The sequence below is a fragment of the Triticum urartu genome, chromosome 6A (assembly GCF_056163025.1).
Source record: "Triticum urartu cultivar PI428250 chromosome 6A, HENAU_Tu73, whole genome shotgun sequence".
NCBI lineage: Eukaryota > Viridiplantae > Streptophyta > Magnoliopsida > Poales > Poaceae > Triticum > Triticum urartu.
In genome coordinates, this window is record NC_141878.1 from 521,659,827 (window position 1) to 521,731,915 (window position 72,089).

At 45.8% G+C, this 72,089-nt stretch overlaps 1 protein-coding gene and 2 pseudogenes across 1 annotated transcript; 1 reads left to right on the forward strand and 2 right to left on the reverse strand.

The window, feature by feature from the left end:
• Nucleotides 1–16,509: 16,509 nt before the first annotated feature.
• Nucleotides 16,510–16,878, reverse strand: LOC147966049 (ethylene-responsive transcription factor 3-like). Its single transcript, XM_087530702.1, has one exon. It carries the CDS (start codon nt 16,876–16,878, stop codon nt 16,510–16,512), a length of 369 nt encoding a protein of 122 aa, XP_087386828.1.
• An 8,559-nt stretch (nt 16,879–25,437) lies between these two features.
• Nucleotides 25,438–27,433, forward strand: LOC125531630 (UPF0481 protein At3g47200-like; annotated as a pseudogene).
• A 1,977-nt stretch (nt 27,434–29,410) lies between these two features.
• LOC147966050 (F-box/LRR-repeat/kelch-repeat protein At2g27520-like) lies at nt 29,411–30,535 on the reverse strand (annotated as a pseudogene).
• Nucleotides 30,536–72,089: the final 41,554 nt, after the last annotated feature.

Consider the following 72,089-nt stretch of genomic DNA (forward strand, 5'->3'; position numbering starts at 1 on the left):
AGGACTGAAACGCCGTTGCAGAGGTATGAAAAAACCCTGCTCCGTGGTTGTCATCTTTAAAATATAATAACGTCCATGGTTCCTGGAAGAAAAACGCTCGTCGGACAGTGTCCGGAGGGCCTGCCGGCCACGGCTCCACCAGCCGGACTGTAGAACCGGACTCAGGGGCAGATGCTAACGTGGGGACAACACTGGATGTTCTTCCTACAGAGGACGCGGATAGGCTGTCCGCTACGAATTCCGAAGTGGAGAGCGCCATGAATCACAGGCGTCGCCGGGCTGTACTCCGCGACCCTAGTTTCTCCGAAGAGGCGTTCAACGCCTTCAACTCAGGAGACGCGTACATCCGTGCTGCTCAAAATGGCCTTGCCAGAGCCACGGACCAGTATCTTTAAAATCTGATAATTATGTATATCAGTAGCCCCTGAGACTTGAAACCATTGGCACAACTGATTTAAGGATCATTATATGCGTAGGTTCTTATGGAGAAGAATACCCAGTTGTCTCAAGAGTTGGAGGAGTGCAAAGCCCAGCTACGGGCCGCAGTTGCCGGAACGGAGGAATCCAAGAAGGCCCCATCTGGTAGTACTTGTCTTGATCGAAAAGAAGGAAATGACATGTACCAGTTAGTATTTGGCATGCATGAAAATCTAACAATAGATTCTGCAGATAATCCTGGAGTGAATCTGAAGATCGTGCGAGGAGATGAGCAAGATGCTCAACAACAGCTAGAGGCTGGCGAGCGCGTGCTTACGCGGGTTAGGCGGGAGAAAAACGATCTCCAAGATGCCAATACCCAGCTGGGCGTTGAACTGAAAGATGTTCGGGCCCAGCTTGCCGACTCCGTAAAGGAGAATAAGAGGCTTCGATGCGGCATCTTTAGTAAGTGATTGAATGAACTTTTATAGAGTTCGGCGAAGAGACCAGCTAACAGAGTTAGATCTGTAGGTATGCTGACGGGTTGTCCTGAAGAGGAGATGCCCGGATCTGCAGGCGATCTTCTGCAAGAGCTCTCACAACTGCACGAACAAGTTCGGCAGGTGATGCAGGGCATTGCCCAGGCCTTGTGGCCATCCGCCTCCCTGCCAGGAGGCATGGGGGAGCTCGTAGAGATGCTCAAGGGAGCGCGGTGGCGCTTCCGATTATGGAAGATATCGGCCTGCCGACAAGGTGCAAGGGAAGCCTAGGCCATGGTGAAGACGTGATATACCAAGGCTGACCCAAATCACATGGCCGAGGTTGGACCTGTAGGGGCTGATGGGAAAGAGATCCCCGTTAGTCTGGTATATGACTAGGTAAAATTTGCCGCAAAGTATTCCCAATAGGATTGTAGGCTAGATAGCCTGTTGGATGGTATAGAAGAAGAATTTAGTCAGTCTAAGTGACTGTGTACTTCAAAGGACATATGTTGTCCCTAGCCGGATTATAGATCATTTCTCATGGCGGACCTTTTCGCTTCAACCTCCGGACCCGACAGTCTGGAGTGTATCCGAATACCCGCTCAGTTATGTAAAAATCGGGGTACGCGTGGAAACCAGGCATAGGGGTCATAAGTGCTTGAACAAACAAGTACCCTAGCTATGTAATATTACATGGATAGTAAGAAACATCTTCCAGGGAGAATAGTTCCGTTAAGGGATCCTTTCCCTGGTACGCATGCATTGATGTGCATGTCCGAACTACGAAAAGAGATGCATGATATAAGCATCTGGGGGCATGTATTGAAATAAGTAAAAGTCATCTTTTGTTCATTGACCGAATATTCCCTTAAGAATGCTAGTTTCGGCTTCACCCAGTGTGAGGTACACATCCGGCTGACCCGGAAGTAACAATCGCAGAGGTGCTCCCCATATGCCCTAGCCGAATTAACGGGAACGTAGGGCATAAACACAAGAGCCAGGCAACCCAGCTTGGCCAAAACTTAAGTCATGTTGATGCATATAATGGCGAAGAAAAGGTACATGTGGAAAAGTAACACATGTGCAGGGGGCATAAAGCCCGGAATTTAATTATATTAAGCTTTTGTATAAGAAGCCCCCAGGTATAATGAGCACGCACAGCGCGGCAATATTGTGTAGTAAAGACACATTTTAAGCTTTTAAGGCCATGAAGAAAAAGGGAAGAAAGAAAGAAAGACAGATAGGGGATATATATATATATGTATATATATAAGGCGGAGGTAAGGAGACGAACACAGAGTCCGGCACTAGGCATAGAACCTTCGGAGTCTGGCCGCGTTCCATGGGTTTGGCTCGAGTCGATTATCCGATGCATCACACAGACGATACGCTCCACCAGTTAGAACTTTATCGATGATGAAGGGACCTTCCCATTTGGTCTTGAGATTGTCCTTTTTCTTCTCTGATAGGCGTAGAACGAGTTCGCCAACGTTATAAGTTTTGGCTCGTACTTATCTGCTTTGATACCGTCGAGCTTGTTGCTGATAGAATGCGGAGCGGGCTTTTGCAACGTCGCGCTCCTCCTCCAGGGAGTCTAAACTGTCCTGCCGATCAAGCTCGGCTTCTTTCTCTTCGTACATGCGCACTCGAGGTGAGTCATGAATGATGTCGCAGGGCAGTACCGCCTCTATGCCGTACACCATAAAAAATGGTGTGTATCCGGTAGTGCGATTCGGCGTGGTCCGCAGCCCCTATAGTACGGAGTCGAGCTCCTCAACCCAGTGCGTATCTGATTCCTTCAAGGATCGCACTAATTTGGGTTTAATGCCGCTCATAATAATACCATTTGCTCGTTCGACTTGACCGTTTGTTTGGGGGTGATAGACGGAGGCATAATCGATCTTAATGCCCATGTTGCCGCACCAAGTTTTTACCTCGTCAGCTGTGAAGTTCGAGCCGTTATCATTGATGATGCTGTGGGGGACACCATAACGGTGTACAAGCCCGGATATGAAGTATATCACTGGTCCGGACTCAGCCGTTTTAACTGGCTTGGCTTCTATCCATTTGGTGAATTTATCCACCATGACCAATAGGTACTTTTTCTTATGGCTTCCTCCTTTAAGGGGTCCGACCATATCGAGCCCCCAGACCACAAAGGGCCAAGTAATGGGGATTGTTTGGAGAGCGGTAGGTGGCATATGGCTTTGGTTTGCAAAAAGCTGGCAACCGACGCAATGTTGGACGAGGTCCTGTGCGTCTGCTCGGGCTGTCGGCCAGTAGAAACCTGTACGGAAGGCCTTGCTTACAAGGGCCCGAGCTGCGGCGTGATGGCCGCCGAGTCCAGCGTGAATTTCTGCCAAAAGTTGCCGTCCTTCCTTTTTGGAGATGCACTTTTGAAGTACTCTGGTAGCGCTTTTCTTATAGAGCTCTCCCTCGTGGACCTTGTAGGCTTTAGACCGTCGCACAATGCAGCGTGCCTCGTTTGGGTCCTCAGGGAGTTCTTGCCTATTTAGGTAAGCCAAGAAGGGTTCTGTCCACGGGGCGATGACAACCATAATCATGTGGGCCGAAGGTGTTATTTCGATGGCGGAGCCTCCGATTATGTCAGAGTGTTCGGAATCTGGTGTTGTGGCCGGATCCGGACTGTTGTTGCCGGTTTCCCCTTCCCACACCACGGATGGCTTAAACAGCCTTTCCAAGAAGATATTAGGTGGGACACGGATTGCTAGCCAGTCCAGAAGTTTTATTTCTCTAATGAATCCGGCCTCGAGTAACTTGGCTAGCTCCTCTCCCATGGCTTTGTCGCTTAGGCTCTGAGAAACACCGAAGAGTCTGCTTGACTGGCTTGTATCCCTTTAGAATGTTTAGGCTATGCTCGGCTAGCCTGCGTGCGATTCCTGGCATGTCTGAAGGATGCCAGGCGAAGATATCCCAATTCTCGCGCAGGAACTCCCGCAGTGTGGCGTATGTTGTGGGGTTTAGTTGTGCCCCGATGGATGCTGTTTTTGTAGGGTCTGTTGGGTGGACCTGGAATTTGACTATTTCGTCCGCTGGTTTAAAAGAGGTGGACTTGGGTCTTTTGTCGAGTATCACGTCGTCCGTGTCCACTGTGGAGCGCAGCGCAGTTAGTTCTTCGGCCGCGAGGGCTTCGGATAACGCCTTGAGGGCCAGTGCGGCGGTTTTATTTTCGGCTATGTCTGGATCACTAGCTAGAGTGATAATTCAATTGGGCCCGGCATCTTGAGCTTCATGTACCCGTAATGGGGTATAGCTTGGAAGATCGTGAATTCCTCCCGCCCTAAAAGGGCGTGGTATCCGCTATTGAACGGGGCCACTTGGAATGTGCATTCTTCGGACCTATAATTCTCCGGCGTGCCGAATACCACATCTAGTGTGATTTTTCCCGCACATCGTGCCTCCCGACTAGGGATGATTCCTCTGAAGGTCGTGCTGCTTTGCTCAATGCGGCTCTTGTCTATTTCCATTTTGCTTAGAGTCTCCTCATAGATGAGGTTTAATCCGCTGCCACCGTCCATGAGCACTTTAGTAAGCCAGAAGCCGTCCACAATTGGACTAAGGACCAGAGCGACTGGTGCTCGGGCTGTTCGGAATTGAGGTTCGTCACTGGCATTGAAGGTTATGGCCGTGTCGTTCCATGGATTTATTGCCACAACGTGCCAGACTTCGGCGAGGCTGCGGAGTGCTCGCTTGTGCCTATTATTTGATCTGAGAGTCTCGAAGACTGTTAATATTGTATTGTTATTTTCCACGGGATGGTGCTCTGTGGTATTGTTGATGAGGAGATACTCGCCGCTCTTGGCCACTTGCCGGAGTATCCAACATGCTCTAAGGCTGTGTGTTGGCATGGTATCCGTTGTACTGTGAATTTCGCATGGCCCATTGAGCCATCCCTCCAATACGGTTCCACGCCCTGTAGTGGGCTTTGGTTTCTTTGTAATTGGATTGGGTGTCTTACGAGTGTACACCCTTTTAGCTCGGACGGGGGGTTTAGTGGGAGCCGGAGAATCCCAGAATTTTGTTTGGGTTTTCCAGGCGCTTTCCATCGCACATTACTTCTGTACTATGGCCGCCAAGTCAGCGAAGTGTGCTATGTCACGGCGACCTACGGTGTTGAGGATTCCCTTGTCCGTGCAATTTTTGCGAAAGAATGAAATTGTGTCTTCCTCCTGACAGTCCTTGACCTTGCTCATTACAGGGAGGAAGCTGGCCCAATAGTGATGTGCTGTCTCTTGGGGCTCTTGTCTAATGTGGGAAAGATCTCTTATGTCTGGGTGGGTGGGTAGATTTGGGTCCAAACCCTGACCCGATCTAAGACCCAGGGGCAGAGGAGTTTCCGAGCTTGGCAGTTCGGGATCCAGGATGTTGCCCAATATTTCTGGCCCGCTGTCCGATTCTAGGTTCGAAGCTTGGGCCATGTCCTCCCGTAGACGGGTATCCGGCTCAGAGAGCTCGGGAATCCGAACATAGTTTGTCCTCAAAATAGAGGAAGAATCGCCGCATTGCTCCTCCACCACCGCTATCTGATGGGTGACCGGCGGAGAGTTAATCTCCCTTTGGTCGGGTTTAAGCCCGATCCGATCATAATCCGTAGCGACTCCCAGGGCGGCGATGTGATCCAAGAGCTCGTTCAAGGAAGAGAGCTACATTTGATCCATCTACTCGGTGAATCCCGAGCCGACGTGGAGGTTGTTTTTGATGACCCGAGAAGTCATCGTCGGTGCGGCGGCCGAACGGTCGGTCATGACGAAGCCGCCTAGTCGGAGAGTTTGGCCTACAGCCAGGGCTACCCCAGAGGTAATGCTGTCTTTGACAACAAGACGAGCCATCAAGCCTTACCGCGACGGCACAGTGGAACTCTCAATGAAAGCACCAATGTCGGTGCCAAAACCGGCGGATCTCGGGTAGGGGGTCCCGAACTATGCGTCTAAGGCTAATGGTAACAGGAGGCGGGGGACACAATGTTTACCCAGGTTCGGGCCCTCTCGATGGAGGTAATACCCTACTTCCTGCTTGATTGATTTTGATAATATGAGTATTACAAGAGTTGATCTACCACGAGATCGTAGAGGCTAAACCCTAGAAGCTAGCCTATGATTCTGATTGTTCCTGTCCTACGGACTAAACCCTCCGGTTTATATAGACACTGGAGGGGGCTAGGGTTACACAGAGTCAGTTACAAGGGAGGAGACCTACATATCTGAATCGCCAATATTGCTTTCCACGCAAAGGAGAGTCCCATCCGGATACGGGACGAAATCTTCAATCTTGTATCTTCATAGTCCAACAGTCCGGCCAAAGTATATAGTCCGGCTGTCCGAGGACCCCTTAATCCAGGACTCCCTCATCCGCCACCAACGCCCGCCACCATGCCCCTCGTCAGCGCGACGCCACGCCCGCCGCCGCTGGCCCGCGCCAGCCGCCACCGAGCAAAGGGAGGAAGGTGTTGGGGAACGTAGTAATTTCAAAAAAATTCCTACGCACACGCAAGATCATGGTGATGCATAGCAACGAGAGGGGAGAGTATGATCTACGTACCCTTGTAGACCGACAACGGAAGCGTTAGCACAACACGGTTGATGTAGTCGTACGTCTTCGCGGCCCGACCGATCAAGCACCGAAACTACGTCACCTCTGAGTTTTAGCACACGTTCAGCTCGATGACGATCCCCGGACTCCGATCCAGCAAAGTGTCGAGGAAGAGTTCCGTCAGCACGACGGCGTGGTGACGATCTTGATGTACTACCGTTGCAGGGCTTCGCCTAAGCACCGCTACAATATTATCGAGGATTATGGTGGAAGGGGGCACCGCACACGGCTAAGAATATGATCACGCCAATCAACTTGTGTGTCTAGGGGTGCCCCCTGCCCCCGTATATAAAGGAGCAAGGGGAGGACACCGGCCGGCCCTATAGGCGCGCCAAGGAAAGGAGTAGGACTCCTACTAGGAGGGGGAAGGAAGTGGGGAGGGAGAAGGAAAGGGGGGCGCCGCCCCCCCCCCCCTCCTAGTCCAATTCGGACCAGGGGGGAGGAGGCACGCGGCCCACCCTGGCTGCCCTTCTCTCTCTCCACTAAGGCCCATATGGCCCATTACTTCTCCCGGTAGGGTTCCGGTAACCCTCCGGCTCTCAGGTTTTCTCTGAAATCACCCGGAACACTTCCGGTGTCCGAATATAGCCGTCCAATATATCAATCTTTATGTCTCGACCATTTCGACACTCCTCGTTATGTCCCTGATCACATCCGGGACTCCGAACTAACTTCGGTACATCAAAACTCATAAACTCATAATATAACTATCATCGAAACCTTAAGCGTGCGGACCCTACGGGTTCGAGAACAATGTAGACATGACCGAGACACGTCTCTGGTCAATAACCAATAGCGGAACCTGGATGCTCATATTGGCTCCTACATATTCTACGAAGATCTTTATCGGTCAGACCGCATAACAACATACGTTGTTCCCTTTGTCATCGGTATGTTACTTGCCCGAGATTCGATCGTCGGTATCTCAATACCTAGTTCAATCTCGTTACCGGCAAGTCTCTTTACTCGTTTCGTAATACATTATCTCACAACTAACTCATTAGTTGCAATGCTTGCAAGGCTTGTGTGATGTGCATTACCGAGAGGGCCCAGAGATACCTCTCCGACAATCGGAGTGACAAATCCTAATCTCGAAATACGCCAACCCAACATGTACCTTTGGAGACACCTGTAGAGCTCCTTTATAATCACCCAGTTACGTTGTGAAGTTTGGTAGCACACAAAGTGTTCCTCCGGCAAACGGGAGTTGCATAATCTCATAGTCATAGGAACATGTATAAGTCATGAAGAAAGCAATAGCAACACACTAAACGATCGGGTGCTAAGCTAATGGAATGGGTCATGTCAATCACATCATTCTCCTAATAATGTGATCCCGTTAATCAAATGACAACACATGTCTATGGTTAGGAAACATAACCATCTTTGATTAATGAGCTAGTCAAGTAGAGGCATACTAGTGACGTTTAGTTCGTCTATGTATTCACACAAGTATTATGTTTCCGGATAATACAATTCTGGCATGAATAATAAACATTTATCATGATATAAGGAAATAAAATAATAACATTATTATTGCCTCTAGGGCATATTTCCTTCAGTCTCCCACTTGCACTAGAGTCAATAATCTAGATTACACAGTAATGATTCTAGCACCCATGGAGCTTTGGTGCTGATCATGTTTTGCTCGTGGAAGAGGCTTAGTCAACGGGTCTGCAACATTCAGATCCGTATGTATCTTGCAAATCTCTATGTCTCCCACCTGGACTAGATCCCGGATGGAATTGAAGCGTCTCTTGATGTGCTTGGTTCTCTTGTGAAATCTGGATTCCTTTGCCAAGGCAATTGCACCAGTATTGTCACAAAAGATTTTCATTGGACCTGATGCACTAGGTATGACACCTAGATTGGATATGAACTCCTTCATCCAGACTCCTTCCTTTGCTGCTTCCGAAGCAGCTATGTACTCCGCTTCACATGTAGATCCCGCCACAATGCTTTGTTTAGAACTGCACCAACTGACAGCTCCACCGTTTAATGTAAACACGTATCCGGTTTGTGATTTAGAATCGTCCGGATTAGTGTCAAAGCTTGCATCAACGTAACCATTTACGATGAGCTCTTTGTCACCTCCATATATGAGAAACATATCCTTAGTCCTTTTCAGGTATTTCAGGATGTTCTTGACCGCTGTCCAGTGATCCACTCCTGGATTACTTTGGTACCTCCCTGCTAGACTTATAGCAAGACACACATCCACTCCCTGCTATCCAGAAATTCTATATCATTTCCAATCAGCAATATGTCATCCACATATAATATTAGAAATGCTACAGAGCTCCCACTCACTTTCTTGTAAATACAGGCTTCTCCGAAAGTCTGTATAAAACCAAATGCTTTGATCACACTATCAAAGCGTTTATTCCAACTCCGAGATGCTTGCACCAGTCCATAAATGGATCGCTGGAGCTTGCACACTTTGTTAGCTCCCTTTGGATCGACAAAACCTTCCGGTTGCATCATATACAACTCTTCTTCCAGAAATCCATTCAGGAATGCAGTTTTGACATCCATCTGCCAAATTTCATAATCATAAAATGCGGCAATCGCTAACATGATTCGGACAGACTTAAGCATCGCTACGGGTGAGAAAGTCTCATCGTAGTCAACCCCTTGAACTTGTCGAAAACCTTTCGTGACAAGTCGAGCTTTGTAGACAGTAACATTACCATCAGCGTCAGTCTTCTTCTTGAAGATTCATTTATTCTCAATTGCTTGCCGATCATCGGGCAAGTCAACCAAAGTCCATACTTTGTTCTCATACATGGATCCCATCTCAGATTTCATGGCTTCAAGCCACTTTGCGGAATCTGGGCTCACCATCGCTTCTTCATAGTTCATAGGTTCATCATGATCTAGTAGCATGACTTCCAGAACAGGATTACCGTACCACTCTCGTGCGGATCTTACTCTGGTTGATCTACGAGGTTCAGTAGTATCTTGTTCTGAAGTTTCATGATCATCATCATTAGCTTCCTCACTAATTGGTGTAGGTGTCACAGAAACTGGTTTCTGTCATGTACTACTTTCCAATAAGGGAGCAGGTACAATTACCTCATCAAGTTCTACTTTCCTCCCACTCACTTCTTTCGAGAGAAACTCCTTCTCTAGAAAGCTTCCGAATTTAGCAACAAAAGTTTTGCCTTCGGATCTGTGATAGAAGGTGTATCCAATAGTTTCCTTTGGATACTCTATGAAGACACATTTCTCCGATTTGGGTTCGAGCTTATCAGGTTGAAGCTTTTTCACATAAGCATCGCAACCCCAAACTTTCAGAAACGACAACTTTGGTTTCTTGCCAAACCACAGTTCATAAGGCGTCGTCTCAACGGATTTTAATGGTGCCCTATTTAACGTGAATGCGGCTGTCTCTAGAGCATAACCCAAAACGATAGCGGTAAATCAGTAAGAGACATCATAGATCGCACCATATCAAGTAAAGTACGATTACGACGTTCGGACACACCATTACGTTGTGGTGTTCCGGGTGGCGTGAGTTGCGAAACTATTCCGCATTGTTTCAAATGTACACCAAACTCGTAACTCAAATATTCTCCTCCACGATTAGATCGTAGGAATTTTATTTTCTTGTTACGATGATTTTCAACTTCACTCTGAAATTCTTTGAACTTTTCAAACGTTTCAGACTTATGTTTCATTAAGTAGATATACCCATATCTGCTTAAGTCATCTGTGAAGGTGAGAAAATAACGATATCCGCCACGAGCCTGAATATTCATCGGACCACATACATCTGTATGTATGATTTCCAACAAATCTGTTGCTCTCTCCATAGTACCGGAGAACGGTGTTTTTGTCATCTTACCCATAAGGCACGGTTCGCAAGTACCAAGCGATTCATAATCAAGTGGTTCCAAAAGTCCATCAGTATGGAGTTTCTTCATGTGCTTTACACCCATATGACCCAAACGGCAGTGCCACAAATAAGTTGCACTATCATTATCAACTCTGCATCTTTTGGCTTCAACATTATGAATATGTGTGTCACTACTATCGAGATTTAATAAGAATAGACCACTCTTTAAGGGTGCATGACCATAAAAGATATTACTCATATAAATAGAACAACCATTATTCTCTGATTTAAATGAATAACCGTCTCGCATCAAACAAGATCCAGATATAATGTTCATGCTTAACGCTGGCACCAAATAACAATTATTCAGGTCTAATACTAATCCCGAAGGTAGATGTAGAGGTAGTGTGCCGACCGCGATCACATCGACTTTGGAACCATTTCCCACGCGCATCGTCACCTCGTCCTTAGCCAATCTTCGCTTAATCCGTAGTCCCTGTTTCGAGTTGCAAATGTTAGCAGCAGAACCAGTATCAAATACCCAGGTGCTACTGCGAGCATTAGTAAGGTACACATCAATAACATGTATATCACATATACCTTTGTTCACCTTGCCATCCTTCTTATCCGCCAAATACTTGGGGCAGTTCCGCTTCCAGTGACCAGTCTGCTTGCAGTAGAAGCACTCAGTTTCAGGCTTAGGTCCAGGTTTGGGTTTCTTCTCTTGAGTAGCAACTTGCTTGCTGTTCTTTTTGAAGTTCCCCTTCTTCTTCCCTTTGCCCTTTTTCATGAAACTAGTGGTCTTGTTGACCATCAACACTTGATGCTCCTTCTTGATTTCTACCTCCGCAGCTTTCAGCATTGCGAAGAGCTCGGAAATAGTCTTATTCATCCCTTGCAAATTATAGTTCATCACGAAGCTCTTGTAGCTTGGTGGCAGTGATTGGAGAATTCTGTCAATGACGCAATCATCTGGAAGATTAACTCCCAATTGAATCAAGTGAATATTATACCCAGACATTTTGAGTATATGTTCACTGACAGAACTGTTCTCCTCCATCTTGCAGCTATAGAACTTATTGGAGACTTCGTATCTCTCAATTCGGGCATTTGCTTGAAATATTAACTTCAACTCCTGAAACATCTCATATGCTCCATGACGTTCAAAACGTCGTTGAAGTCCCGATTCTAAGCCGTAAAGCATGGCACACTGAACTATCGAGTAGTCATCAGGTTTGCTCTGCCAGACGTTCATAACATCTGGTGTTGCTCCAGCAGCAGGCCTGGCACCCAGCGGTGCTTCCAGGACATAATTCTTCTGTGCAGCAATGAGGATAATCCTCAAGTTACGGACCCAGTCCGTGTAATTGCTACCATCATCTTTCAACTTTGCTTTCTCAAGGAACGCATTAAAATTCAACAGAACAACAGCACGGGCCATCTATCTACAATCAAACATAAACAAGCAAGATACTATCAGGTACTAAGTTCATGATAAATTTAGGTTCAATTAATCATATTACTAAAGAACTCCCACTTAGATAGACATCCCTCTAATCCTCTAAGTGATCCAAATCAATTAAACCATGTCCGATCATCACGTGAGATGGAGTAGTTTCATTGGTGAACATCACTATGTTGATCATATCTACTATATGATTCACGCTCGACCTTTCGGTCTCCGTGTTCCGATGCCATATCTGTATATGCTTGGCTCATCAAGTATAACCTGAGTATTCTGCGTGTGCAACTGTTTTGCACCCGTTGTATTTGAACGTAGAGCCTATCACACCCGATCGTCACGTGGTGTCTCAGCACGAAGAACTTTCGCAACGGTGCATACTCAGGGAGAACACTTCTTGATAATTACTGAGAGATCATCTTAAAATGCTACCGTCAATCAAAGCAAGATAAGATGCATAAAAGATAAACATCACATGCAATCAATATAAGTGATATGATATGGCCATCATCATCTTGTGCTTGTGATCTCCATCTTCGAAGCACCGTTGTGATCACCATCGTCACCGGTGCGACACCTTGATCACCATCGTAGCATCGTTGTCGTCCCGCCAATCTTATGCTTCCACGACTATCGCTACCGCTTAGTGATAAAGTAAAGCATTACAGCGCAATTGCATTGCATACAATAAAGCGACAACCATATGGCTCCTGCCAGTTGCTGATAACTTGGTTACAAAACATGATCATCTCATACAATAAAATTTTAGCATCATGTCTTGACCATATCACATCACAACATGCCCTGCAAAAACAAGTTAGACGTCATCTACTTTGTTGTTGCAAGTTTTACGTGGCTGCTATGGGCTTAAGCAAGAACCAATCTTACCTACGCATCAAAACCACAACGATAGTTTGTCAAGTTGGTGTTGTTTTAACCTTCACAAGGACCGGGCGTAGCCACACTCGGTTCAACTAAAGTTGGAGAAACTGTCACCCGCTAGCCACCTTTGTGCAAAGCACGTCGGGAGAACCGGTCTCGCGTAAGCGTACGCGTAATGTCGGTCCGGGCCGCTTCGTCCAACAATACCGCCGAACCAAAGTATGACATGCTGGTAAGTAGTATGACTTATATCGCCCACAACTCACTTGTGTTCTACTCGTGCATATAACATCAACACATAAAACCTAGGCTCGGATGCCACTGTTGGGGAACGTAGTAATTTCAAAAAAATTCCTACGCACACACAAGATCATGGTGATGCATAGCAACGAGAGGGGAGAGTGTGATCTATGTACCCTTGTAGACCGATAGCGGAAGCGTTAGCACAACGCGGTTGATGTAGTCGTACGTGTTCACGGCCCGACCGATCAAGCACCGAAACTACGGCACCTCCGAGTTTTAGCACACGTTCAGCTCGATGACGATCCCCGGACTCCGATCCAGCAAAGTGTCGGGGAAGAGTTCCGTCAGCACGACGGCGTGGTGACGATCTTGATATACTACCGTTGCAGGGCTTCGCCTAAGCACCACTACAATATTATCGAGGATTATGGTGGAAGAGGGCACCGCACACGGCTAAGAATATGATCACGTCGATCAACTTGTGTGTCTAGGGGTGCCCCCTGCCCCCGTATATAAAGGAGCAAGGGGAGGAGGCCGGCCGGCCCTATAGGCGCGCCAAGGAGGAGTCCTCCTCCTAGTAGGAGTAGGACTCCTACTAGGAGGGGGAAGGAAGTGGGGAGGGAGAAGGAAAGGGGGGCGCCGCCCCCCCCCCTCTCCTAGTCCAATTCGGACCAGGGGGGAGGAGGCGCGCGGCCCACCCTGGCTGCCCTTCTCTCTCTCCACTAAGGCCCATATGGCCCATTACTTCTCCCGGTAGGGTTCCGGTAACCCTCCGGCTCTCCGGTTTTCTTCGAAATCATCCGGAACACTTCCACTGTCCGAATATAGCCGTCCAATATATCAATCTTTATGTCTCGACCATTTCGAGACTCCTCGTTATGTCCGTGATCACATCCGGGACTCCGAACTAACTTCGGTACATCAAAACTCATAAACTCATAATATAACTATCATCGAAACCTTAAGCGTGCGGACCCTACGGGTTCGAGAACAATGTAGACATGACCGAGACACGTCTCCGGTCAATAACCAATAGCGGAACCTGGATGCTCATATTGGCTCCTACATATTCTACGAAGATCTTTATCGGTCAGACCGCATAACAACATACGTTGTTCCCTTTGTCATCGGTATGTTACTTGCCCGAGATTCGATCGTCGGTATCTCAATACCTAGTTCAATCTCGTTACCGGCAAGTCTCTTTACTCGTTTCGTAATACATTATCTCGCAACTAACTCATTAGTTGCAATGCTTGCAAGGCTTATGTGATGTGCATTACCGAGAGGGCCCAGAGATACCTCTCCGGCAATCGGAGTGACAAATCCTAATCTCGAAATACGCCAACCCAACATGTACCTTTGGAGACACCTATAGAGCTCCTATATAATCACCCAGTTACGTTGTGACGTTTGGTAGCACACAAAGTGTTCCTCCTGCAAACGGGAGTTGCATAATCTCATAGTCATAGGAACATGTATAAGTCATGAAGAAAGCAATAGCAACACACTAAACGATCGGGTGCTAAGCTAATGGAATGGGTCATGTCAATCACATCATTCTCCTAATAATGTGATCCCGTTAATCAAATGACAACACATGTCTATGGTTAGGAAACATAACCATCTTTGATTAACGAGCTAGTCAAGTAGAGGCATACTAGTGACGTTTAGTTCGTCTATGTATTCACACAAGTATTATGTTTCCGGATAATACAATTCTAGCATGGATAATAAGCATTTATCATGATATAAGGAAATAAAATAATAACATTATTATTGCCTCTAGGGCATATTTCCTTCAGAAGGGCCCCGCCGCCGCCGACGCCGGCGGGCTTCGCCCGTCAGCGCGCTCCGGTGGCGGCGAGGACAGGAGGAGAAGAGGAGGGAGGACTGAGGTGGCGGCTAGGGTTTCTCTCCCGGGTCGCTCGCGGGAGCGACACGGGAGGGGGGAGAGTGACTTTCTTCCACAATGCAAAAATTTTGGCACCTGGAGGGGGGACTGTGAATTCCAGTTTTACCCCCGATTTCAATATTTTTGGCACTAATTACCCTATTTAGTGGGATTTCATCCATTTTATCCCATTTTGCAAAAGTTCGGACACAATTTACTCTGTTTAAAATTTTGTGAGCGTTATAATGGGCAGGTCCCAATTGTAGGGTTCACATGGCATGCCACATCGACGGTTTTTATCTGTCTATTTCTCTCCCGCGGCGCCGGTGAGTGGATCGACAACAGGTGGCTCGGACGCGAGGCCACCGCGGCATCCGTTGCCCGCCACCTCCGGCGTTCCTAGCGTCCCCCCGCTTCTCCGGCTGAAGCCACAACGTGCGTCGTCGCCATCCTTACCTACCAAGACCACCCGCCGTTCATTCCTGTGGAGCATGAGTAGCAACAGCAGCTCGGTGCGGGTGACGATTCAAGACTGGATTAGCGGCATGTCCATGCCACCGCGATGATTCAGCGCTCCACAGTTGCGCCATCTAGATGCCCACCCACGACGGTGGCGCCGGCTTCCACCTGGTGCACCAGTCCTGAGGGGCAAGGGGCCCGTCGGCGTCACGCTGGGCTCGCATGCCCCAATCTCCGCGGGAGGACAGCGTGCCGGCGTGCGACGTCGCCAGGGATCTAGGCATCTCGTCGCCACGGAGCTAAGCGTCTCGTGCCATATGTTCTGAACCTCGCCGTGGATGCTCCTGTCGAATCTGCGTGTCTCGAGCACCCCCTGCACCCATCCTAGGTCGCCCCTGCGCCATCCAAGGGCGCCCTCGACCTCCCTGTCTGCGAGACCGCGACGAAGACGACGTCGGGCGCGGCGGTGCCGCACCACGCCGGCAAAGGCGGTGGTCTAGGGTGTGGCTCTGGATCGGGGCAGTCTAGGGGCGGTGGCGCAAGCTCCATGGGTCGGGCTATCTCCTTCACCTGCGTTGACCCTCTATGTTTTTGTCTATGTGTCGCATGTTTTCTGCCAACTCAACCTGACGGGTGGGTCCAGTTGATTAGTGACATCCACGAAGTACTTAGAGCAACTCCAATGGGATGACCAATTTCATCCGCGGCCGTCCGTTTGGGTCGGTGCGGACACAAAAGCTGGCCCAACGCGCCGACCCAAACGGACGCGCGTCCGCTTTCGTCCGCCTGCCGACCCATTCCCGGCCCATTTTTGAGCCTGATTTGCATCGGCGCGGACATAAGACGGATGGGGCGCACGCTCGCCCTCTTTCCTCACCGGGCCCGCTGGTCGGTGGCACATTGAATTCACACCCTCGCCCGCCTGCTACGTCGCCGACGCCGCCGATCATTTTTTCAGTTAAAAATGGATACATAGATAATTGTAGCGTACACAAATAAAAAGAAAAGACTACTACTCGTCGATTTCTGACTCCGACTCGGTAATGTCTTCCTCCGATGTCTGGATGTAGGCATCAACATACGCCTCGTTTTCAAGGTCCCAACCCGCCGTTTCTCGTAGCTTCAGTTTCAATTGAGCTACCTGCTTCCGCGAACGCTTGTCCTCCCGATAGGCGGCTCGCTCCCTCCTCCTCGCGTCCCTCTCCGATCTCAATTGCTTGTAGAACTAGCGCTCGTCGATGATGTCCTGCGGGAAGCCTCCGCGCCACACCACCAAGGCTTCCACGTCCTTCTCTACGATGGCGAGGCGACGCTGCCGCCTCCGGTGGACACGATGATCCTCGTCGGTGAAAAGCCCCGGGAGAGGCGGCAGATCCTGCGCCCGCTGGCTCGACACGTTGGGAAAATTCATATCCCGACGAGGCCTTAGGAGGCGCCACGCCGCCGCGTCGTGCGCGCGGGCTGCCTCCTCTGCGGTGTCGAAGGTGCCGAGGACGAGACGTTTCTCGCGAAACCAGATCTCGGCGGAGAAGCCGCCGGAGCGGCGCTCGTGGACTCCACGAAAATCCGAAGCGCCCAGGCGGCGGATCGACATGATGGCGTAGAGGCGGCGAGAGTGGGGCGACCGACGGAATGTGGAGGGAGCGCCTTCTTTATAGTGAGCGCCGGCCGCGGCGCGCGCGCGAACCTTTCCCGCGCGCTGGAGCGCCAAAACCAGCGCGCGCTAGGCCGCTTTCCCCGCGCGTGCGAATCTTTCCCACGCGCTGGAGTGCCAAAACCAGGGCGACGGCATGATGTTAAACACGCGCGGTCATGAAATAGGTCGGCCTATTGGGCGCACTGCCGACCAAAAACTAAAAGAGGGCGGACGGCGGGCGGACGACCGACCCAAACAGATAAAAAGCGGACAAAAACACCGTCCGTTTGGGTCGGCCCGTTGGAGTTGCTCTTAGTATTTACTATCAGTGTGCGGTCAAAAAAATATATTTATTTACTATCATTGTTTTTTGTCACTGTCATTTTTTCGGTGCCGTGCAAAATGTCACGTTTTGTAAAGTGGTGATTTTTTGAGAGCTATGACGTGAAAGTGGTGGTTTTATGCATTTTACTCTATTATTGTCATCTCCCCCACTCTGCTCTACTCCTCTCTCAATTCCATTCCTAACAGCTGCTGCAACCAGCAACCGGATCCAAATTGATGAATCATCTAGATTCCTTACTTTCCATGTAGACTGGAGTTCGCAACTTCCTCATAAGGCTACAACCTTTATGCCAGTATAGTTTGAAACACTGGGTAGTACCAGGATTCAGGCAGCTACAAGTTTTAGTGCAAAAGCAGCTACAGGAGTGCCATAGTTGTGCAGCTAGTAACTGAATTGTCCAAATCATGCGCGCTAGCTAGTAGAAACATTGCAATAGTTGGTACTAATGTTTTGCTTGCCACATCGCTAATAGCTAGTTCTATCAGCTTAACTGCCTTCTGAATAACTTAACAGTATTGATTCGTATCAGCGACATATCACAAGAATCACCTTTTATCTCGACAGTGAAAGTACGAACTTTTGACAAGCAGGGAGGAATGCAGGGAACTTGGAAACTACAACACTTACAAAACGTCTTGAAATGAGACTAAGCATGTAGTGAAAAAATGACACCAAATGAAGCAGTGGGAACGATCGCATCTCCTAGCTCAACTCCTATTCTTTTTTTTTATTCCAACAAAGGGTGTTTTTATTGACTCACGGTGCAGCATCGAGGGATATAATCATAATGAATGCACACCCGACCCCTGCATAATTAGGATGCACACAGTCTAACACAACACACACACGCACGCGCGCGCGCACACACACAAGCAGGGGCGGAGCTCCCGGTAGGACGAGGTTGGGCGCTCGCCCTACCTTGATTTTGGGCGAATCAGTTACGTATATACAGGCTAATCGATCGCTAAAATAATAAAGCCGGTTCAGAATCACCGTGAAACATTTTTGGGCCGTGATGGACCGTTGCACCCACCTGGAGAACATGCTTATTGGGTTCGTAGCAGCTACGCCATGAATACATTTTTCAGAAGTCCAAGGCAATGAGAAGAACAATTGGTGATGTAGAACTGTGACGAACCGCGGCAACAAACATTTGACAACACAAGGACTACGAGAAGGGTTCTTCAAAAAGCGACGCCTCCAGAAGGGAACGACGTACAAGCGTCGCCTTCGCCGGATCCAACACCAAAGGCCAGATTATGGGTTTTCACCCTAGAGATTAAATCCAAGCAAACTCCAAGCAATGCCATCATCATGGTTACAACACAAGAAAGCCGTCATTCCAGGTATAACCAACTAGGATCAGACCAAAGTTTTCACCCCTAAGCTCAAGACTGGGTACTCAAGAAGTACCACCCAATCGATGTCAAATTATGTTGTACCCTCCACTTGCCTCGATCCCAACTGCTATTCTTCTATGTGTTGTGTTCCTAGCAGGGAGGGATGCATGCATGATAGTGGAAGCACTAGCTGGAAATAAGCAGTAATGTTTTACTTAGCACATTGCTAATAGCTAGGTATATGAGGAGGTTAATTGTTTTCTAAAGGAAGTTGACAGTAGTGATTCAGTGACATCAGTGCCATTCCTAAAGAACAAACTCTTCCAAGTTTTCAAGAATGAAAGAATGAACTTTGATATGTGGGATGCAGGGGAGTTGAGAAACAACTCTTTGCCCTAGAGACATTATTTTGAGAATCACGAAAAATGTACACTGATATGAATATGACATGCAATGTCAGTTCTTTGGAGTGAATGGACGAATGAAGAAAGTGCTGCCTCTCCCATTAGCATAACATATGCAAATTTTGCGATTAAAGAAATATGTTCTATATATTCTTCTCCCACGTCTATAGAACATGTTGTTTCTTCTCCCAAGCTGTGTTAGGAGGACGAGCCGGTTTGGTCAGGTGGCGGAAGGAAGGATTTGGGCGCGTTCTGGACTTATGAAAGGAAACGTCGACTTCGTGCTTGCGGGTTTAGTGAGGTGGATTAGTAGGGAGGAGTAGTCTAATGTGTACTAGGTGGAATGGTGTTGTACATATGTGTGAGAAATCACCACACTTGTAATTGATTGGTGGAGGCTTTCTATGCCTTTCCTTCTTTAATACTATATGATATGCACACTCGTGCATATTTGAGAAAAAAATACATAACTTTTTTTTTACCCCGGCTACCTTCCTAATGAAAAGGCAAAGCTCTTTGCTTAAGAAAAAAGCTGCACCTTCCAGCCTTGTAGATGGGGTCCAGGAGACCACAAACCATGTGACCATGTATCATCTCGCAATAATAGTGTACTGTGCGCAGTGCAACAGTGGTCGAATGATCAATAATATTTAAACCGACAAGACAACGATTACTTTTTCCACAGAATGGGAACATGACAAGTGCAACAGATGCATTGGAATGATGTGTCTGGTAGACCTTATGTTTCGACAGGTACGATGATCCAGCTGGTTAGGGGTCGCTGTCTACAGTGGCCACATGCATGAATCAACCAGGCTTTCATTTTTCGGCAATAATAAGTAGGATCACATGGCCGGAGCAGGAAAAGAGTCAAGGAGAATGTGATGGGCTGATGGCCATCATCTGATTCTTTTTTTGAGGGAAGCCATCATGTGAAATGGGATGAAGAAATGCACAAACAAATTTGGTGGCAGCCGTGAAGAACCATGGAGGTGAGCCTTTGATTTGAGGCAGGCGTTTTTGGTGTGTTGCTTGGCGCAGTCAAATTTTCTTGTATCTTCCTTTTTGGAAGATAAAAACATCCAAAGCATTAGCGCATCATACTCAAGTACTCCCTCCGTTTTTAAATATTTGTCTTTTTATAGATTTCAACAAATGACTACATATGAATCAAAATGAGTGAATCTATACTCTAAAATATGTCTACATACATTTATATGTTTTAGTCCATTTGAAATGTCTAGAAAGACAAATATTTAGAAACGAAGGGAGTATGATACATGCACTGAAATTCAACAGTCAAATTTTCTTGTATGGAGCATCAATCAAGTTAGATAAACATTGCATTGCATCACACTCAATCAAAATCAAACCAAAGCCAAAAGGTTGGCATGAAAAATACTCCCTCTGTAAGAAAATACAAGAGCTTTTTGATTACTAAAATAGTGATCTAAATGCTTTTATATTTCTTTATAGAAGGACTTAAATCTAACGGTGAATCCCCGGAATGATTGGGTATCCCGCCACCAAACCAAGGGGCACATCACATGGACATGGGACGAGCGTTCGATCAAGGTAGTAGGCCCCGGCTGGCATCCATCAGTGCAATGGAGCATTCATTGACGCGGAGGACGTGTCGTTCGGTGGCCGGAGTAGGCTGCTGTTCACGGTGCAGTGCAGTGATAATACAGTTACAGGCACACGGCGGCCTGAGCCAGCCAAAGCCACCGGCCTGTGAGTTTATACAACTTTGCAAATTCTTCCTCGAGATTACATCAACCAACTGAATTAGGATAAATGTCATAAAACAGGCTAGTACATCAAACGCATGAAATAAAAGCTTCCGCTTAAATCAGAGCAACTGAGAGAATAAAATTCACAGCTCTTTCTTAATTGTTTTTTATTACTTCTGCTACATGGACCCAAATGTTTTATCCTGGCTAGGACTCAACTATGTTCTTAAGAGCAACTCTAGCAGAGTCGTCATTTTTTTTCGAAAAGGGGGACTCCTCGGCCTCTACATCAAAACGATGCATACAGCCAACTTATTAAAAAGATAGATAGGTTCAATAAGGTCTTATAGTCTCAAAACGAAAATAAAAGAGAGCTCACAAAGAGTCAAAAGGGCCAAAAACAAACTGGCCATGAAAAGCCACAACCGGCTGGCATAAGAGAGACAGGTAAACTAATTGCCTATCGTATTACATGACCGCCATCCAAACCGGTTGAAGATATCTCGTGCTACCATCTCGCAGCGGGTAGACCCAGTAACCAAACGCTCCCTGGCATCCGTCGGAGTGAGTAGCGACCACATATGGAATAGAACCGTCACATGGCCCCTATCGGCATAATAACTACCAATATGACTATTTTTGTGTGAAAATGACACTACCTGAGTTGTCGCCTCCTTCACTCCCATCTCCTCCTTCCTCAGCGACAATGCCGCCTAGCCGAAATGCAGCCTACTGCACTCGTAGAAAACAGGGCTTTGGTCACAGCTCAATATACACATTAGTCCCGGTTGCATTACGAACCGGGACTAATGTGAGCATTAGTCCCGGTTCAAATGAGACCTTTAGTCCCGGTTAGAGACACGAACCGGGACTAAAGGGTGTGATGCCCTTTAGTCCCGGTTCGTGTCTCAAATCGGGACTAATGATTAGACATTTAGTCCCGGTTAGAGACACTAACCAGGACTAAAGGGTGCGATGCCCTTTAGTCCCGGTTCGTGTCTCAAACTCTACCCCCCCCCCCCCCCCCCCCCGTGTATCGCCATTTCAGTTTTGAAAAAAAAGAAAATGATAAATACTTAAAAAATAAAATCCTTCAAGATGTAGTTATATTACTACATCTACTAGTTAGGAAAATAAAAAACTTAAATTTGAACATGTTTTGTAAAAAAATGTTATGAAAAAGTAACACGGCTATAAATTTTGCATACGATGTCGGAATAAACGTATAATATATCAAAATGTTCAGCACGAAAATTCGCATTTGATTTTGACCGCCATAGGCCGTTTTGCAAATTTTTAGAATCCTCAAATTCTAAAAGGCAAAAAAGTTATGCTCAAATTTCAGTTTTTTTGAATTTTGGTTAAATTTGGTCAAACTATGGTCAAACTACTTGTTCAAGAAGTATTAGTGTTACTAAATAATTAGTCAAGAATATTAGTGTTACTAACTAATTATTTCAGTTTTTTTTGAATTTTGGTCAAATCTGGTCAAATTGTGGTCAAACAATGGTCAAACTACTTATTCAACAAATATTAGTGTTACTAAATAATTATTGTTTTTTAGAATAATAGTTTCAAACTCAAACAGTGAAACGTATGACTTTATGCTCAAGCTAAGTGTGAGGTTAGAGATTAAATTAAGCAGTGATGAGGGGTGATTAGAGATTAAATTCTAAAATAATTCAGAAATTTGAAAATCAGAAAAAAAAATAAAAACAATCAAAAAATCGTAAAATTTTCTTTAGTCCCAGTTGCCAACTGGGACTAAAGGTGGAGCTCTAGACAGCGGCCACGTGGAGGGCCTTTAGTCCCGATTCTGGAACCGGGACTAAAGGGTCGGGACAAATGGGTCTTTTTCTACTAGTGCTGGCTGAATGCACCGGCGGAGCAGAATGTCTCATTGTAGACACCACCAAATCGTGGGGCGAACTCACCCCGCTATGCATTAGCCGTGAAATCCGTCGACTCCTCCTCCCACGGCAGTGGAGGGTCTGGCGTAGCAGGACCAGTGCATCCAATGGAGTTGGCGCCGACTGCGTGGGAGCCAGGCCCCTCTTTTTGAGTGAAGGAGGAGGAGGACATCATCCTCATCGGCTCCCTAGTCCAAGTGAATGATACGTCCCCATCGTGCAAAAGCAAAGTTGGAGGAAGAGCCAGGAGTATATAGCAAAAAACTACCGCATTACAGGCTAAGTCAACAAAAAAAACTAGCACTTTTTTTTTATGTTTCAAGATGCTACCACAAAATTGATGGGCTGTTCCAAAAAACCCAAATCACCACGTTGTTTAGAATTGATCTAGATTATTATGACAGGCCGGACCCGCTTCTAACTAAACCGTCTGTTTTGACTTTTTATTTGACCGTCAACTGTTTCTTCTTCTTCTATATTCTCTCCCGAGAGCACCACGAAGGGCCGGCCACAAGGCCGAGGCTCCTGCAGCGGCAAGCAGTCGGCGGGGAGCAGCAGCAGCCTCGAGCTGCCGCAGCGGCGGGGAGCAGCAGCAGCAGTACGCAGCAGCGCCGGCGACCAGCAGCAGTGGAGGGGAGCAGCGCCGGAGAGGAGTAGCAGCACGCAGCAGCGGCAGCTTCAAGCCATGGCGACGGCTGACGGGTGCGATGCCCAGGAGCACAGGGCCCTGATTGCTTTTTTCGCAAAACTAGTAGGGACCTGATTGCTTTTTTTACAAAACGTACAGGGGCCAGATTGCTTTTTTAAAAAAAACTTATAGTACTGGTTTGCTTTTTATTTTTTGTAGGACCGACATGTGGGCTCCACATGTCATGACGGTCAACCAACGATCCAATATAAGGGTGACCTGACGAGTGAACCCTCTTTATCATAAACGCGGTTAAAACTTAACATGTAATTTGTTGTCTAATTATAACGGTGATCCAATATAACGGTGACCTGACGAGTGCACACCACACCATCCACTGAAAGTTTAATACAGTTAGAACTCTGCTGATGAGGTACTATGATGAGTTCCAGTCACTGTTGTACCTGTGGCTGTTATGTGTGGTCGTCTGATCGTAATCAGCTATGCAACATCGATATCGATAGGTGTGTATTCGTATGGAGGCAATACAGATACATGAGACATCATTTTTAGTAAAAGCTAGTATGATGGACATGACTTTGTGTTCTTCTTAAGGAATAATAAGTTATAGATAAAAGTGTAGAAGCACAAAATGCGAGTGCGGCATTTCTGCTCTCGAGCCCATCTACACCCCCTAACAAAAAAAATCAAAATAAATACTAAAAAAATTAAAAAATTCTAATTTTTTTGTGTGGTAGATAAGTTTATGCATGAGATGCGTTCCAAGTTTCAACTCATTTAGACATCTGAGCAACTCTCAGTAAAAAAAAGATAAATTCAGGGTCTGTAAAAAAGTTTACAGTTCACGCACTGTTCTGATCCGATTTGATTTTTTGCTGAGAGCTGCTCAAATGTCCAAATAAGTTGAAATTTGAAGTGAATCTCACGCATACAATTATCTATCACACAAAAAAATTGGATTTTTTAAGTATTTGTTTTGATTTTTTTCTGACCGGGTGCACATGAGTCTGGGCACCGAATTGGGTTTTCGAGCGCAAAATGTCCTTTTTGTGATAATGTTGGAAAACTCTCCTTTAGTATCAAAAAATCTTTCTAAGCCTGGGCTCATCTGCACCCACCCGTGTTGAATAAAAAATTAAAACAAATACTAAAATTTGAAACAATTCCAATTTTTTTCTCCATGGTAGACAATTTTATGCGTGAGGTCCGTCCCAATTTGCAAATCATTTGGACAACTGAGCAACTCTTGGCAAAAAAAAAAAACAAATTCGGGATCTGTAAAATAGTTTACTGTTCATGTATTGTTTTGACCCGATTTGTCTTTTTTGTTGGGAGCTACTCAGATGTCCAAGTGAGCTAAAATTTCGAGTGACCCTCACGCAATAAGTTGTCTACCATAGGAAAAAAATTGGATTTTTTGAATTTTTCTTGTATTTTTTGTGAATTTTTTCTGGACGGGTACAGATGAGCCTGGGCACCGAATCCCTGCACACCTTCAGTATGAGCTTTAGCAAGCTATAGATATAGATACTATGACCACGGAAAATACACTTCGAACATGGTGGTAATTACACCTGGTTACGTATTTTATTTTTATAAAATTTAGAAAATGTCAAAATGTTCCAAAACTTTTTCCCAACAAACTTGAGATGTCGTTTCTGGCATACAAAAATATTCTACAACAAAATATTCTCTAGCAAAATACTGACAAAAATGACAAATATTATCTGATAATAGCATGAACAGTATGGCGTATATACCGACAAATTTGTTTTTCTACGTCCAGCTCAACATCAAAGCCATTTCTTCGCGAAAGTTTTTATACGAGTGCAACAACAAATCTGCTTTGTTCACAAAGTGTTTCAGATTTTTTTTTCACTTTCTTACAAATTACTATTTTCGGGTGTAATTACACCCGAGAGCCATACGTCCCCGTCCACTAACAATGTCTCACGTCCTTGACGTTCTATCTATATATAGAAGGAACCCTGAGGCATTGGACAAAAACAAGTAGTACAATGGCAACACAAGAAGATAACACACTGGGAATGGGAGGGGAGTGCGTGATAGGTGAGGAGAAGCATAACTCTAGCTGGATGGTGGATGTGGAGAAGATGCTGGAAGATGACAATAATCCAGACTCGAGGAGGATGGACGAAGAGCGATGGAGGGTGCAATCCATCTACCGGGTACCAGAGTGGCTCAAGGGCACCAACCCCAAGGCCTACCAGCCGCGGCTGGTGTCTTTGGGTCCCTTGCACCACTGCGACTCCAACCTGCTACCCATGGAGGGGCACAAGCGCCGCGCGTTGGTGCACCTGATTAAGCGGAGCAACAAGCAGCTTGAGGATTTCATCTCTGCCATCCATGACATGGTGGAGGACCTTGAGGCAGCATACGGCAAGGACCTCCCTGTCAAATTGCGGAACAATAGACAGACCTTCGTCGAGGTGATGCTCACTGACGGCTGCTTCCTGCTAGACATGATGAGCGGCCCTTACTTGGATTACGAGATGCATGCATGATCACGTCTTCAGCATGCATGGCCCCATCATCCTGTCTGACATGCTGCCTCTACTTGTTCTCAAGAAGATCTTGGGTGTCCTGCATCCTGACTATCCGGTACTTCATTTCAACACAGTTCATTAGTTTCTAAACTTATATACTCTCTCTGTCTCTCAACGCCGTCTTCACACAGTTGCATTTCCTCCCATACGAATATCACTATATATCTAGCAATGCCAATGTAACTTGAACTGATGAAGAAATGAAATCTATGTTTGCAGGCAAATAATTTACATGAGGTTTTTTACTACTCCCTCTGTTCACTTATATAAGACGTTTTAGTAAATTCAGACAGTGTACTAAACAGTTCAAACTCAGCTGTCTGAAACTCCTTATAAAAACGAACGGAGGGAGTACTTAAGTTTCCAATCTAGAGTCTAAAAAATGGAAGTTAGACCATCCACATCCAGTGGTGATTTTTTTCTTTTGCAAGCAAATACTTACCGGATCCATCGGCTCGGTCATGTGGTTACTTCAGTCTGCTATCCTAAGGAGCGGGGGAACTGCATAAGGACATGATGATGTCTGTGAAAACAAAATTTATACCATGCTTTGATTTCTTTCTCGTTTACATATAACTGTGCCAAAATATCTTAACATTGCAAAATCGTACTAAAGAAGGAATTCACAACATCATGGCGAGTACCTTAACTTATGCATGATTTTTTATCCTTTAATTTTTCATATGACTATAGTGAATTGGTTTTTCCTGACATGGCCCGCGTGCTGATCTGAGTCGTTGGATCTTCCCAAACTACTGCAGTAAAAACTAATTGTGTGTGTACAAGCGTTGTTAGGGCATTAACAGTAGCTGGTTTGATTGCAGGAGGATGAAATGGATTTATATATAAACCTCATGGTGCTGGAATATCTAGAACGGGCGCCTGAAGGACGTAACTTCGCAAAGATATCGCTGGGTCGCCACCCTCTTGAACTTTATCATGGAAGCCTCACCTACAATAACGGCGCCCATAGAGTTCACCCACCAGCGTACAAGTATGAAATGATGCCCTCAGCATTAGAAATCCACCAGGCTGGCATCAAATTCAAGAAGCGGGAGAGGGGCAACCTGCAGGACATTCGCTTCGAGCACGGCGTGCTGAGTATGCCAGTGATTGAAGTGGTTGACAACACCGAGAGCTTGTACCTCAACCTGATGGCGTTCGAGCGGCTGCATTTCGGTGTCGGCGATCTCGTAACGGCCTATGTAATCTTCATAGACAACATCATCGTCTCGGCCAAGGACGTGGCGATGCTGAGCTCCAATGAGGTCCTCAAGAATATGCTAGGCTGCGACAAGGAGGCAGCAAAGCTGTTCAACGGTACTCTATCAAGAGGGCAACTTCTGGGCCCATGCCCTGGTCTCCATAATGTGCAGTACGAGGTGAATGCCTACTGCAAGGAGTCCTGGCACAAGTGGCGGGCCACCCTAATACGTACCTACTTCCGAAATCCCTGGGCATTCATCTCCCTCGTAGCCGCTACCATTCTACTGATTGCCACCCTGTTGCAAACCACCTACACCGTCATGCCCAACAAGCCTTGAGAGTGCAAGCTTAATTATAATATCACAGAGGAAAAATAGTTCATCCCTGTAGACTTTAGTGATCTCTAATGTCTATGTATGTGTTGAACAATATTTTCAGTTTGTTGCTGGTTTTGTTTAAGAGCGGTATGGATCATTCATTACAACAATGGCTGTGTTGTGCGGGAGTTTACTCCTCTATTGTCTACATAAAGTGCATATGTATATTTGATCCTGTTGAGTTTAATTAGTTCCTGTCTTATTAGTCATACTCCTAACCTGTTGATGAGCTTACTAGAGATTATCCTATCTCATAGACTGTGACCAGAAGTCGGGCTCACATAGATGTGTTCCTTCAAAGAATGCTCACTAGGATATCATTTTACTTACACAAGCTTTGAAACACATTAAGACAAAAATTAGTCTGCCTTACATATTATAAGAGTATGACATCTCACAAGGACGAAAGTAGTTCATAAAGGAGACGGGCGGACAAAATATTGAAAAATCAGGATGAAGCTAGGCTCAAGATTATTCAGTTTCCATATGGCACATCAGCTAGCTTTCCATACGGCACATGAGCTAGTGACTGAATTGTCCAAATCACGCAGGCTATGGGAGGTATTGCGGATAATTCAGTCACTACCTCTACAAAAGCCTAATTGGTTTCGGAATGAGTTGAAACAATATGATTCTCACTCAGTGCCATATTGAAAGAACCAACTCCGAGAGACTGGAAAATGAACAATTACTTAACATTATATGGCATGCAGAGCAGGACGCAGGCAATCATCCCCTGGGCCAGAAGATGGAATCTGCATTCCCTTCCTTGCATGCATTCAGGTGAATTCCTAAATCCTAATTTGTTAGTTGATCATCTCCCCACTCAGCTCTTCTCTTCTTCTATAAATATCAACACAGCCAGATATCAAAACAGCATCTACAAACGACTGCATAAATCCAGTCCGCCCAAACACTCGACCGTACACGACTCAATCTGTCCCTCATTGCTATTATGTTCACATATTCTCCCTGCAGTTTACAACGCGCAGATATAATCACAAATAGTATCCTAGTCTCCATGCAGCTACAATATTAATTGTTTCCTCGATCACAAAAGCTTACTACTGCCAACAGTATAAGATACACGACACTCGTCTTTATCTGATATATGACAAAACAAATTGTAGCCTTTGTTTGGACCTTCCATTGCCATGAAGGACCTGTGTTGCATCCGCATAAAATTTGGTGTTACCAAGCTGAGGAGCAGGGTGAAGACCTATCAACAGGGCTGGGCTTACTAGTCTTTCTCGCACCTGCACACATTAAAATTTAAACTGGATGAGATACTGTATATGACTATGTAAGCATGCTTTTGTGTTTTTTTATCGCCTGTGCATAGCTTTATCGGTGTGCTTTTTGTGTGTGTGCGTTAATGTTGGCTGTGTGCATCTTAGTTATGCAGAGGCTGGGTGTGTGCTCATTATGTTTGTATTCTCTCGATGCTCCATTTTGAGCCAATAAAATCCACCCTTTGTCGAAAAATGTAAGCATGCATCCAATTGAGTTGGTTTAAGCTCTGTATCAAGGTTTTTCACTACCATCAATCAGACATATATCACAGCCAGCAATACCAACACATTCTTAAATATGTTTATCAATCAGCCTTGTTTCTTTCAAAATAATCTAACACATTCACCAAGAGATTAAATGATTTCTGAGTAGTATTCTCAAAAGTAAGAATGAGTTAACCATTCAATATTTGATTTTCCACTATTAGTCATTTCATATTTGGTTTGTTATCACTCAAGGACGGAGATAGCCACACTGAATGATAACACACACAAAAAACAATGAACTGGTGATGACATTCCTCAAAAAAAAAAGTGGTGATGACTTATGTTTGTCTATCTAGCTATATTAAATGAGAACATATACTGAACAGTATGACTATGATCGTCAATCTAGCATATGTATTCGAGCATTCACGGATCAAATATGAAAAAATTAGGTAACACCTACAGTATATTACCTAGCGCATAGAAACTCTTGAAAGAATGACAGGCACTAATACGACGGTCTTCACAAAGTTTCCTTGATTGCAGTGAATTTAGTTGAACCATATAGACACCGTCCTTCGCATATAAAAATATTCAATCAGTATCCTCAATATATCCTAGTATAAATTTCAACCATACTAACCCTCCTTCAACCCGAGGAGGCAATGCAAGAATGTTATCTGTTTCAATGGTCTTCCACAGCACCTAGGTGGCAACACCAAGACAATTGGTCTTCCTCTGCCACATTTCAATGTTATGATCAGGGCGAGAGATCATGGCGAGACCAACTGCGCCATCCTCTGTCCGGATGATCTGTCGGCTGTAGGAATGATTCATACCGGGAGGCCCCTCCAGCACATCAAAGCTATGCCTTTCCAAATCAAATGCAAGTATACCCTCCTTCACATACTTAAACGACCAATAAAGAACATTACCAACTAGGGTACTAATATAAGAGCCAAAACTATCTCGATATTCAACCTCTATTGAGATGAGATCGGCCCATGTGTCGGTCTCGGAAGAATAAACAGAGGCAAGAGGTCGACCATGTGTAGTGCGCGTAAGCAGCAAGACCACCTTAAAGAGGATGGAGTGGCAATCGCCGTGTACGTGGCCCCGGTCACGGGCAGCGCAGACCACCGCCCCGTGGACGTAGCCGCATTTGAACTCGGGTGGAATTGTCACATGGTGCTGATTACCGGTGATGGGGTCACACACGAGGACCTCGGTGCGCAACCGGTGTAAGATGAGGACAAGGCCGTGCCGGCACCCGAGCAGCCGGCCCGACAAGTCGCCGAGTGGCAGGTTGAGCTGCCCGTGAGGGATGCGGTCTGGAGCGGGCAGGACGGGGGTGTACTTGATCTTATCATCGTGATTGAAGAAGACGCCGAGGAGGGGCGGGCGGTGGTGTGCATAGAAGCAGCGGAGGAATCTAGAGTCGGTGATGAGGCCTCGCCAGCGTTTGCAGACGGCGGAGACGCGCGGGAGGGAGGACGGCTGGGGCGGAAGACGGAGGAGGATCTCCCAGAGCATGTCGTCCTCTTCCAGTGCCGCCGGCAGGGAATTGCTGTGGCGGCAGATCATGGCGGCGCCCTCCTCACCGTCGCCGATCCGGTCTTGTGAGATGGAGGGATCGATCTGGGGGAAGGAAGGAGCACGCACGTGTACTGGGTAAGATTTCTGTGCGTGCAATCTCTGGACTCCACAAATCAATGTTTTTCTTCATCACAAATCAATACTATAATGTTATCCCTAAAAAAATTCAATATAATGTTGTTTCCCTGATGGAAGAAAATCCTATTGGACCTGGGTCTTTTCCTTCATCAAGTGGCATTGCTAATCTCAAAGCACCGTGCCGCATTAATCTTTCAGCGTAATTAGGCAGCAAATCGCCATTTCCAGTCACTGGTTAGCCATTCCCGGTTCCCAGTTTCCGACGGCTTATGATTCTTGATTGATATTTTATTATTATTATACTACGGGGCGGACGAATACTCGTGTGCGCAAGAAGTATTTTTTTTAAAAAGGGACTCCCCGGCCTTTGAATCAGAATGATGCATACGGTCATCTTATTAAAGCAAATAAATAGGTTCCAACAAGGTCTCAAACTCTCCAAATGAAAAGTAAAAAGTAGCTCATACAGAGCCAAAAAGGACTAGAAACACAACCTAGCCAAATAAAGGACGCCACAACCGGCTGGCAAAAAAGAGATAGGTAAACTAATTGCCTATCCTATTACATGACCGTCATTCAAACCGGTTGAAGATATCCCGAGCTATCATCTCCCAGCGGATAGATCCAGTAACCAAAACGCTCCCTGGCCTCCGTCGGAGTGAGTAGCAACCACGGACGGATCAAAGCCGTGGCTCTGAAAATAACCTGCAAAAAATGAATGCGTGTTGTCCTGTTAAAAACCAAATCATTTCTACAATTTCAGAGCGCCCACAACAAGGCGAAGACTCCTACACGAATATGTCTCACTAACTCGGGCTCTATCCCGTTAAGCCACGTTTCAAATAACGTGTTGACAGAACTCGGTGGAGTAATATTAAAAGACCGTCCTCCATAAAACTTTGGCTAGCGGGCAATCAAGAAAAAGGTGCTTCATCGTCTCATCTCGATCACAGAAACTACACCTAGTAGGTCCTGTCCAATTACGCTTTGTCAAGTTGTCCTTGGTTAAAATAACTTGTTTATGGACAAACCACATAAACACTTTGATTTTCAAAGGGACTTTGACAGCCCAAACATGTTTGGAACTAGGAATCGAGCTTGAATTGATAACATCAACATACATTGATTTAACTGTAAATACTCCAGACCTAGTAAGCTTCCAGCGTAATTCATTGGGTTGTTGGGAAAGCTGAACCTCCATCAGTCTACTTACTAGATGTAGCCATTCTTCCCAACGATTACCCACTAACGCCCTTCTGAACTGAATATTAAGGGGGATAGATTGAAGTACCGTTACAACAAAAACCGCACGTCGTTGAACAATACGATACAAAGACGGGTATTGGATGGCTAAGGGTGCCTCTCCAAGCCAAGTATCCTCCCAGAATCGCGTACTAGCACCGTTACCAACAATAAACTTTGTCCTATTAAACAGGGAAAGTTTGACTTTCATAAGCCCTTTCCAAAAAGGTGAATCAATCGGTCTTACTGTCACCTGAGACAAAGTTTTGGTTTGAAGATACTTGCTACGGAGGATTTGCGCCCAAGTGGCGTCAGTCCCACTTGATAACTTCCACAACCACTTGCTGAGAAGACATCTGTTCTTAACTTCAAGATTCTCAATACCAAGACCCCCTTGGTCTTTCGGTCTACAGATGATATCCCATTTGGCTAAACGGTATTTTCTTTTTAGCTCATCATCCTGCCAAAAGAATCGCGATCGATAAAAGTCCAGTCTTTTCCTAACTCCAACTGGGACTGCGAAGAATGACAAAAGAAACATAGGCATACTCGTGAGAACCGAATTTATCAGAATTAATCGGCCTCCGTATGACATGAGCTTGCCCTTCCAGCAACTCAGTTTCTTTTCAAATCGGTCCTCGATGCACTTCCATTCTATGTTTGTCAGCTTACGATGGTGGATTGGTATTCCTAAGTAGGTGAAAGGTAAAGCCCCCAAATCGCACCCAAAAAATTGCCTATATGCCTCTTGTTCGTCATTGGCTCTACCAAAGCAGAACAACTCGCTTTTGTGAAAGTTAATCTTTAACCCGGTCAATTGTTCAAATAAGCATAATACCAGGTTCATATTTCTCGCTTTGGCCAAGTCATGCTCCATAAAGATGATTGTATCATCGGCGTACTGGAGGATGGACACACCTTCGTCAACGAGATGGGGTACCAGGACACCCACTTGACCAGCCTCCTTAGCCCTTCCTATCATAATTGCCAACATATCAACTACAATGTTAAACAGGATAGGGGACATCAGATCCCCTTGTCTCAGGCCCTTATGTGTCTGAAAATAATGACCTATCTTGTCATTCACTTTAATTCCAACACTCCCTTTTTGCGTATATGATTCAACCTGGCGGCGCCAGACTTCATCAAAACCTTTCATACGCAACGCCTGTTGCAGGAATGGCCATTTTACTTTATCGTACGCTTTCTCGAAATCCACCTTAAAGACAACTCCATCCAATTTTTTCGAGTGAATTTCATGGAGCGTTTCATGTAGGACCACCACCCCTTCTAGGATGTTTCTGTCCGGCATGAAAGCAGTTTGGGAATGCTGCACCACAGAATGCGTAATCTGTGTGAGCCGATTAGTCCCAACCTTGGTGAAAATTTTGAAACTAACATTGAGAAGGCAGATTGGCCTGAACTGCTCGATTCTCACAGCATCCGTTTTCTTAGGAAGCAGTGTTATTGTTCCAAAATTTAAGTGAAATAACTGAAGCCGTCCAGAGAAAAGATCATGGAACATTGGTATTAAATCCCCCTTAATAATATGCCAACACTTTTTGTAAAACTCTGCCGGGAATCCATCAGGCCCGGGAGCCTTATTGTTTTTCATCTGCGCTATAGCATCAAACACCTCCTTCTCCGAGAATGGGGCAACCAAAATATCATTATCATTAGCAGTTAGTTGAGGCACATCCTCAATCCTGGATTCATCGAGGGATACACAACTATCCTCCGGAGGTCCAAATAACTGCTTATAATACTCGGTGATGTAAAGTTTCCGGTTGTCCTGCCCTACAATAGTTCCTTCATCTTGTTCAAGCTGAAAGATTCTCTTCTTTTTGTGCTTTCCATTAGCAATCAAGTGAAAGAATTGAGTGTTTGCGTCCCCCTGGACCACTCTGCGGACCTTAGCCCGCAATGCCCACTTCAGTTCTTCTTCGCGGAGAAGTTCTTTCAACCTCATCTCCGCATCTAGCTTAATCTGGAGCTCTGCGGTTTGCAAAATCGTGGATTTGGCTTTTATATCTAGGGACTGAATCAAAGAAAGGAGCCTTTCCTTTTTAATCTTATAAATCCCACTAAGGTGTTTAGCACATCCCCGTAGGAAACTTCTCAAATGCCTAATCTTATTCTACCAACGCTCGACAGAAGTCGTACCTCCTGCATCCTTAGCCCATTCCCTGGCAATCAGATCCAAGAAACCTTCTCGTTCAAACCATGCCAGCTTGAAAGAAAAGGTGTTTTTGTTTCCCACGTGGTTTGGCTCACCTGAGTCCACGAATAAAGGTGTGTGATCCGAGATTCCGCGCGAGAGAGCCTGAACCGTTACGAGAGGGAACTTCTGTTCCCACTCGACACTCGCGAGGGCTCGATCCAGCTTCTCATACGTCGGGTTTGGCAAAGCATTAGCCCAGGTAAATTTTCTACCGGAAAGCTCTATCTCTCTCAGATCCAAGCTTTCAATAATGGTATTGAACATAAACGATCATCTGCCGTCAAAATTATCATTATTCTTTTCCTCTCTCCTCCTAATGATGTTGAAGTCACCCCAACTAAAATTGTGAGCTGCTCGGATCCGCAGATTTGAACAAGGTCCGCTAAAAACTCCGGTTTAAGCTCGGGTTGTGCGACACCATAAACCGCCACCAGAGCCCAGTTAAACCCATCAGCTTTGGACCTGACCCGAAATTTAACCGCGAAGTCACCCATCACTACACTTCAGACTTCCAGTGAATCGCATCTCACTCCAAGCAAGATCCCACCCGATATTCCTTGTGGAGGAAGGCAATGCCAATCAAAATCGACACCACCCGATAAAGTGTTGAGAAACTGGGGCACAAAACTATCCCTACCAGTTTCGGAGAGAGCAATGAAATCTAATCTATGCTCAAGAGACGCCTCAGCAAGAAACCTTCTTTTAGCCAAGTCCTTCAGACCACTGCTATTCCAAAAGATGCCTTTCATATGTCATCATGAAATTTTTTGGCAGTCCGAATCCTAGCACTCCTACGAACCGCGGAAGCGGGATAAACCTTCCGCTTCCACTTACGTTTGGGTTTACTATGGTCCTCCATCCGGTCCTCATAACCGGGCTCAATTGGTCTAGCTACTGCATCCTCTAGAATTACATCCTCTTCCTCAGATTCAGGAGCGGATGGTGCAAGATCCGCACAGAAATTATCGAGTACTCTGACCCCCAATGCATCAATCTCTGCATCATTCATGGGTTTTACCGCTGCTAGGTTTCGAATTGTTTCTAAAGTGCGTTCCGCTTCCAAATCTAGGGGATCATTAACCGAGTTGAAAATTTCACTATTAGTACTCCCTAGCGAAACTCCTAATTGGTTGGCATTATTTATAATCTCCTCATTAGAAAAATGCAATATAGAATTAGACACGTTGACAGACATACCAGTAGTGGCCTTAATGTCACGAAGCTTGGCCACCCTCATAGCGCACCTCTGCTGCATGTCATCAACCTCCGGGTGGTCCTGGAGACGAGAACTCATCCATCGCCCCGCAGAGACCGGGTCGGGGATCTCACCAAAGGCAATGACCTCCTCCCGAGTAATACCTCGCGCTGAAGAATCAGCCAAAGTTACCGGAGGAGGCGGCGGTGGGCTCCCAAGCCCCACGGGCGGTAAGCCAGGAGAGGGAAGCGCGGGCGCCGCCTGCCCGAACACTCCCCCCCTCCCCAACCCTCTGGCCGGAGGGCGTTGCCGTCCTGACTGCCGAAGGAGAAGGGGGGGGCGAGGCCACCTGCCCCAGACCCCCACCCAACGCCACTGGAGATGTGGCCGCTCTAGCTGCCGCCGAAGAAGAGGGAACCGGGGCCACCTGACCTAGACGGCCTCCCCCATGGCCGGCTGTCGTCGGCGTCGCCGGCGCCAGGATAGGAGGAGAAGAAGTCGAGGCCACCTGCCCCGGACTCCCCCCCCCTCCCAGACACAACCTCCGAAGCAGACGACATCTCCCGGAACGCGACCACTGGGAGAGCGGGGGAAAGCGAAGCCACCTGAGGCTCCACCTCCCCTCCCCCATCCAAGGTCGTCGCCGAGTGCGTCCTCGCCCGGCAGGCTACTGTTCATCGTCGACATTCTTTTAGTGGAGACATGGCAAGGACTCATCAAAGGAGTGAAGGGATGAACACTGTCTTGATGAAAACATTTTGTAAAAAGCTCTCTGTATCAGAATTTATAGAAGCACGTGACAAGCGCATGGCTTGCCTTGGCCGAAAAGAGAAGTCACCCCATACTAATCCAGTACCTTGCATACTGTTGAAGAGTGCAGCTGAATCATACTGTATAAGCTAGCCTGGTCGGCTTCCAGATCACTAGCGGAAAGATATGTAATCCTACAATGACTGGCAGGATGAAACAATCAGTAAACTATGGATGAGATCTGAAAAAGGCGAGCATCAGATGTCTAAATAATATCGCCCTAGACAGTGAGATGAGACCTCCAGAATTCGAGAGCTTCACGCTAAAACAAGTAGGAGTAGTTGATCAACCCTAAAAATCAGTTACTTACTCAACTCTGATAGTTGGCATCCTTTTTGCAGCTCTGAAGGATGCAAGGAAGTCCATAGTGCGGTGTCCAGTGCCAAAGCACTCTACACTACACAGACTAGTGTGATCTTCTCACTGTGCTCCATGGATGGACTAGTTTGCCAGAACTAGCTCCCTTGGTGAATTCAGTCGCAGGAATGCCGACAAAGGAAGGAGGGCAGTTCATGCCAACGAGTTTGCCTCAAGTCAGATCGACGAGGCCAAGGTTGACGCCGTCACTGCGGCACCAATGTTGCACACTTCAGGCCTCAGAGACAGTGCTTTTTTGTTCTGAATCCAGTTCCATTTGGGTAAACTGAAGATGCATTCAGTTCACATCCATCTGATCCAACCATCATCCATGCAGTACATTTAAAATAAAACATCATCCATGCACAGTGATGAAGCCGGCATATTCCATGACAAAAATTCTCAGTGCGGCAAGTTAAACAGCAGAAAAACACACGCCTTCCACAACTCAAGGAATTCATCTCTGTTCTTCCTCTCTATACCACCCACTTGGCAAGGCACAAAACTCTGAATTCCGTTCCATCCAGCAGAGTTGATCAACTGTCACAAGCACTCCACACTGTCTTCTCTAAATAGCGACAGAAGAAAATACACTACGATGACAATATCATCAACAATGCGCTAAGCGCTGACTCCTGCTGCAGCTGAATGAATGAATCATTGACCAAACACATACTTCCTCCGTCCGAAAATACTTGTCATCAAAATGGACAAAAAATGATGTATTTAAAACTAAAATACATCTAGATACATCCCCTTTTATTCATTTTGATAACAAGTATTTTCGGACGGAGAGAGTATCATGCATAAACACACACAGGACACCCTCACCGCATTTTTTGCTTGCAGATTCTTCCTTCGGGTTACAGTTACAGCAACCAACCGAAAGAATATACGGAAACACAAATAGCCTTTATCCTCTATGCAGCTACGTTATTAGTTGTTGTCTCAACGCATCAAAACTTACTGCCAATAATTCTCCAAAAAAAAAACTTACTGCCAACCCAGTCTCGTACTCGCTTCAGCGAGGTAGCCATATGTATCGGTATAAGCGAGACATAGACACGCCCGGTTTGAAGGAAGGTGACCCAGATAATATACTTGTCTCAAAAATAGAGTCACCAGAGTTTATGCCTATCTCTCTCAAAAAAAAGAACCTCCAGAGTTTATGCCTAGTCTGTCCCATGAGCACTACCATGGATCTCTCATAGAGTTTTCTCCCTATGCCTTTCACTCCCTCTATCTCGATGCATAGGGTGTGCATGTAGTTCTAGGTTACCGATTTGACTAACTAAAATGTGTATATGTCATCGAAAGCTTATCATTGGATTCATATGAGAATGTAGTTTCTAAATATATCTATTTTATTAGATATAATACATACTTAGCTAGTTAAATTGATGACCTAGAACTACGTGCATGCCTTATGCACCGAGACGGAGGGAGATGGATCGTCATTCAGGATGCACGCGTTAAGATAGGAGATGCGACTAACTTGAGGGAAAACACCCGGGTTTTTCCTTTTTTTTCTTTCAGCTTTTTCTTTGGCTTTCTTATCTCCTCTCTGGTTTTTTTTTCGTCCTTATAATTCGTGGTTTTCTTGTTTTTCTTTTGGTTTCTCTTTGCTTTTTTTTTCACGGTTCTTTTCCATTTTTTATTTTCTTTCTCCTTTATTTCCATTTCGTGTTTTATTTCTTGGTTTTCAATATTTTTTCCTTGTTTCTTTATTTGTTTTCATAGTTTTCCAATTCTTTTTACAATTTTCCTTTGGTTTTATTTTTTGTAATATTTTTCTTTGGTTTCTTTTTTTCTTTTCATTTATTTTCGTCTTTTTTTTCATTCTACATTTTTCGTATATGTAAAGAAATTTTTTCTAATACACATTTATCATTTTTCAAATACAATATCAACATTTTCTTAATACACTGTCAACAATTTTTATCCATGTTTAAGGTTTTTTTATATTTATGATTAATAGTTTTACAATACAAGATTATCTTTTTTTAATACATGGTCATCAATTTTTCTATACATATTTAACATTTTATTCTATAGGTTTATTGACATTTTTAAATACTTGTTTAGCATTTTTTAAATGCTTGATTTACATTTTTATATACGACATAAAAAATTCATCAAAACACCGTGAACATTGTTTTAATACACGGTGGACATTTTCTTAGTACATGATAATCATTTTGAAATACACACTGAACATATTTTTACAAAAGTGTGCATGCATTTGTATGTGAATGTTCGCATATTTTTAAAGATTCATTTACTTTAAAAATTCATATGTTCAAAATATTGATATTTCTGAAATATTCAGATTTCTAAAAATATTCATATTTTTTAGAAATGTTCATGTAGTTTTTAAAAAATGTTTGCTGAACTATTATTATTGTTCATATTTTATATCTGGAAGGTCAGGTTTATGTACGAAATGTAAAACCGTTTTAGAACTAAGCCAAACTGTGAAAACGAAAAAAAACATTTGCCAAGACAAAACTGTAGGAGCGCTCGGCAAAGAAAACAGGACGCTACATGGTATTGGGCATCCGGCTATTACGTGCCCTGATCGTTGAACGCCCCATATAACGCTATGAGCATCATATAAGAGCACTCACGAATTTATGGAGACCTGTGCGCATGGGCCGTCAGCATGCGACGATCCATCGCAAAAACAAATGAGCAGGGCGTTAGGGTCAATTACGTTTTTATGTTGTTTCTTTTTTTCACAAAACCAACAGTGGGATTTTTTATCCCCTAAACAAAACTGTGGGATTTTTTAAACAGCTAAATAATTGAAAACCTACTCCCCCCGTTCATCAATATTGTAATATGGGCTTCATATGGAATGAAATGAGCGAACAAACACATAAAACATGTCTATATACATCCAATTCAGAAAAAGGTTAGAACATCTTATATTTATAAATGGAGGGAGATTAGAAAAACAGAAAATAGATTGAATATTAATCGTATACGAAAAAAATGTTCTCCGTACATTTAAAAAAGGTTAATCGTATATGAAGAGCTTACTGTAAATTAATAAAAGCTCACTATGTATAAGAGTTTTACCATATAACAAATAAATCTTCAATGTGTACTTAATAAATGTTCATCTTATATTAGAAAATGTTTATAGTATAAAAACTATAAAAATAAAGAATGTAAAAAACAACAGAAAACCTATATCTAGAAATAAATCATAAAAAGGAAATGAAAAATAATTTAATAAAAACTATAAATAAAAGAATAATAAAAACATAAAAAACATGCACAAAAACCATAAAAAACGACTGAATTTTTTTCAAAATAGATTTCAACAAATATTCATGAATTTTGTGAAGATATTTATGAAATTTAATAAAAAAATATATTTTTTAAGGAGAAAAGATACTGTGAAAATTAAAATAGAAAAAGTAAAATAGAAAAGAAACGTGCAAAACAGGACGTAAAATGATTGGAAAACCCGCATGAGAAAAAGAAACAGAACAAAACCTACTGTGGGGTTATCTGATGAGCGCCAAGGGGGTAGCGCATTTGCGTGGTATGCAGTGCGGAATAGGAAAAACATGAAATAAAGAACTTACGACATTCTACTAGAAAAAAGAATTTGCAAGTTGCAACGTCCACAAAAAGGAGAGTCTCTTTATATTTCTAATTACAATAATTTCTTATGAATTTTACGTATATGTACTCTTGTTTTGAATGTTGTTGATGTGGAAAAATAAGGTACCAAACAGCATACCTTTTCTTTTTTCTTTTGCTTTTTGAGATGAGGTTGGAGTTGGGATTACATTGTGTTACAGGTAGCGTCCAACAGATATGTTTGAGTTCTGTTGCTTATTCATCACAGTCAAAAATGGGTGTAGAAAAAATGGGATTACATTGTGTCACCCGGCATGCTGCCGAGCAATTGGTATCTACCTAATCTAATGTCATCTAATCAAACTGGTGTGTATCTCTCAGCCCCACAATAAGTTAACAGTATATGGCTCTAAGTTACTCTCAGTGCCAAACACGTACTTACAAAAGAACAAACTTCTCCATTTGAAAATGGCAACAGACGAAAAATGGAACTTAACTTGTGTTTGGTGCAAAAACGGGTACCAAATACTACAGTTTAGTCGATTAAACTGACGGAAGACTGAATCAACACGAGGAAATTACAAACCATGCTCCAGGCATGAACATAGCAACCTGATCACTAGAACAAACTCAAATGTAAAGCACAAATGGCCCCCAATTTACAACTGAATCAACCACGGCAAATCCTAACAACTGAATCAACCACAACCCCCGTCCTGCCTATATTACTTGTCGCTCAAATGGCCGTGAGTCCTGTATCTAGCATTATCCGTTTGAGAGGCGAGTAATATGGTACGGAGGGAGTAAAACATACAGGACTCACGGCCGTTATGCAGATTCTCCCTTGAGGTTGCAAGCAGAGACTCAAGGATTTAGAAATCACAAATACTCTTTTGTTCCATAATACTGTATATTGTACATTTTTGTGAATGAATCGCTGTACCTGATCCTGGCTGGAGCCTTTCGACATGGCATGCATATGCCCTCCACTGGCACGAGGCAGGAGGCATCTCCATCCTCCTCTGCATTCCCTTCCTTTCATCAGTTGGTCTGCTGCGTGATCATTTGAAACATGAACTTGCACAAACAACTCCTATCACTGTCATGTCATCCCTCTTCTTCTGTAAATTGTGACAGCAAATATATACTACATTGAAGTATCCACGACGCGCTTAACACTAGCTAGAGATGCTACAGCCAAACGAATCATGACCAAACAATTTTCATCCAGTCCAGGACTTGCTCACTGCTATTTTGCTTGCGGATTCTTCCTTGAGGTTACAACAACCAGCTGAAAGTAATACATAGAAATCACAACTAGTCTTTAGCCTCCTCACATGCAATGCCGTGGTGTGTGGCTGGACGCTTGTTTGTTGGTATTTGGCTTGGCAGTTTGGATCACCAGTTTACTTTGATAATTTGTTGGTCCAGGAGGATGCACATGTAGGAAATTTGATTGCGCGCGCTAGTTGCGTTGCATTGCATACATGCAACCCAACTGATTGCATGCCCCGCTACTGGTACTGGTAGGCAAGCGCGGACTAGTTGCCGTTGCATGCGCCGTACGTAACGTCTGGCCGGTGGTGCTGCTGGTGCCGGTCCACCCATCTTCTTCTTCCTCCGTTTTTTTTTTGAAAAGGGGGTTTACCCCAGCCTCTGCATTATTAAAAGGATAATCCAGTAACAAAGTCTCCAAGTAACGTGGCGAGAAAATAAACAAAAGCTCAAAAGAGCTAAAACCCAAAGCCACAACCGGCTGGCAAATACAATAGGAGCACTACATGCCTACAAAGTTTCTTCTTCCTCCGTGAGGGGGATGTGGGAGCAACTTGTTTTCATACATTCAATACATCTCCGGGATAAAAGGCGCGAATTAACTCGCCATGTCGTCCAAGCCAGCCAAAGATATATACCATGCCAGTGCCATGTACAAAAGAAGAAACTTTTTTTTTCCTTTTGAGAGACAGAACAAACTTTGATTATGTACTAATAGAATGCAAGGAGGAGAACTTGGGAGTCACAACTCTTTAAGAACATGAATCTTGTTAGCAACTTGGGAGTAGCAAAGAAGAAAATCGCAACTACCGAAAAATGAAACTGAAAATGATTAGTAGCAGAGGAAGGGAATGCCAAACCGAGCTACGTACGTACTCCTCTGCATTACTCGAAAGTCAGGATTTATAAAGGCATACTACAACTTGGACAGAGCAACCTGAACACTGTAGCAAATTCAAATGTAGGGCAATCTGCAAGCCAACAAGTGCCTGCCAATTCTCCTCCTTGTCAACCACGTCCATCAGTCCAACTGTAAGAAACACATTGACACGCTTAACACTAACTAATATCTACTACAACTGAATGCTGCCCAAACAACTGTCAAACCTAAGCATACACGACCCAATTGAATGGGTCCTTTCAGTGTTCCTCCACTTGTAAAGCACGCCACGGCTCTCTTCCATGAGTGCAGCTGCCATATCACACATTTAATCTTTGTCCATCTTTCTCATTCAGCACGTTCGGCAAGCTAGTCATCTAGTATCATCCTCACACTACATCACTCCGCATGTCTCATCGTCATCTCAAGGACACCGTTGCGCCAAGTCGATGGGATAGTACATGTTTGTCTTGGTCATGGTGAAAAAAAAACAGTGAATGCTCGCCCCCAAGGCCGGTGATGCGCCCGAGTCGGCAGCAGCGGCACACCGGATGTATGGCCTCGATAGACGCACCTCGAGGGAACATACCGCCGGTGCCTTCTTTGGTCCAAGCGACTACCATCACCAACGGCGAAGCTCGACATCTTGGAGCTCGTTAGCTCACCGCATGCGACTACGCCGGTTTCGTCGCCATCAACCTCCGGCTCAATGAGGAAGTCTGTTTTATCGAGATGACGTCAAACCTTCACCGACTTCTCAACCTGCGAGGAAGTTGACTACCTCGACAGGATGCCACCATCTACATCAATTCTTTATCGGTGCGTCGTAATTCATCTCCATCAACTCTTCCTCGACTTCGTCCACATTGACGTGTCGCCTTGCACCCATATCGACATGATGTCGACACCGTCATCGACCTGACGAGGGCGTTGACTATCTCAACACGCCGTTATTTGACTGCATCAACATGATGTCGCCATCAAATCAACTCTTTATCGGCGTCGTCTACATGGGTGCGCCACAGTGTGCCTACATCGACATGATGTCGCCACCTTCATCAAACCGACTACACCGGCACTACTCCACTCTTTCACATCAACTTTCGACACCAAGCAGAGGTCATCTGTGTACACTGATGCCGCGAGGTCTAGCTTGCAAGGCATGCATTATCATCATCTTCAAGCGACGCCGCCATGTGGCGACACTCGAGAATATTCCAACTTCTATGTCAACACACTTCCCCAACATTGTCCAAGCTCCGACAAGGCGAAGCCACTTCGCCGACATGTCTTTTCCCGATGAAGCAAACTACCAGTTGATATGCCGATGAGGCAATGTTAAGTAATCCAGTCTGACATTGACAAGACGACGCCACAAGGCCAGGCACCGACGAGGCGAAGGCCGCCAACTTTATCATCGGACATCGACAAGATGGAGGGCTATTGCTAACCATAGCTGGAGCGATGGGCGTGACGCTTGACCCTTCCACTTCATCACCATCTACGTCGACATCATGGAGAAGACGAGATGTGAAGATGACAACCATTGCAGCAGCTTAATCGGAGGCGGTCCACGAGCTTGACTCGTAGACTTAATTAATCGGGAGCTTTCCGAACCCCCGTGAACCCGAACCTCACATTGCCGAAGTCTTATTGGCCGTGCCAACAGGCCACTGAGCACATCCTTAACAAGGACTTTGTAATTTTGTTTCTCGACACGAGATTAACAAAATGCATGTTTCCCTATATATTCTTTGTGCGCTTGGGACACTCGCGTGCCCGCGTCGTTTTTTTTCGGGTCAAACACTTGGGAACACAACAGTAGCAATTTTGCATGGGAAGAATGATGCATGAAACAGAAAACACATGGGACAGCACTAACGGATGAGTAGAGATCATGTAAAGGAAAGTATTGGAAAGATGCGAAACGAAGATAAAAAAGAGGAGAAAACAGAACTGAAACATAACATAAAAACAGTGCAGGGACGATGGATGTAGAAGATGAAGAGTTGTCAGAACTCGTGGAACAGGGTTTGTAACATAACAGGGTTTGCTCATGGAGCCCAAAAATATAACTGCATGCACTTTTGAGACTTGCTACTTTAGGCAACATATTTAGTCAAACATTTACCGCTCACAAAAAATCTCGTCAAACATTTAATTTGACAAGGCTGTTAGAACATCTACAGTCGGGCACCCCATGCCAGCCTCAAACGCCCGTACGGATAGCCCGGTTAGTGACAGGTCAAAAAATAAAAATACCCAGACTGGCCCCTCAAACCGGCATCAAATGACCGGCTGACCGGCGCCCCTCATATCCAGCCCAAATAGGGGGCGGATATGAGGAGGCCCGGGCGTGACTGGGCGCATCCACCATGTCGGGTCCGGCCAATGCTGGCCCACCCGACCCCACATATAATCATCCCTATCCGCTCCCCGGACCAAACCCTAGACACTCTACTCCAATCCCCTCTACTCCCCTTCGTCCTCCAAGCTCCCGTCCAGCGATCTCCGGTCTTTTCTGGCATGGCAGGCAACCGATCTCACCCTGACCAGTCCGGATTCCTCAACTTCGACTGGTGTGTCGTCCGATGTGGATTGGAGGAGGCAATGGTCGTCCGCATTGTACTACGCCGCTCCCGGGCGGACATTGACCGACTACGGGGGGATTTGTCCGGCACAAGTCCATCGTGTCGGTGCATCGGGCATTCGGATCCTCCGTGGATGGACCATGGGAGCCTTCCAATCTCCCTTTCCCCATCACCGGTCCGCCAGAGTACGAGAGGTAACGGGGCCGATGTGCCTGCCGTGGGAAGAAGAGGATGAGGGTGGCCGAGGCCAAGCTCATTGCCGAAATGGAGGCGATTGATGCGGCGGCGCGGGCTGCCGCAGAGGTGGAAGCCATCTGCTCCTGCATTGTAAAGAAGTGGCAGCGTAGGAGCACGTGCGCCCTCGTCTGAGAGAAGAATCGGGCGGTCCGAGCAATGGCAGGAGGAGAAGGAGGACAGTGACGGCGATGAGCAGATCCAGGCTAGATCGATACTGCATCTTCAACCGCTACTTCCGCGGGAAGAACGGCAAGGGCACCGGGAAGGGTAAGGGCAGCCGTGGATGATCTTCTCCATAGCTAGCATGTAGGTAGACCATGCCAAAATTTGGTAGTCCAATAGCATGTCCTGATGTAGTCAGGGCCGGTCCTGAGATTTTGGAGGCCTGGGGCAAGACAAAAAATTGAGGGCCCCCTAATATATATAACCAATAACACTTTAATGCAACCAATTTTGATACTATTTTCGTTCAATACTTTCTACATATTATTCTAGAAGTTTCTTCTAAAATCCCGCTGGCCATCCGGGACCTAGTACTAAGGCTATGATTCGTGTCAAGAGATCAGTCATTTTTCTCTAGGCGAAACATGTTAGACATCCGTTTATCCTGAAAAACATTCGAATAACTAGGCTACATAACGACTAAGCAAGCAAAGGACAACAATATATATAAGATCTAGTCTCTTAAAATAATTCTCGATACAAATCCACTTATCATAGGGTCAATGTCAATTTTATCCAACAATTTTTATAGATGTGTAATATTGCCAAATCATTTAGCAGTGGAACATATGCATCTTATATGTATGTGAAGGTAAATTACTTCATCAGCAACATAAATAATAGGGAATAGTACGAGTGATATACCTCTTCTTTTTTGCGGGTACAAATGATATCCTCAAAGCAATCGCATCAGCATCCGTGATTAGGCGCTCAACAACGACGCGATATGGATGTCAGGAGGAGGCACCCGGCAATATACTCCCGACACCAAGAAAGTGGATAACGAAAGCACTCGGTGCTGTCAATTGCCATGGCCTGGTGATGTGCGTGTGAGTCCTGCGTGGCTGCGTCCAGCTACTCGAGCTGCCGGCGGCCAGCGACGTTTTGATCTAAAGTTCGGGGCCAGGGAACAGAGAATAGGGCAGTGGATTAGGGATGCGATCTCACGTCGCAAGAGTTACGCCGTGATTGCATGCGTACATCAATGTGGGCCTAGTTTTGTTTACTTGAGCTAATTTCGTTTCGGGAGAAGAAAGTAATAAATTCCTGATTGCGTACTTGCGCCTAGGCTGCTACCTCTTTCCTTTTTTTTTGAGCTAATTCTGTTTCAGGAAATGATATGAGCCTATGGGCTACCTTCTGGGAGCCCCCCCCCCCCCCTGATTTTGGGGGTCCGGGGCGGCCGCTCCCCTGCCCCCCCCATCCGGGCCGGGCCTGGATGTAGTAGCCGGATGATGTGTGCAATGCATCAGTATGTAGTTGCATGAGTTTGTATAAATTGACCAAGTCTGGTTGTAGATGCTCTTACATGCATGCATGCATAGCATACGTACATTAAATGAGTATGCACCGATAAATAAAGGTATATAAACACATAGATGCATACATAGCATACATATATTATTGTCAAAAAATAGCAGAAGTATATTATATATCCGATATAACATCTTCACTTCACGCTTGATAAATAAATATACATAAGCACATACATACATGCATACACATAGCATACGTCCGCTATAACATCGATCTTTATGCTTGCTTGCTGCTTTGATGCCCTTTGACGCCGCCGATGGAGGAGCTCCACTCCAGGTTGGTGCCGATGAAGGAGCTAGCAGGTGCTACTACTAGAGCCACATGGTTGTTGCGAGGACATGGATGAGGACATGGACGGTATTCTTCCCGCCATTCCTGGCAATGGCGGGGGCATTGGATAGAGCGTGCTGGGCGGCGCCAAAGGGGCAGCCGTAATTGCATGCGTACTGGCATTGCTCCTGGGTCAAGTTCTTCCCCTTGACGGCGCAATCGTGAAGGCACAAGTCCATGCACTCGTCAGCGCCCACTCGCGCCATCATCATCATCATGACAAGGCCGCTCACGACGACGACGATCCTTAAAGCCGGGAGCGCCATGGATATATCCTTTTTTTTCCTTTCCTCGTTCCTGCATTCCTTCCTTCCTTCCTCCCTTCCTTATATGCATGCATGCATGCATGCTAATCATATATATGAGTGAGTAGGTAGGTAGCTAGGGACCGGCCGGGAGAGCTTCCAGGAGAACCACACGCAAGCATATATGCTTTCATGTCTCTTCTTTCTTTCTTTGCACTCCGATGCAAGTTTGGCATGGTTTTAACATGGTTTCCCTTACCTCCACTTTTCAAGTAGAATGACCGAATGACTGAATGGTTCTAGACAGATTCATACAAATATAACGGTGGGAATGGGGTGTCATCATACAGGTGAAGAGACAGCATTCCACCTGCCAGCACAAATGGCTTCGTATACCTGTAGTGTGTGGCAAACATTTAGACATCGGCTCGTTCCCGCAACCCGCGTCGTGGCGTGGCGTGGCGTGGCGTGGCAAGGCGAGGCGGGCGGCGGAGGAGCGCGCGTGGATGTCCCTCTTGTTCTCATGCTCATACAAGTGGGAAAAGAACCTCCCTTATAAAGAGGTCAACTCCCTCTAAACTAGCAATGTGGGAATAAACTTTAGTTCCACCTCTTGTCTTGCACGAATGGGCTGCGTGGGCCTCTAGGATTTATTAGGAATTTCTGAAATAGTTATTGGGCTGCCCAAAATAGAATAAATTCCAGCATAACATAGAGGGAATCCTCGACTCGCAACTGCGATATGCACTGCATATTGAGGTTCAGGAGATGTGCAAATCTTGCTCTGAAAAGTTGCAACGAAGACAACCCATCAACCTGGCACAAGTCCTGTAAAGTTTCTAGTGACAATTCTCTAAGGGAGGTTCAATGACCAATTGACAATGATGAAGAGATTTTGCACCACATCATGGAAAGGCTTCTCAGGTGCAGCAAGTCACTAATGAAGAACTGGAACCACACAGACAGAGTGTTCTAAATAGAGTGTATCAAGGGACAATGGCAAAAAATCTGATCCACGTGCCAAGTCTAAAGAATGGCAGCTCGATAATAAAATGTCTAAAAGATTGGTAGCACGTAACCCCCCTAGTGACCTAAGGCACCCGCATGAGTCATCGATGACCAAGTAATGAAGCTTTGTCAATTGTTGGAGGACATCTTGTGATGGAAGTGTAGTTAAAGTCATAATCTCTTTTAATGACAAACGTCTCAGCAAAGTGAGACCATCAAGGCAAACGGCTAATGCTCCATCTGTAATGATGCATGAAGAAAGGTTAAGCTGACAAAGCCCTGATGGTGGAACAAGTGGCAACATATGAGTCTTACCCTTTCCTCATGGCAACATATCCAAGCCTTGATGATATCCTCTTTTACAAACACTTCATCCCCCTCTCTTTCTAGAGCACTTTCTATTCTATGGTTTGAAGATGTGACATATTAGAATCCATCGATGCCATCAAGCACTTCAGAGATGAAAGTTCTGAGAATAGTACGTCCTTGATTTTTGATCCTGGATCCTCCTCCCACATGGAAGAAAGCCATGAGTTCAAAGTATATGTCATGATGTTCTAGCTCATTGTTGCAAGTAAACATAAGCAACATGCATTTCTCAATCACTAACTGTTGAAGGCTGGTTGGAAGAGAAGGTAATGTCTCCAGGTTTGCGAGATTCTCAAGGCGAAGTGAGGAGCAATTCCCAAAGAGAGCGGCATTTGATGGTAGGATTTTAAAGGCACAACAATTAACAAACGCAAGTGACTCCAAATTCTGGAAATAAGAATCCTCAAGTAACCAGGCTGGGTATGATACCATGTTGGAAACGAATGTTTCGGCAATGCTTCACGATATATTGATCGGTGCAAAGCGCACGTATATATGGATACAAAATGGGCCACAACCTCAACTATACAATGACTAGGAGGTGGGCCAGGCTATACAATATACATGCACAAACCATATATTCAACCCCCCCTCCCGCAGTCGAAGCGTCGCCGGAGACGCAAAGACTGGACCTGAACTCCTCGAAGACAGAAGTGAAGGAAATATGCCCTAGAGGCAATAATAAAGTTATTATTTATTTCCTTATTTCATGATAAATGTTTATTATTCATGCTAGAATTGTATTAACCGGAAACATAATACATGTGTGAATACATAGACAAACTGAGTGTCACTAGTATGCCTCTACTTGACTAGCTCGTTGATCAAAGATGGTTATGTTTCCTAACCATAGGCATGAGTTGTCACTTGATTAATGGGATCACATCATTAGGAGAATGATGTGATTGACTTGAACCATTCCGTTAGCTTAGCACACGATCGTTTAGTATGTTGCTATTGCTTTCTTCATGACTTATATATACATGTTCCTATGACTATGAGATTATGCAACTCCCGTTTACCGGAGGAACACTTTGTGTGCCACCAAACGTCACAACGTAACTGGGTGATTATAAAGGTGCTCTACAGGTGTCTCCGAAGGTACATGTTGGGTTGGCGTATTTCGAGATCAGGATTTGTCACCCGATTGTCGGAGAGGTATCTCTGGGCCCTCTCGGTAATGCACATCACTTAATCCTTGCAAGCATTGCAACTAATGAGTTAGTTGCGGGATGATGTATTACAGAACGAGTAAAGAGACTTGCCGGTAACGAGATTGAACTAGGTATTGAGATACCGACGATCGAATCTCGGGCAAGTAACATACCAATGACAAAGGGAACAACGTATATTGTTATGCGGTTTGACCGATAAAGATCTTCATATAATATGTAGGAGCCAATATGAGCATCCAGGTTCCGCTATTGGTTATTGACCGGAGATGTGTCTCGGTCATGTCTACATAGTTCTCGAGCCCGTAGGGTCCGCAAGCTTAAAGTTTCGATGACAGTTATATTATGAGTTTATGAGTTTTGATGTACCGAAGGAGTTCGGAGTCTCGGATGAGATCGGGGACATGACGAGGAGTCTTGAAATGGTCGAGACGTAAAGATCGATATATTGGACGACTATATTCGGACATCGGAAAGGTTCTGAATGATTCGGGTATTTTTCGAAGTACCGGAGAGTTACGGGAATTCGTATTGGGCCTTAATGGGCCATACGGGAAAGGAGAGAAAGGCCCCAAAGGATGGCCGCACCCCTCCCCATGGGCTAGTCCGAATTGGACTAGGGAGGGGGGGCGCCCCCTTCCTTCTTTCTCCTTCTCCCTTCCTGAGGGAGTCCTGGATTAGGGGGTGTTCGGGTAGCCGGACTATACCTTCAGCCGGACTCCTGGACTATGAAGATACAAGATTGAAGACTTCGTCCCATGTCCGGATGGGACTTTCCTTGGCGTGGAAGGCAAGCTTGGCGATGCGGATATTCAAGATCTCCTACCATTGTAACCGACTCTGTGTAACCCTAACCCTATCCGGTGTCTATATAAACCGGAGGGTTGTAGTCCGTAGGCGATCAACTCCATACACAACAATCATACCATAGGCTAGCTTCTAGGGTTTAGCCTCCTTGATCTCGTGGTAGATCTACTCTTGTACTACCCATATCATCAATATTAATCAAGCAGGAGTAGGGTATTACCTCCATCGAGAGGGCCCGAACCTGGGTAAAAACATCGTGTCCCTTGTCTCCTGTTACCATCCGGCCTTGACACACAGTTCGGGACCCCCTTCCCGAGATTCGCCGGTTTTGACACCGACATTGGTGCTTTCATTGAGAGTTCCTCTGTGTCGTCGCCTTTTGGCCCGATGGCTCCTTTGATCATCAACAACGATACGGTCCAGGGTGAGACTTTTCTCCCCGGACAGATCTTCGTCTTCGGCGGCTTCGCTCTGCGGGCCAATTCGCTCGGCCACCTGGAGCAGATCGAAAGCTACGCCCCTGGCCATCAAGTCAGGTTTGGAAGCTTAAACTACACGGCTGACATCCGCGGAGACTTGATCTTCGACGGGTTCGAGCCACAGCCAAGCGCGCCGCACTATCTCGAGGGGCATGATCTAGCTCTGCCTCCGGACAGTGTCCTGGAGGCCGCACACGAATCGGTTCCGACCCCTAACTCGGAGCCTATTGCGCCAATCGAGGATGAGCGGTTGGACGTCACCTCGGGGGCTGCGATCCCAAAAGCGATCGAGCCGAACGCTAGCCCCGCACTCTGCACGACCCATGACTCCGAGGATCCGGACTCCTCCCGGACTCCGAACCCCCCGCTCCCCTGCCAATCGAATCCGATTGGGTGCCGATAATGGAGTTCACCGCCGCAGACATCTTTCAGCATTCGCCTTTTGGCGACATCCTAAATTCTCTTAAGTCTCTCTCTTTATCAGGAGAGCCCTGGCCGGACTACGGTCAGCGAGGGTGGGACGCGGACGATGTGGAAATTCAAAGCCCACCCACCACCCACTTTGTAGCCATTGTCGACGATCTAACCGACATGCTTGACTTCAGCTCCGAAGACATCGAGGGCATGGACGATGATGTAGGAGACGAACTAGAACCAGCACCTGTAGGGCGCTGGAAGGCCACCTCGTCATATGACATATATATGGTGGATACTCCAAAAGATGGAGATGGCGATGGAACAGTGGGGGATGACGCCCCCAAGAAACAGCCGAAGCGCCGGCATCAGCGGCGCCGCTCTAAATCCCGCCAAAGCAAAAACGGTGATTCCAGCACGGGAGATAATACTACCCTGGATAGCGCCGAAGAACACCCACCTCAGCAAGATTCGGCACAGGAAGATGGAGAAGCCAGCCCTCATGAGAGAGCGGCAGACCGAGAGGTCGAGGATGATAACTATACGCCTCCCTCCGAAGACGAGGCAAGCCTCGATGACGATGAATTCGTCATACCATCAGACCCCACCGAACAAGAGCGTTTTAAACGCAGGCTTTTAGCCACGACAAGCAGCCTCAAGAAAAAGCAGCAACAGCTTAGAGCTGCCCAAGATTTGCTAGCTGACAGATGGACTGAAGTCCTTACGGCCGAAGAGTATGAACTCGAACGCCCCTCCAAGAGTTACCCGAAGCGCAGGCCGCTACCCCGATCAGAGGAGGAAGCACCTACATCACCAGCGCATGACATGGCAGAATAGCCACCTCGCGGCCGCGACAGAGAGGCCTCTCGGCCCTCCACCCAAGCCATGCCCCGATGCCGCTCAACTAAGGCACGGGAAAATGCGCCCGACCTGCGAGACATACTGGAGGATAAGGCAAGACAAACAAGATCGATCTACGGATCGCGCAGGCGCCCTATGGCAGGTGACAATGATCCTCACTCCGGATACAACAAATCCGGCCGGGCCGAACACAACAGACATAGCTCTTCCGAGCTACGTCGTGATATAGCCTAGTACAGAGGCGCCGCACACCCGCTATGCTTCACGAATGAAGTAATGGATCATAAAATCCCAGAGGGTTTCAAACCCGTAAACATCGAATCATACGATGGCACAACAGATCCGGCGGTATGGATCGAGGATTATCTCCTTCACATCCACATGGCACGCGGCGATGATCTACACGCCATCAAATACCTCCCGCTCAAACTTAAAGGACCGTCCCGGCATTGGCTTAACAGCTTGCCAGCAGACTCAATCGGTTCTTGGGAGGACCTGGAAGCCGCATTCCTCGACAACTTCCAGGGCACTTACGTGCGACCGCCGGATGCCGACGACTTAAGCCACATAATTCAGCAGCCAGAAGAATCGGCCAGACAATTTTGGACACGGTTCCTAACAAAGAAAAATCAGATAGTCGACTGTCCGGACGCAGAGGCCCTAGCAGCCTTCAAGCATAACATCCGCGACGAGTGGCTTGCCCGGCACCTGGGACAGGAAAAGCCGAAATCCATGGAAGCCCTCACGACACTCATGACCCGCTTTTGCGCGGGAGAAGACAGCTAGCTAGCTCGCAGTAACAACTTATCAAAGAACCCTGGTAATTCGGACACCAAGGACAAAAGTGGCAGGACACGTCGGAATAAGCAAAAACGCCGCGTTAACAGCGACAGCAATGAAGACACGGCAGTCAATGCCGGATTCAAAGGCTATAAATCCGGTCAGCGGAAAAAGCCATTCAAAAAGAATACTTAGGGCCCGTCCAGTTTGGACCGAATACTCGATCGCTTGTGCCAGATACATGGCACCCCCGAAAGGCCAGACAATCACACTAACAGGGATTGTTGGGTGTTCAAGCAGGCAGGCAAGTTAAGGGCCGAAAACAGAGACAAGGGGCTGCACAGCGACGACGAGGAGCCCAAGCCGCCGAACAACAATGGACAGAAGGGTTTTCCCCCACAAGTGCGGATGGTGAACATGATATACGCAACCCACATTCCCAAGCGGGAGCGGAAGCGTGCGCTACGGGACGTATACGCGATCTCGGAAGAGCTATGTCTGTTGTGTTCGGCCCGGCTGGATTTGTTGTATCCGGAGTGAGGATCATTGTCACCTGCCATAGGGCGCCTGCGCGATCCGTAGATCGATCTTGTTTGTCTTGCCTTATCCTCCAGTATGTCTCGCAGGTCGGGCACATTTTCCCGTGCCTTAGTTGAGCGGCATCGGGGCATGGCTTGGGTGGAGGGCCGAGAGGCCTCTCTGTCGCGGCCACGAGGTGGCCGGTCTGCCATGTCATGCGCTGGTGATGTAGGTGCTTCCTCCTCTGATCGGGGTAGCGGCCTGCGCTTCGGGTAACTCTTGGAGGGGCGTTCGAGTTCATACTCTTCGGCTGTAAGGACTTCAGTCCATCTGTCAGCTAGCAAATCTTGGGCAGCTCTAAGCTGTTGCTACTTTTTCTTGAGGCCGCTTGCCGTGGCTAAAAGCCTGCATTTAAAACGCTCTTGTTCGGCGGGGTCTGATGGTATGACGAATTCGTCGTCATCGAGGCTTGCCTTGTCTTCGGAGGGAGGCGTATAGTTATCATCCTTGACCTCTCGGTCTGCCGCTCTCTCATGAGGGCTGGCTTCTCCATCTTCCTGTGCCGAATCTTGCTGAGGTGGGTGTTGTTCGGCGCTATCCGGGGTAGTATTATCTCCCGTGCCGGAATCACCGTTTTTTGCTTTGGCGGGATTTAGAGCGGCGCCGCTGACGCCGACGCTTTGGCTGTTTCTTGGGGGCGTCATCCCCCACTGTTCCATCGCCATCTCCATCTTTTGAAGTATCCACCATATATATGTCATATGATGAGGTGGCCTTCCAGCGCCCTACAGGTGCTGGTTCTAGTTCGTCTCCTACATCGTCGTCCATGCCGTCGATGTCTTCGGAGCTGAAGTCAAGCATGTCGGTTAGATCGTCGACAGGGGCTACAAAGTGGGTGGTGGGTGGGCTTTGAATTTCCACATCGTCCGCGTCCCACCCTCGCTGACTGTAGTCCGGCCAGGGCTCTCCTGATAAAGAGAGAGACTTAAGAGAATTCAGGATGTCGCCAAAAGGCGAATGCTGAAAGATGTCTGCGGCGGTGAACTCCATTATCGGCGCCCAATCGGATTCGATTGGCAGGGGCGCGGGGGTTTCGGAGTCCGGGGAGGAGTCCGGATCCTCGGAGTCACGGGTCGTGCAGAGTGCGGGGCTAGCATTCGGCTCGATCGCTTTTGGGATCGCAGCCCCCGAGGTGACGTCCAACCGCTCATCCTCGATTGGCGCAATAGGCTCCGAGTTAGGGGTCGGAACCGATGCGTGTGCGGCCTCCAGGACACTGTCCAGAGGCAGAGCTAGATCATGCCCCTCGAGATAGTGCGGCGCGCTTGGCCGTGGCTCGAACCCGTCGAAGATCAAGTCTCCGCGGATGTCAGCTGTGTAGTTTAAGCTTCCAAACCTGACTTGATGGCCAGGGGCGTAGCTTTCGATCTGCTCCAGGTGGCCGAGCGAATTGGCCCGCAGAGCGAAGCCGCCGAAGACGAAGATCTATTCGGGGAGAAAAGTCTCACCCTGGACCGTATCATTGTTGATGATCAAAGGAGCCATCGGGCCAAAAGGCGACGACACAGAGGAACCCTTAATGAAAGCACCAATGTCGGTGTCAAAACGGGCAGATCTCGAGTAGGGGGTCCCGAACTGTGTGTCAAGGCCGGATGGTGACAGGAGACAAGGGACACGATGTTTTTACCCAGGTTCGGGCCCTCTCGATGGAGGTAATACCCTACTCCTGCTTGATTAATATTGATGATATGGGTAGTACAAGAGTAGATCTACCACGAGATCAAGGAGGCTAAACCCTAGAAGCTAGCCTATGGTATGATTGTTGTGTATGGAGTTGATTGCCTACGGACTACAACCCTCCGGTTTATATAGACACCGGATAGGGTTAGGGTTACACAGAGTCGGTTACAATGGTAGGAGATCTTGAATATCCGCATCGCCAAGCTTGCCTTCCACGCCAAGGAAAGTCCCATCCGGACACGGGACGAAGTCTTCAATCTTGTATCTTCATAGTCCAGGAGTCCGGCTGAAGGTATAGTCCGGCTACCCGAACACCCCCTAATCCAGGACTCCCTCAGATCCGTTGGGCAAGCTTTATTGGGGTCTTTAAAATTGACACAAAGGCGCCAGGATTTGTCCTTCTTTGGTACCATCACCAGGTTTGCTAGCCAGTCCGGGTGTTTTATTTCTCTGATGAATCCGGCCTCCAATAACTTGGCTAGTTCCTCTCCCATGGCCTGTCTCTTAGGTTCGGAGAAACGCCGAAGAGCTTGCTTGACCGGCTTGGATCCCTTTAGGATATTGAGGCTATGCTCGTCCAGCCTGCGTGGGATTCCTGGCATGTCTGAGGGATGCCAGGCGAATATGTCCTAGTTCTCGCGCAGGAACTCTCGTAGTGCGGCGTCCACAGCAGGGTTTAAGTGTGCCCCGATGGAGGCTGTTTTTGTAGGGTCCGTTGGGTGGACTTGGAGTTTGACTATTTCATCCGCTGGTTTAAAAGAGGTGGACTTGGATCTCTTGTCGAGTATCACGTCATCCCTGTCCACTGTGGAGCGTAGCGTGGTTAATTCCTCGGCCGAGAGGGCTTCGGATAATGCCTCGAGGGCCAGTGCGGCTGTTTTGTTTTCAGCGTGGAGTGCCATGTCCGGATCGCTGGCGAGAGTGATGATTCTGTTGGGCCCGGGCATTTTGAGCTTCATGTACCCGTAATGGGGTACGGCTTGGAAGATTGTGAACGCCTCCCGTCCTAAAAGGGCGTGATAACCACTGCTGAACGGGGCCACTTGGAATGTAATTTCTTCGGCGTGCCGAATACCACATCTAGTGTGATTTTCCCATCATAGCGTGCTTCCCGACTGGGGATGATTCCTCTAAAGGTTGTGCTACTTTGCTCAATGCGGTTCTAGTCTATTTCCATCTTTTGAAGAGTTTCCTCATATATGAGGTTTAATCCGCTGCCGCCGTCCATGAGTACTTTGGTGAGTCGAAAGCCGTCCATGATTGGACTGAGGACCAGTGCGGCTGGTGCTCGGGCTGTTCGGAATTTAGGTTCATCACTGGCATTGAAGGTAATAGCCGTGTCACTCCATAGATTTATTGCTGCTACATGGCTGATTTCGGCCATGCTGCGGAGTGTTCGCTTGCGCCTATGATTTGACGCGAAGGTCTCAAAGACTGTTAACACCGTATTGTTATCCATGGGATGGTGCTCTGTGGTATTTGGGATAAGAAGATCCTCACCACTTTTGGCCACCTGCCGGAGTATCCAACATGCTCTAAGGCTGTGCGTTGGTATTGTATCCGTTGTACTATGAATTTTGCAGGGTCCATTGAGCCATCCCGCCAGTACGGTTCCATGCCCTGTAGAGGGTTTTTGCTTTTTGGTAGTTGACCCAGGTGTATTGTGATGATGCACCCTTTTATTTCGGACTGGGTTTGTATTCAGCGCCGGATTATCCCAAAAGTTTGTTTCGGTTTCCAGGCACTTTCCATCGCACAGTACTTTCGTACTATGGACGCCAAGTCAGCGAAGCGTGTTATCTCACGGCGATTTATGGAGTTAAGGATTCCCTTGTCCGTGCAATTATTGCAGAAATATAGGATTGCGTCTTCCTCGCGACAGTCCTTAACCTTGTTCATCGCAAGGAGGAATCTGGCCCAATAGTGATGTACCGTTTCCTGGGGCTCTTGCCTGATGTGGGAAAGATCGCTTATGTTTCTTGGGGAACGTAGTAATTTCAAAAAAAATTCCTACGCACACGGAAGATCATGGTGATGCATAGCAATGAGAGGGGAGAGTGTTGTCTACGTACCATCATAGACCAGCAACGGAAGCATTGACACAACATAGAGGAAGCAGTCGTACGTCTTCCCGATCCGACCGATCCAAGTACCGAACGTATGGCACCTCCGAATTCTGCACACGTTCAACTCAGTGACGTCCCTCGAGCTCTGATCCAGCTGAGTGTTGAGGGAGAGTTTCGTCAGCACGACAGCGTGATGACGGTGATGATGTTCTACCGATGCAGGGCTTCGCCTAAGCACCGCTACGATATGACCGAGGTGGAATATGGTGGAAGGGGGCATCACACACGGCTAAGGAACGATCACGAAGATCAACTTGTGTGTCATGGGGTGCCCCTGCCCCCGTATATAAAGGAGGGAGGGGGGAGGTGCGGCCGGCCCCTAGGGGTGCGGCTGGAGGAGTCCTACTCCCACCGGGAGTAGGACTCTCCCCTCTTGCCTTGTTGGAGAAGGAAAGGGGAAGGGGGAAAGAGGAAAGGGGGGCGCAGCCCCCCCCTTCCTTGTCCTATTTGGACTAGGGGGGAGGGGGCGCGCGGCCTGCCCTGGCCGGCCCTCCTCTTCTCCCTTAGGGCCCATGTAGGACCATTAACCCCCCCCCCCCCCCCCCCCCCGGGGGGGGGGGGGTTCCGGTAACCCCCCGGTACTCCGGTAAAATCCCGATTTCACCTGGAATGATTCCGATATCCAAATATAGGCTTACAATATATCAATCTTTATGTCTCAACCATTTCAAGACTCCTCGTCATGTCCGTGATCACATCCGGGACTCCGAACAACCTTCGGTACATCAAAACACAAAAACCCTAATTACGATCGTCACCGAACTTTAAGCGTGCGGACCCTACGGGTTCGAGAACTATGTAGACATGACCGAGACACGTCTCCGGTCAATAACCAATAGCGGAACCTGGATGCTCATATTGGTTCCTACATATTCTACGAAGATCTTTATCGGTCAAACCGCATAACAACATATGTTGTTCCCTTTGTCATCGGTATGTTACTTGCCCGAGATCCGATCGTCGGTATTCCAATACCTAGTTCAATCTCGTTACCGGCAAGTCTCTTTACTCGTTCCGTAATACATCATTCTGCAACTAACTCATTAGTTGCAATGCTTGCAAGGCTTAAGTGATGTGCATTACCGAGTGGGCCAAGAGATACCTCTTCGACAATCGGAGTGACAAATCCTAATCTCGAAATACACCAACCCAACAAGTACCTTTTGAGACACCTATAGAGCACCTTTATAATCACCCAGTTACGTTGTGATGTTTGGTAGCACACAAAGTGTTCCTCCGGTAAACGGGAGTTGCATAATCTCATAGTCATAGGAACATGTATAAGTTATGAAGAAAGCAATAGCAACAAACTAAACGATCAAGTGCTAAGCTAACGGAATGGGTCAAGTCAATCACATCATTCTCCTAATGATGTGATCCCTTTAATCAAATGACAACTCATGTCTATGGTTAGGAAACATAACCATCTTCGATCAATGAGCTAGTCAAGTAGAGGCATACTAGTGACACTCAGTTTGTCTATGTATTCACACATGCATTATGTTTCCGGTTAATACAATTCTAGCATGAATAATTGAAGGAAATATGCCCTAGAGGCAATAATAAAGTTATTATTTATTTCCTTATATCATGATAAATGTTTATTATTCATGCTAGAATTGTATTAACCGGAAACATAATACATGTGTGAATACATAGACAAACTTAGTGTCACTAGTATGCCTCTACTTAACTAGCTCGTTAATCAAAGATGGTTATGTTTCCTAACCATGAACAAAGTGTTGTTATTTGATTAACGAGGTCACATCATTAGTTGAATGATCTGATTGACATGACCCATTCCATTAGCTTAGGACCCGATCGTTTAGTATGTTGCTATTGCTTTCTTCATGACTTATACATGTTCCTATGACTATGAGATTATGCAACTCCCGTTTGCCAGAGGAACACTTTGTGTGCTACCAAACGTCACAACGTAACTGGGTGATTATAAAGGAGCTCTACAGGTGTCTCCAATGCTAGATGTTGGGTTGGCGTATTTTGAGAATATGATTTGTCACTCCGATTGTCGGAGAGGTATCTCTAGGCCCTCTCGGTAATGCACATCACATAAGCCTTGCAAGCATTGCAACTAATGAGTTAGTTGCGGGATGATGTATTACGGAACGAGTAAAGAGACTTGCCAGTAACGAGATTGAACTAGGTATTGGATACCGACGATCGAATCTCGGGCAAGTAACATATCGATGACAAAGGGAACAACGTATGTTGTTATGCGGTCTGACCGATAAAGATCTTCGTAGAATATGTAGGAGCCAATATGGGCATCCAGGTCCCGCTATTGGTTATTGACCGGAGACGTGTCTCGGTCATGTCTACATTGTTCTTGAACCGTAGGGTCCGCACGCTTAACGTTACGATGACAGTTATTATGAGTTTATGCATTTTGATGTACCGAAGATTGTTCGGAGTCCTGGATGTGATCATGGACATGACGAGGAGTCTCAAAATGGTCGAGACATAAAGATTGATATATTGGAAGCCTATGTTTGGATATCGGAAGTGTTCCGGGTGAAATCGGGATTTTACCGGAGTACCGGGAGGTTACCGGAACCCCCCGGGAACTATATGGGCCTTAGTGGGCTTTAGTGGAAAGGAGAAAGGGGCAGCCCAATGTGGGCCACGCGCCTCCCCCCTCCCCTAGTCCTATTAGGACAAGGAGAGGTGGCCGGCCACCCTCTCTCTCTTTCCACCTCGGGGAATCCTATTCCAACTAGGATTGGGGGGGGGAGTCCTACTCCCGGTAGGAGTAGGACTCCTCCTGCGCCCTCCTCCTGGCCGGCCGCCCCCTCCCCCTTGGATCCTTTATATACGGGGGCAGGGGGGCACCTCTAGAGACATAAGTTGATCCTTGAGATCGTTCCTTAGCCGTGTGCAGTGCCCCCTGCCACCATATTCCACCTCGATCATATTGTAGCGGTGCTTAGGCGAAGCCCTGCGACAGTAGAACATCAAGATCGCCACCACGCCGTCGTGCTGACGGAACTCCTCCCTGACGCTTTGCTGGATCGGAGCCCGGGGATCGTCATCGAGCTGTACGTGTGCTAAGAACTCGGAGGTGCCGGAGTAACGGTGCTTGTATCGGTCGGATCGGGAAGACGTACGACTACTTCCTCTACGTTGCGTCAATGCTTCCGCAGTCGGTCTGCGTGGGTACGTAGACAACACTCTCCCCTCTCGTTGTTATGCATCACCATGATCTTGCGTGTGCGTAGGAATTTTTTTGAAATTACTACGTTCCCCAACAGTGGCATCTGAGCCTAGGTTTTATATGTTGATGTTATATGCATGAGTAGAACACAAGTGAGTTGTGGGCGATATAAGTCATACTGCCTACCAGCATGTCATACTTTGGTTCAGCGGTATTGTTGGACGAGACGACCCGGACCAACATTACGCGTACGCTTACGCGAGACCGGTTCCCCTGACGTGCTTTGCACATAGGTGGCTTGCGGGCGACAGTCTCTCCAACTTTAGTTGAACCGAGTGTGGCTATGCCCGGTCCTTGCGAAGGTTAAAATGGAGTCTATTTGACAAACTATCGTTGTGGTTTTGATGCGTAGATGAGATTGGTTCTTGCTTAAGCCCGTAGCAGCCACGTAAAACTTGCAACAACAAAGTAGAGGACGTCTAACTTGTTTTTGCAGGGCATGTTGTGATGTGATATGGTCAAGGCATGATGATGAATTTTATTGTATGAGATGATCATGTTTTGTAACCGAGTTATCGGCAACTGGCAGGAGCCATATGGTTGTCGCTTTATTGTATGCAATGCAATCGCGATGTAATGCTTTACTTTATCACTAAGCGGTAGCGATAGTCGTGGTAGCATAAGATTGGCGAGACGACAACGATGCTACGATGGAGATCAAGGTGTCGCGCCGGTGACGATGGTGATCATGAAGGTGCTCCGGAGATGGAGATCACAAGCACAAGATGATGATGGCCATATCATATCACTTATATTGATTGCATGTGATGTTTATTTTTTATGCATCTTATGTTGCTTTGATTGACGGTAGCATTATAAGATGATCTCTCACTAAATTATCAAGAAGTGTTCTCCCTGAGTATGCACCGTTGCCAAAGTTCGTCGTGCCCAGACACCACGTGATGATCGGGTGTGATAAGCTCTACGTCCATCTACAACGGGTGCAAGCCAGTTTTGCACACGCAGAATACTCAGGTTAAACTTGACGAGCCTAGCATATGCAGATATGGCCTCGGAACACAGAGACTGAAAGGTCGAGCGTGAATCATATAGTAGATATGATCAACATAACGATGTTCACCATTGAAAACTACTCCATCTCATGTGATGATCGGTTATGGTTTAGTTGATTTGGATCACGTGATCACTTAGAGGATTAGAGGGATGTCTATCTAAGTGGGAGTTCTTAAGTAATTTGATTAATTGAACTTAAAATTATCATGAACTTAGTACCTGATAGTATCTTGCTTGTTTATGTTGATCGTAGATAGATGGCTCGTGCTGTTGTTCCGTTGAATTTTAATGCGTTCCTTGAGAAAGCAAAGTTGAAAGATGATGGTAGCAATTACACGGACTGGGTCCGTAACTTGAGGATTATCCTCATTGCTTCTCAGAAGAATTACGTCCTGGAAGCACCGCTGGGTGCCAGGCCTGCTGCTGGAGCAACACCAGATGTTATGAACGTCTGGGAGAGCAAAGCTGATGACTACTCGATAGTTCAGTGTGCCATGCTTTACGGCTTAGAATCAGGACTTCAACGACGTTTTGAACGTCATGGAGCATATGAGATGTTCTAGGAGTTGAAGTTAATATTTCAAGCAAATGCCCGGATTGAGAGATATGAAGTCTCCAATAAGTTCTATAGCTGCAAGATGGAGGAGAACAGTTCTGTCAGTGAGCATATACTCAAAATGTCCGGGTATAATAATCACTTGATTCAGATGGGAGTTAATCTTCCAGATGATTGCGTCATTGACAGAATTCTCCAATCACTACCACCAAGCTACAAGAGCTTCGTGATGAACTATAATATGCAAGGGATGAACAAGACTATTCCCGAGCTCTTCGCAATGCTGAAAGCTGTGGACGTAGAAATCAAGAAGGAGCATCAGTGTTGATGGTTAACAAGACCACTAGTTTCAAGAAAAAGGGCAAAGGGAAGAAGAAGGGGAACTTCAAAAAGAACAGCAAGCAAGTTGCTGCCCAGGAGAAGAAACCCAAGTCTGGACCTAAGCCTGAAACTGAGTGCTTCTACTGCAAGCATACTGGTCACTGGAAGCGGAACTGCCCCAAGTATTTGGCGGATAAGAAGGATGGCAAGGTGAACATAGGTATATGTGATATACATGTTATTGATGTGTACCTTACTAGAGCTCGCAGTAGCACCTGGGTATTTGATACTGGTTCTGTTGCTAATATTTGCAACTCAAAACAGGGACTACGGATTAAGCGAACACTGGCAAAGGACGAGGTGACGATGCGCGTGGGAAACGGTTCCAAAGTCGATGTGATCGCGGTCGGCACGCTACCTCTACATCTACCTTCGGGATTAGTATTAGACCTAAATAATTGTTATTTGGTGCCTGCGTTGAGCATGAACATTATATCTGTATCTTGTTTGATGCGAGACGGTTATTCATTTAAATCAGAGAATAATGGTTGTTCTATTTATATGAGTAATATCTTTTATGGTCATGCATCTTTGAAAAGTGGTCTATTTTTGATGAATCTCGATAGTAGTAACACACATATTCATAATGTTGAAGCCAAAAGATGCAGAGTTGATAATGACAGTGCAACTTATTTGTGGCACTGCCATTTAGGTCATATCGGTATAAAGCGCATGAAGAAACTCCATACTGATGGATTTTTGGAACCACTTGATTATGAATCACTTGGTACTTGCGAACCGTGCCTCATGGGCAAGATGACTAAAACACCGTTCTCCGGTACTATGGAGAGAGCAACAGATTTGTTGGAGATCATACATACAGATGTATGTGGTCCGATGAATATTGAGGCTCGTGGCGGGTATCGTTATTTTCTCACCTTCACAGATGACTTAAGCAGATATGGGTATATCTACTTAATGAAACATAAGTCTGAAACATTTGAAAAGTTCAAAGAATTTCAGAGTGAAGTTGAAAATCATCGTAACAAGAAAATAAAGTTTCTACGATCTGATCGTGGAGGAGAATATTTGAGTTACGAGTTTGGTGTACATTTGAAATTTTTTGGAATAGTTTCGCAACTCACGCCACCCGGAACACCACAGCGCAATGGTGTTTCTGAACGTCGTAATCATACTTTACTAGATATGGTGCGATCTATGATGTCTCTTACTGATTTACCGCTATCATTTTGGGGTTATGCTTTAGAGACGGCCGCATTCACGTTAAATAGGGCACCATCAAAATCCATTGAGACGACGCCTTATGAACTGTGGTTTGGCAAGAAACCAAAGTTGTCGTTTCTTAAAGTTTGGGGCTGCGATGCTTATGTGAAAAAGCTTCAACCTGATAAGCTCGAACCCAAATCGGAGAAATGTGTCTTCATAGGATACCCAAAGGAGACTGTTGGGTACACCTTCTATCACAGATCCGAAGGCAAGACATTCGTTGCTAAGAATGGATCCTTTCTAGAGAAGTAGTTTCTCTCGAAAGAAGTGAGTGGGAGGAAAGTAGAACTTGACGAGGTAACTGTACCTGCTCCCTTATTGGAAAGTAGTACATCACAAAAAACTGTTTCTGCGACACCTATACCAATTAGTGAGGAAGCTAATGATGATGATCATGAAACTTCAGATCAAGTTACTACCGAATCTCGTAGGTAAACCAGAGTGAGATCCGGACCAGAGTGGTACAGTAATCCTGTTCTGGAAGTCATGTTACTAGACCATGACGAACTTGCGAACTATGAGGAAGCAATGATGAGCCCAGATTCCGTAAAATGGTTTGAGGCCATGAAATCTGAGATATGATCCATGTATGAGAACAAAGTATGGACTTTGATGGATTTGCCCGATGATCGGCAAGCCATAGAAAATAAATGGATCTTCAAGAGGAAGACGGACGCTGATAGTAGTGTTACTATCTACAAAGCTAGAATTGTCGCAAAAGGTTTTCGACAAGTTCAAGGGGTTGACTACGATGAGACCTTCTCACCCGTAGCGATGCTTAAGTCTGTCCGAATCATGTTAGCAATTGCCGCATTTTATGATTATGAAATTTGGCAGATGGATGTCAAAACTGCATTCCTGAATGGATTTCTGGAAGAAGAGTTGTATATGATGCAACCAGAAGGTTTTGTCAATCCAAAGGGAGCTAACAAAGTGTGCAAGCTCCAGCGATCCATTTATGGACTGGTGCAAGCCTCTCGGAGTTGGAATAAACGTTTTGATAGTGTGATCAAAGCATTTGGTTTTATACAGACTTTTGGAGAAGCCTGTATTTACAAGAAAGTGAGTGGGAGCACTACAGCATTTCTGATAAGTATATGTGAATGACATATTGTTGATCGGAAATAATGTAGAATTATTCTGTAAAGCATAAAGGAGTATTTGAAAGGAGTTTTTTCAAAGAAAGACTTCAGGGAAGCTGCTTACATATTGAGCTTCAAGATCTATAAAGATAGATCAAGACGCTTGATAAGTTTTTTCAATGAGTACACACCTTGACAAGATTTTTGAAGTAGTTCAAAATAGAGCAGTCAAAGAAAGAGTTCTTGCCTGTATTACAAGGTGTGAAGTTGAGTAAGACTCAAAGCCCGACCACGGCAGAAGATAGAAAGAGAACGAAAGTCATTCCCTATGCCTTGGCCATAGGTTCTATAAAGTATGTCATGCTGTATACCAGATCTATTGTATACCCTGCACTGATTTAGCAAGGGAGTACGATAGTGATCTAGGAGTAGATCACTGGACAGCGATCAGAATTATCCTTAGTAAAATAAGGATATGTTTCTCGATTATGGACGTGACAAAAAGGTTCGTCGTAAAAAGTTACGTCAATGCAAGTTTTGACACAGATCTGGATGACTCTAAGTCTCGATCTAGATACGTATTGAAAGTGGGAGCAATTAGCTAGAGTAGCTCCATGCAGAGCATTGTAGACATAGAATTCGCAAAATACATACGGATCTGAATGTTGCAGACCCGTTGACTAAGCCTCTTCCACGAGCAAAACATGATCAGCACCAAGGCTCCATGGGTGTTAGAATCATTACTGTGTAATCTAGATTATTGACTCTAGTGCAAGTGGGAGACTGAAGGAAATGTGCCCTAGAGGCAATAATAAAGTTATTATTTATTTCCTTATATCATGATAAATGTTTATTATTCATGCTAGAATTGTATTAACCGGAAACATAATACATGTGTGAATACATAGACAAACTTAGTGTCACTAGTATGCCTCTACTTAACTAGCTCGTTAATCAAAGATGGTTATGTTTCCTAACCATGAACAAAGTGTTGTTTTTGATTAACGAGGTCACATCATTAGTTGAATGATCTGATTGACATGGCCCATTCCATTAGCTTAGCACCCGATCGTTTAGTATGTTGCTATTGCTTTCTTCATGACTTATACATGTTCCTATGACTATGAGATTATGCAACTCCCATTTGCCGGAGGAACACTTTGTGTGCTACCAAACGTCACAACGTAACTGGGTGATTATAAAGGAGCTCTACAGGTGTCTCTAATGGTAGATGTTGGGTTGGCGTATTTCGAGAATAGGATTTGTCACTCCGATTGTCGGAGAGGTATCTCTGGGCCCTCTCGGTAATGCACATCACATAAGCCTTGCAAGCATTGCAACTAATGAGTTAGTTACGGGATGATGTATTACGGAACGAGTAAAGAGACTTGCCAGTAACGAGATTGAACTAGGTATTGGATACCGACGATCGAATCTCGGGCAAGTAACATATCGATGACAAAGGGAACAACGTATGTTGTTATGCGGTCTGACCGATAAAGATCTTCGTAGAATATGTAGGAGCCAATATGGGCATCCAGGTCCCGCTATTGGTTATTGACCGGAGACGTGTCTCGGTCATGTCTACATTGTTCTCGAACCGTAGGGTCCGCATGCTTAACGTTACGATGACAGTTATTATGAGTTTATGCATTTTGATGTACTGAAGATTGTTCGGAGTCCCGGATGTGATCATGGACATGACGAGGAGTCTCGAAATGGTCGAGACATAAAGATTGATATATTGGAAGCCTATGTTTGGATATCGGAAGTGTTCCGGGTGAAATCGGGATTTTACCAGAGTACCGGGAGGTTACCGGAACCCCCCGGGAACTATATGGGCCTTAGTGGGCTTTAGTGGAAAGGAGAAAGGGGCAGCCCAAGGTGGGCCGCGCGCCTCCCCCCTCCCCTAGTCCTATTAGGACAAGGAGAGGTGGCCGGCCACCCTCTCTCTCTTTCCACCTCGGGGAATCCTATTCCAACTAGGATTGGGGGGGGGGAGTCCTACTCCCGGTAGGAGTAGGACTCCTCCTGCGCCCTCCTCCTGGCCGGCCGCCCCCTCCCCCTTGGATCCTTTATATACGGGGGCAGGGGGGCACCTCTAGAGACATAAGTTGATCCTTGAGATCGTTCCTTAGCCGTGTGTGGTGCCCCCTGCCACCATATTCCAGCTCGATCATATTGTAGCGGTTCTTAGGCGAAGCCCTGCGACAGTAGAACATCAAGATCGTCACCACGCCGTCGTGCTGACGGAACTCCTCCCCGACGCTTTGCTAGATCGGAGCCCGGGGATCGTCATCGAGCTGTACGTGTGCTAAGAACTCAGAGGGCCGGAGTAACGGTGCTTGGATCGGTCGGATCGGGAAGACGTACGACTACTTCCTCTATGTTGCGTCAACGCTTCCGCAGTCGGTCTGCGTGGGTACGTAGACAACACTCTCCCCTCTCGTTGTTATGCATCACCATGATCTTGCGTGTGCGTAGGAATTTTTTTGAAATTACTACGTTCCCCAACAATAATAAACATTTATCATGATATAAGGAAATAAATAATAACTTTATTATTGCCTCTAGGGCATATTTCCTTCAGTCTCCCACTTGCACTAGAGTCAATAATCTAGATTACACAGTAATGATTCTAACACCCATGGAGCCTTGGTGCTGATCATGTTTTGCTCGTGGAAGAGGCTTAGTCAGCGGGTCTGCAACATTCAGATCCGTATGTATCTTGCAAATTTCTATGTCTCCCACTTGGACTAAATCCCGAATGGAATTGAAGCGTCTCTTGATGTGCTTGGTTCTCTTGTGAAATCTGGATTCCTTTGCCAAGGCAATTGCACCAGTATTGTCACAAAAGATTTTCATTGGACCCGATGCACTAGGTATGACACCTAGATCGGATATAAACTCCTTCATCCAGACTCCTTCATTTGCTGCTTCCGAAGCAGCTATGTACTCCGCTTCACATGTAGATCCCGCCACGACACTTTGTTTAGAACTACACCAACTGACAGCTCCACCGTTCAGCATAAACACGTATCCGGTTTGCGAATTAGAATCGTCTGGATCAGTATCAAAGCTTGCATCAACGTAACCATTTACGACGAGCTCTTCATCACCTCCATATACGAGAAACATATCCTTAGTCCTTTTCAGGTACTTCAGGATGTTCTTGACCGCTGTCCAGTGATCCACTCCTGGATTACTTTGGTACCTCCCTGCTAGACTTATAGCAAGGCACACATCAGGTCTGGTACACAACATTGCATACATGATAGAGCCTATGACTGAAGCATAGGGAACATCTTTCATTTTCTCTCTATCTTCTGTGATGGTCGGACATTGAGTCTTACTCAACTTCACACCTTGTAACACAGGCAAGAACCCTTTCTTTGCTTGATCCATTTTGAACTTCTTAAAAACTTTGTCAAGGTATGTGCTTTGTGAAAGTCCAATTAAGCGTCTTGATCTATCTCTATAGATCTTAATGCCCAATATGTAAGCAGCTTCACCGAGGTCTTTCATTGAAAAACTCTTATTCAAGTATACCTTTATGCTATCCAGAAATTATATATCATTTCCAATCAGTAATATGTCATCCACATATAATATCAGAAATGCTACAGAGCTCCCACTCACTTTCTTGTAAATATAGGCTTCTCCAAAAGTCTGTACAAAACCAAATGCTTTGATCACACTATCAAAGCATTTATTCCAACTCCGAGAGGCTTGCACCAGTCCATAAATGGATCGCTGGAGCTTGCACACTTTGTTAGCTCCTTTTGGATCGACAAAACCTTCTGGTTGCATCATATACAACTCTTCTTCCAGAAATCCATTCAGGAATGCAGTTTTGACATCCTTCTGCCAAATTTCATAATCATAAAATGCGGCAATCGCTAACATGATTTGGACAGACTTAAGCATCGCTACGGGTGAGAAGGTCTCATCGTAGTCAATCCCTTGAACTTGTCGAAAACCTTTCGCAACAAGTCGAGCTTTGTAGACAGTAACATTACCGTCAGCGTCAGTCTTCTTCTTGAAGATCCATATATTCTCAATTACTTGCCGTTCAACGGGCAAGTCAACCAAAGTCCACACTTTGTTCTCATACATGGATCCCATCTCAGATTTCATGGCTTCTAGCCATTTTGCGGAATCTGGGCTCACCATCGCTTCTTCATAGTTCGTAGGTTCATCATGATCTAGTAGCATGACTTCCAGAACAGGATTACCGTACCACTCTGGTGCAGATCTTACTCTGGTTGATCTATGAGGTTCGGTAGTAACTTGATCTGAAGTTTCATGATCATTATCATTAGCTTCCTCACTAATTGGTATAGGTGTCACAAAAACCGGTTTCTGTGATGTACTACTTTCCAATAAGGGAGTAGGTACAGTTAGCTCATCAAGTTCTACTTTCCTCCCACTCACTTCTTTCGAGAGAAACTCCTTCTCTAGAAAGGATCCATTCTTAGCAACGAATGTCTTGCCTTCGGATCTGTGATAGAAGGTGTACCCAACAGTCTCCTTTGGGTATCATATGAAGACACATTTCTCCGATTTGGGTTCGAGCTTATCAGGTTGAAGCTTTTTCACATAAGCATCGCAGCCCCAAACTTTAAGAAACGACAACTTTGGTTTCTTGCCAAACCACAGTTCATAAGGCGTCGTTTCAACGGATTTCGATGGTGCCCTATTTAACGTGAATGCAGCCGTCTCTAAAGCATAACCCCAAAACGATAGCGGTAGATCAGTAAGAGACATCATAGATCGCACCATATCTAATAAAGTACGATTACGACGTTCAGACACACCATTAAGCCGTGGTGTTCCAGGTGGCATGAGTTGCAAAACTATTCCGTATTGTTTCAAATGTAGACCAAACTCGTAACTCAAATATTCTCCTCCACGATCAGATCGTAGAAACTTTATTTTCTTTTTACGATGATTTTCAACTTCACTCTGAAATTCTTTGAACTTTTCAAATGTTTCAGACTTATGCTTCATTAAGTAGATATACCCATATCTGCTTAAATCATCTATGAAGGTGAGAAAATAACGATATCCGCCACGAGCCTCAACATTCATCGGGCCACATACATCTGTATGTATGATTTGCAATAAATCTGTTGCTCTCTCCATAGTACCGGAGAACGATGTTTTAGTCATCTTGCCCATGAGGCACGGTTCGCAAGTACCAAGTGATTCATAATCAAGTGATTCCAAAAGTCCATCAGTATGGAGTTTCTTCAAGCGCTTTACACCGATATGACCTAAATGGCAGTGCCACAAATAAGTTGCACTATCATTATCAACTCTGCATCTTTTGGCTTCAACATTATGAATATGTGTATCACTACTATCGAGATTCATCAAAAATAGACCACTCTTCAAGGGTGCATGACCATAAAAGATATTACTCATATAAATAGAACAACCATTATTCTCTGATTTAAATGAATAACTGTCTCGCATCAAACAAGATCCAGATATAATGTTCATGCTCAACGCTGGCACCAAATAACAATTATTTAGGTCAAATACTAATCCCGAAGGTAGATGTAGAGGTAGCGTGCCGACTGCGATCACATCGACTTTGGAACCATTTCCCACGCGCATCATCACCTCGTCCTTCGCCAGTGTTCGCTTAATCCGTAGTCCCTGTTTTGAGTTGCAAATATTAGCAACAGAACCAGTATCAAATACCCAGGTGCTACTGCGAGCTCTAGTAAGGTACACATCAATAACATGTATATCACATATACCTATGTTCACCTTGCCATCCTTCTTATCCGCCAAATACTTGGGGTAGTTCCGCTTCCAGTGTCCAGTCTGCTTGCAGTAGAAACACTCAGTTTCAGTCTTAGGTCCAGATTTGGGTTTCTTCTCCTGAGCAGCAACTTGCTTGCTGTTCTTCTTGAAGTTCCCCTTCTTCTTCCCTTTGCCCTTTTTCTTGAAACTGGTGGTCTTGTTGACCATCAACACTTGATGCTCCTTCTTGATTTCTACCTCCGCAGCCTTTAGCATTGCAAAGAGCTCGGGAATCGTCTTATCCATCCCTTGCGTGTTATAGTTCATCATGAAGCTATTGTAGCTTGGTGGCAGTGATTGAAGAACTCTGTCAATGACACTATCAACAGGAAGATTAACTCCCAGTTGAGTCAAGTGATTATGATACCTAGACATTTTGAGTATATGTTCACTGATAGAACTATTCTCCTCCATCTTGCAGCTATAGAATTTATTGGAGACTTCATATCTCTCAATCCGGGCATTTGCTTGAAATATTAACTTCAACTCCTGGAACATCTCATATGCTCCATGACGTTCAAAACGTCGTTGAAGTCCCGATTCTAAGCCGTAAAGCATGGCACACTGAACTATCGAGTAGTCATCAGCTTTACTCTGCCAGACGTTCATAACATCTGGTGTTGCTCCAATAGCAGGCCTCGCACCCAGCGGTGCTTCCAGGACATAATTCTTTTGTGCAGCAAGGAGGATAATCCTCAAGTTATGGACCCAGTCCGTGTAATTGCTACCATCATCTTTCAACTTTGCTTTCTCAAGGAACACATTAAAATTCAATGGAACAACAGCACGGGCCATCTATCTACAATCAAACACAGGCAAGCAAGATACTATCAGGTACTAAGTTCATGATAAATTTAAGTTCAATTAATCATATTACTTAAGAACTCCCACTTAGAAAGACATCCCTCTAATCTTCTAAGTGATCACGTGATCCAAATCAACTAAACCATAACCGATCATCACGTGAATTGGAGTAGCTTTCAATGGTGAACATCAATATGTTGATCATATCTACTATATGATTCACGCTCGACCTTTCGGTCTCAGTGTTCCGAGGCCATATCTGCATATGCTAGGCTCATCAAGTTTAACCTGAGTATTCTGCGTGTGCAAAACTGGCTTGCACCCATTGTAGATGGACGTAGAGCTTATCACACCCGATCATCACGTGGTGTCTGGGCACGACGAACTTTGGCAACGGTGCATACTCAAGGAGAACACTTTTATCTTGAAATTTAGTGAGAGATCATCTTATAATGCTACCGTCAATCAAAGCAAGATAAGATGCATAAAAGATAAACATCATATGCAATCAATATAAGTGATATGATATGGCCATCATCATCTTGTACTTGTGATCTCCATCT

Coding starts and splice junctions, on each gene's coding strand:
- LOC147966049 (XM_087530702.1), bottom strand. CDS start 16,878: ATGTCGATCCGCCGCCTGGGCGCTTCGGATTTTCGTGGAGTCCACGAG.